The sequence below is a fragment of the Helianthus annuus genome, chromosome 12 (assembly GCF_002127325.2).
Source record: "Helianthus annuus cultivar XRQ/B chromosome 12, HanXRQr2.0-SUNRISE, whole genome shotgun sequence".
Lineage (NCBI taxonomy): Eukaryota > Viridiplantae > Streptophyta > Magnoliopsida > Asterales > Asteraceae > Helianthus > Helianthus annuus.
This window is the reverse complement of record NC_035444.2, coordinates 2,127,785-2,199,873: the sequence shown is the minus strand read 5'-3', so window position 1 is coordinate 2,199,873 and position 72,089 is coordinate 2,127,785. Positions and strand designations below refer to the sequence as shown.

Below are 72,089 nucleotides of genomic sequence, written 5' to 3'. Positions count from 1 at the left end.
AGATGTGTGAAAGTGCGGGATTGGTGGGTTGGACCTCATACGTTACATATATGAGCTTGGTATTGTGAGGGGTGGGGGTTTGGTCCTTAGAAAGCCATGTTGAGCCTTAGACCATTCGATTGTAACCCGAGCTTACTTCCTACAAAAATTGTACCTTTTGAGATGACCCGGTTTAGGAAATTTAGTGTAGTATTGATGTTCTTGTATATATTGTTGAGTTTGATGTGTTATGAAAAAAAAAAAAAAAGAGAAAAATATGAGAAAATACAAAAAGAAGTATTTAGTTGCAATAGAGTTGAGAATGTCAAGAAGCTTTGTATATATTTTTGGTGTTTGTTTCGTAGTAGTAGACATAAAAAAACCGGGTCAAATCAATTTGCTCTTTCATATGTATTCCACCATTTTCCTACCTTGACACCTAGCCCCGTTACAACCCGCAAGTCCCTTTGATTCTAAAGCATGTTAGATATTTGTTAGGAGGAAACTTGATTTGTATACAAGCTTATTGTCGCACACACACACACACACGCATTGAGTGGTTTACCATTATGCTAATAATTCTTGTTACCGAGAGATTTTTGTGAGGGGTGTGTCTTGTGGTATGATTGAAAGTTAGTAAAAGGACAGCACATTTAGCTTGGTTTGCATGTTTGATCGCTTTGGTTTGGAAATAGTTTTTGAATGAGTTGCTTGGGACAAGCAACGGGTAAGTGTGGGGATGTGACGGGTGGTCCGTTGGACAACCCTTAAATGGTTTAAAAAGATTAAATTTCCATGCTTTACTTGGTTATTTGCTTGAATATAGTAACTATGAGCGTATGTGTGGTTTCACAGGTAAAACGCTTAATACGGTGAGGTTAAGTACATGGCATTGTAGTGGAACGGCTAAAGATTAATTTTCAACACTATCAAATAATCATCACCATTCACGTGAGACTTTGGGGACAATATAGAACATCATCATTAATCTTTAATATGATCACATCATTACATCATCATAGAAGATCACGTGAAGGGAGGTTGTTTGGAGGATCTCATCATTGACGGTTCTTGGACACTTTGGGGGCGAATTTGGAGCACTAGCTTGTTTTGTGAACATTTCCAATCATTCGGTTTGTGTTTTTAATTTGTATGAACATTAGATTGATGTTGATGATGATTCACCGAGCCATGTCCGGCTAAACTCTTCGGTGATCATCCTAGGTGAATGTTTCTAAGACTTTTGTGTGTTTAATTTCTGCATTTCTAGAATGATATCTTGCGTTGCTTGAATGTCATGGTGTATGTTTGATTGTTTGTAGTGTGTTAATCCGTATTACAAATTCTAGTCTCGATCGTACGTTCTTGGTGCCGTTGGCAACCGAGATATCACGGGAAGGGTTAGGGTTGGTTACTGGTTAATAGGTCATCGGGAAACAACCTCGCGTTATTTAATCCGAGTACTTTGTTCCCTTTTATCACTTCAATCACATATACACGAGTTATGTCTATGTAACTCTTTCTAGTGAAATTGCACACAACTGTTTAAAGAAACTGAAACCTAGGGTGATCATTGTTCTCTCCTAATTGTTTACAACCAACTTTGATTTGACTTAGTTCTTAATTTAGTTTTCTAAAAACAACAATCCACAATCTTGAACTTTAATTTTCTGCAATTTAGTTTAATTTTAGTTTAAATACAAAGCTATACAATCAACACATTTTCCACATACTCCCTGAGTTCGATACCCTACTACCGCTAACTACAGTTGTTTAGGGATTAAATTTGCGTGACCCACGACATCACGTCAGAAGCTCCAGACCGCAGGGATTCTAGAATCCATGGGTCAAGAGACTTATGATTTATGCGAATGTTGTCTAAGTGGCAAGATGACTAAGGCCGTTTTTACTGGAACTAGTAAAAGGGCCAAAGACCTGTTAGGACTCATACATACTGATATATGTGGTTCATTCAAGACTATGTCAAGGAACGGGGAAAGATACTTCGTTACATTTACTAATGATTATAGTAGATATGGATATGTGTATCTTATGAAGTTTAAACATGGAACCTTTGAAAAGTTCAAAGAATTCCAAAATGAAGTACAAAATCAACAAGGGAAAACGACTAAGGCACTTCGATCTGATCGAGGTGGTGAATACATTAATCAAGAGTTTGATGAACATCTCAAGAAGTGTGGGATTATATCCCAACTAACTCCACCCGGAACACCACAACTCAATGGTGTGTCTGAGAGGAGAAATCGAACCTTATTAGATATGGTTCCATCAATGATGTGTCGTACAAACTTACCACACTCCTTTTGGAGTTATGCTCTTGAAACTGCTACACGTCTTGTTAATATTGCTTCTACTAAAAAGGTAGAAAAGACACCATATGAGATGTGGCATGGTAAACCACCTAAAGTCTCTTACCTTCGCATATGAGGATGTAACGCTTATATTACCAGTGAGTCTTCGGACAAACTTGAACCTCGCGGTGAAAAAGTTGTTTTCATTGGATATGCATATCTGGTTGGTTATTATGTCTATAATCCCGCTGAAAATAGAGTTTTCACTAAGCGTCGAGGAACATTCCTAGAGGATGAGCTTATGGCGCGAGGAATTGGAGATAATCTTGTGGATCTTGAGGAAATTCGGGAACCACAAATAGATCAACCAATAGTCGAATCTGCCTCTCAACAGAATATTGTTGAACCTAAACCTGAACCTGAACCTGAGAGGATTCAGGAATCTGATGTAACACTAGGCGTCCGCAGAAGTACGAGGGACCGTCATGGACCTGATAGGTACATCTTGATAATTGATCAAGAAGAGCCCTCAACCTATAAAGCTACGATTTCAGGTAATGAATCTGAAAAATGGCTCGAAACCATGGGCGTCGAGATGCAATCCATGTATGACAACCAAGTATGGGATTTAGTTGAACTTCCTCCCGAAGGTCGGACTGTAGGAAGTAAATGGGTTTTCAAGTTGAAAACTGACATGGATGGAAATTTGCAAATCTATATGGCTTGGTTGGTTGCTAAAGGTTTTACTCAGAGTCAAGGAGTTGATTATGAGGAAACCTTCTCGCAAGTAGCCATGCTTAAGTCTATTAGGATTCTACTTGCCATAGTCGCGTATTATGACTACGAGATATGGCAAATGGATGTCAAAATCGCGTTCCTAAATGGACACCTTACAGAAGATGTCTATATGGAACCGCCTGAAGGTTTTGTAGATCCTAAGAATCCTGAGAAAGTTTGAAAGTTGAATAAATCCATTTATGGATTGAAACAAGCATCTCGAAGCTGGAATCTTCGTTTTGATTAGAAAAGCAAACAGTTTGGTTTAATTAAAAACGAACATGAGCCGTGTGTTTACAAGAAGGTAAGTGGGAGTTCTTTTACTTTTCGAATCATGTATGTAGATGACATACTTCTCATTGGAAATAATATCCCAATGCTGCAGGACGTTAAACACTGGCTTGGTAAATGTTTCTCAATGAAGGATCTTGGAGAAGCTGCTTATATTCTAGGAATAAAGATTTATAGAGATAGATCTAAGCGGCTACTTGGACTTAGTCAAAGTACATATATAGATAAGGTCATTCGGCGTTTTTCGATGCAAGATTCCAAGAAGGGTCTCTTGCCAATGGCAAGTGGAATCGTACTGAATAGTCATCAGTGTCCCAAATTGGACAAAGATAAAGAGGATATAACAAAAGATTCCATATACCTCTGCTATCGGTTCCATCATGTATGCCATGTTATGTACTAGAGCGGACGTATCGTATGCTCTGAGCTTGACTAGCATATATCAACAGAATCCTGGTAAAAGTCTCTTGATTGCTGTGAAAAATATCCTAAAGTACTTAAAAAGAACTAAGGATATGTATATGACATTTTGGCGGTTTAGAAGAAGAGATGAAACTAAAGTGTTACACTGACGCAAGCTTCCAAACGGATCGTGATGATTCACGATCTAAGACAGGCTATGTTTTTACTTTAAATGGTGGTGCTATAACTTGGAAGAGTTCTAAGCAAAGCGTGGTGGCCCAATCGTCCACTAAATCAGAATATATAGTGGCTTCAGAAGCTGCTAAGGAGGCTGTTTGGATGAAAAAGTTCATTGCTGATCTCGGAGTTATACCAAGCATACAGAAGCCTATCGAGATATTTTGCGACAATACAGGTGCAATTGCTCAGGCAAAGGAACCAAGGTCGCATCACAACACGAAGCATATTCTCAGAAAATTCCATTACATACGGGAAGTTTTGGAAAGAGGAGACATCGTAGTAAAGAAAATTCACACTGATCAGAATCTAGCGGACCCGTTTACTAAGCCTATGCCTTAAGTGAGACACGAGAAGCATCTTGATTGTATAGGTCTTAGATATGCTAGACAGTGGGTCTGATTTTGTAATTTAGTAATTTGGTGCATTTTGAACTGTAAACAGTATTTTATGTTTATTTGAATTTGATGGTTGAATGTCTTTTAAACTATTATATCTGTGTTCTAGTACGTTAAGTATCTATGAATACTGTATTCTAAAATGTCCGTAGTCTATCAGATTTGTGAGAACCAATCTGGTAAAAGACTGTTGTGAATTAGATGGTTGATCCATATAATGGATACTCAAAGTGTTGAGAACCATATTCATTGATATGATTAGTTAAATCATATTGGGCGTAACTCGTTTCAAAATGATCTTCATGGATCTTAGTCATAAGATGTTTTGAATAGGTAAGATCATTGTACTCTTAGACCTGCGGTATATACTAGAACTAACTTAAATAATTGGTTGCACTTTGATTCTATCTAACGTTGTACGTAACTGGCAGTAATGAGGATAGTTTTGGGAATGATCTGAAGTTTAGTGAGAGTTGTTTGTAGCCAAAGGGATTTGTGCTTCTATACTTAGGAGGGGAACACTCTGGGGCCTTTCGTTGGTTTGAACCGGTGTTAAACGCGTGGCCACGCTTGTCACACCCCTAATTTCCACGTGTCACCGGTGGGCCTGGTGGGGGAGTATCGTGACGTAGTTGATATCATCATAGTCAAATAACACAAACTATAATGCACAGCGGAAGCATAAAGATAGATTTATTTCAACCAAACAAAGTGTAATATTCAAGTATCACAATGTAGCTGAAATAGATCCACAGGCGGATCAAAAAAAGGAGAAATTGTTCAACAGATAATGGCATCCAAGCTTGCGAGACTCTAACGATGCTAAGAAGTGGCCAGCCTATTACGTGTAAAACCTGCACTTAATCTTTTTGGGGAAAATACGTCAGTTTACACTGGTAAATACAATTTAACTGACTCATTTTGAAAACATTTTAAAAATTAATTTGAATGCACATGGCACAAACTCTTTATAACTTGGGATAATTAATAAACTTTAAACTTGTAAAAGAATTACATGTCTGTTATGCGTTCAGTCGCCTGGTTCGTGCCGGGTTTAAGATTAATAGACACACCACATAGTATAAAATCCACGGCGGGAAACCAACGGATTATACCTTAATAAATATGGACACATTGTCGGGTGTACGCCTACACCCGCGTGTCAAGGTCGTGGCCATTTCATGAATGATGCCAAGGATATCCGGGACATGGTCATTAAACTCCCAAAGGCGTAAAATAAACAACACCAATTTTTAAACGGGTCACATTGATAATACCCAACTACTAATGAGGAGGGGTTAATTGCCCGACCAAGCGGTATTTTATATACCATACCCCAAGCCCGTATAAGGGAAAATAAGTTAAAAGTATTTACCTGAGCAAGTAATAACCACAACAAGCAAGTGCAAGTATCTTTTACTGGGTCTCCTATTCTGGAACGAAGGTTTATGATAACCTATTAGAATCCTAACGGGTCTTTTACTTAGCCTAAGCTTAGACCGGTTAGTTTCAAAAATAAATGCGGTTTAATTGCATGAAAGGCGAAAACCGGGAAGGAATGTGATTTAGACCCAACAAGTTTGGAGACTTGTATAATATGGGTAAACTAAACACATTCAGGATTTTGAGACAAAGATAATATGGTTTGACTCGTTTCGGCTAATACGCGTAAACTAGTTACATAAGCCGATCCGAACGCGAAAATGCGTAATGGGTAACCATATAAATCATATACAAGTTCCCTGAGATTATATGCACTAAATATGTTGTGATATCAGTAAGATATGTCCAATTATGCCCATAATAAGTTTAAACTCAAATTATGCCTCATAAGGGCGTTTTGGTCATTTTAAAGGGTAAAATAGAGTTAAACTAGTAATCTGAGTTACATATCTGAATAAATCAGTAAATATACTTAGTTTACTATGTTATAATAGTATAGTATCAAATATATGTGAATTTTATTAATTATAACCATCTTATGCACCGAAAGGGCATTTTGGTAATTTCACATAAGCCTAAAAGGTCAAAACTGGAAACCTGAGTTTGAAACTTTAGTTTAATGTTATTACATAAAAATTTACTGAATATATCATTAGGTATTGACCCTTATTTATATAAACTAGTTTTGACACATACTATGTCGTAAAAATGCCTAAAGAGGCGGTTTAGAGCCAATTCCGGGTTTTCAAAGAAAAGCTGATATTTTTATAATTCCAGAAGGCTCAAAATAATATATTTATCATAATAAATCAGTAGAAAAAGGTTTAAGGTCAAAAGGATTTATAAAACTCATTTTATAACCCAAAAGGGCATAACCGGCAATTACCGAAATAAGCTTAGAACTCTAAGTTATGCTCAGCCTAAAAATAAATAAAAATCTCTAAAAAACCCAAAATATTATTTTATATAAGTGGGTATAAAGTTTGATGTAAAAATTTGCGTTTAGATAGGCTACATGCAAATTATGCTAATTAATTATTAAGAAAGCTTCTAATTACGCTAATGAGCATAACTCTTAACCTAGACCTCAAACTGATGTCAAATTTCGGTTACAAGTTTATAATTCAGTAACTAAGATGTTTACCCTTTCATATTTTCAAAAATCACATTTTATGGATATTTGGGCATAATGGTCAACATATGGCATTTAACGTAAACTTGCATAATAATTAGACAACTAGTGAACCAAGCCGTATAATCACAGAGGGTTATACCAATATGTTACTAGGTCCAAAAGAAGCTCTAAGGCAATCCTAATCTTGAGTAAAACGGGTCAGAACTGAAAGTCAAAGCGAAAGTCAAACTATGCGACTTTCAGTTCCAAACCGGGTCTAAACAGAAAATTGTCGAGTTGAACATGTTGGGACATGTTCTTACATTAGTTACCAAGTTATTTTAATGATCAAACAGGTTGCATGTCTCCTACATTGCTAATTATAAGTTAATTTGGATTTAAGCATTCTGTTGACTTTTTAAAGTATACTTTGACTCGACAATTAACATGGTTAGAGTGGGAATCTGGAAATACCCTTTTAAGGGTTTGTTACCCACATAATTAACTACTTAAAGGTATTTTTAATTCGAGATATTACTGAGTAATTATGGACTAATCTCGAAGTCAAACCTTAATTACGATAGTTTGACTTTTAGCTAATTAACTAAGCTAAAATGGATTAAAGATGATTAGGGTCACTTACAATGGTCCTAAATAGGATTAGAGACTTAAGGGAATCTTGGTTGCTGTCCAGAGAAGCTCCAGATAATGCTCCAAGTGAGTGGCACAATGAATGGTCAAAGTTTACAACATTTACTCCCTTATATAGTGACTAAGATGCTCTAGGATCAAGACATGGAAGTCTAGGATGGTTACAAGATCATCTCAGGTGTCCCTAATAGGCTAAATACTGCCTAGCAAGTCCCTTGTTTCGAAAACCATAATAGTAAGGCGGTGCAACAGGCTGAACAGGCAGCTGTCCATTTTCTGCTGCCAGCGACAGGCTTACGGACCGTAAGCCTAAGCTCTTGCGGTCCGTATGCTCCTCTTGCGGACCGTATGCCTGAATGGTTGCGGTCCGTAACTGACCCTTGCTGAAATCGCCCAGGTATGAATCTTACGGACCGTAAGCCTAGGGCCATACGGTCCGTAACCGGTGGCCAGAAACCAAAAATTTTACAAACTTCCAAGTATTGACCATGCAATGTGTAATGCCGAATTTCTCATGCTTTTTCTGCAATGTAGGGACCATATTGCTCAGCCTTTGCATGCCTAGCATGCTCTTACAACTTTGGCATCTTGTAAAAGTTTAAATTGACGGAACTTCAAGGATTCAAATCTTGGATTCTCATAAAGGTTAAACATGTTTCATTAAGCTAGTTTCAATCCTCCTTACACAAGGATTTAAATCAGGATTTTAGTAGTAACATCCTTAATGACCCAATTTCCATATAAAAGATGGAATTTTATTTATTTAGGAACAACCGGTTAATATATAACGGATGTTTATAAAAAATTTAAGGATCTTGGGATTTATAAATTTGGGTCGCTCAGAGGTGTTTTAATAACATGTCGCCCTTGGGTCGTTCAGAGGTATTTTTAATAACATGACGCCCTCTTAAAAATCCTACAATACATCTTTATATTTGATCCGGGTTCCTGACACGTTTGTCCCACATGACACGTTTCTTTATTTTATTGGACAGGAATTTCCGAGGTGTTACAACGCTCAAACTAGTAGTATTTTGATAAACCACTTCAAATCAGGTACGAAATTAAAAATGGTTGAATAATATATGAGAATGAATAGGATCCATGTCTCATGTTCAACAAGTATTCAATACAGAGGGATAAATGAGTTGATAACCGGGGCTATAGTATTTGCATAACCAAAGGACTGATTAGTGCAAAGAATTAGTTGACATAAATATGTCATACCTTGTCGGGGGCAATATGATGCAGTTAGGCACCTATTAATGTCTACATTGAAACTTAATCAGCCGATCGACCAAGTGGGAGATTGTTGGATATAATGTTCAATTGTCGATTAAAATTCAACGTTGCCGTCAAGGTACGACCCAAATAGTTACACTTTGGGCAACGAACATGTAACAATGTTTTAATCGTTAATCACTGGATCACAGAATAATAAGCGTAATAAAAGAAACGGGTAATTATTTAGAATAATTACGGAGAGCTGGATAAATATTATAACTAATTTGTTAATTATAATATATATGTATTAATTATTAGATATTTTAAAAAAAAAGAAAGGATATTGTTATAATTATAAAGGAGTTGTAATTAGATTACAACTCTTAATCTTGATCTGAATTAAGATATATTTAAAAATAAATATAAAAATCTCTTTGATATATATACATGTGGTTTTCGTTCCATCCAAAATAGTGAAAGGGTTTTTTTGAAGCTTTCAAAAGTAAAAGGGACAAATACACATACAACACTTGTTAGAGTCGTCGGTAAAGAAGTTTATTGGACGTCGCAAAAGGAACAAAAAAGGAGGAGCAATAGTTTATGAAGTTCTAATTGCCTATTATAAACAAACCTTCTTGTTTCTTCGTTTACGGAAAAAGGTAAGTAAATTTTTGAACTTTATTTTTCTTTAGTTTAAAGGTTTCGTTTGAAATCGTGTCAAACGAACAAATCCAATTTTGTGGTCAACGATCATCTAGCGAGATCGTTCGTTGAACCAAGGTGTCTTGCTTGGTAGTCACGATTCTTTAATATTTTATTTTAACCTATTTTGATTGTAATGAGATCACTGGTGGAAACGATTTAGAACCAAATCTCGTGTACACGTTTTCCGCCTCGTTCAGTTTGTTTGACAAATTGACTAAAATTATTTTCTAAAACGTGAACGAAATTTCCCACAAAGTTAACAATTTTACCATTAGAACGGTCCCGTGAAAACAAAGGTTAAAGTATCTAAAACACATTTTAGTAAATGACTAATATTATTTCTTATTATATAAAACACAATTTTACCATCCAGTCTTTTATTATCATAGCTAACAAAACAATGTTATTATTTTTTATTATATAAAATAAGTTACACAGAGAGAAAATATCCTTACGAATTATTTCTTATTGTTGTTGTTGCTGATGCTTGTAATTGTTAGTAGGTAAAATTGATTTTAATAATTTTAACTTTGATCAATTGTCCTGAATTAATCTCAATATAAAAAATGTTTACCAATAATCTTAACTTTAAACATATTTTTCTTTAGTAATCTCATACTAACTAAAAGTTAACTTAGTTAGTTGTTTTTGACGTAGACCACTACATAAGTAGTTTACGTCATCAAAACTTTGTCATATAAGTAAACCACATCATCAAAACTTTGACTTGTTTGTCACATAAGTAGTCCATGATTTCATGTCATTCATGCTTTGACTTTTTTTTGCCACATAAGTAGTCCCCGTCAACAATAACTAACTGAGTTAACTTTTAATTATTATGAGATTGTTAAAAGGAAATATGCTCAAAGTTAGAATTGTCTATAAAAAAAATTTAAGTTGAAATTAATACCGGCTAACAGTCAAAATCATGGGCATTGCGGAACCGATGTGAAGGTGAGAGGAAAAAAAATAAAAATAAAAGGGAAAATTACCAAAATGTCATTTGACCAAGTGGTTTTACCAAAATTTCACTCTTAGGTGTCCATGGAGAGACGCAATAACAAGGGGATGCGTCCGGCTGACCATCTATTGCGTCATTTAGTGTGATTCTGACACGTGTCCGAGAAGGTTATTGCGTCAGCGGCAGACTCCTCCAAGGAGTCAGACAGACTCTTCCAAGGGGTCCGGCAGACTCTTCCAAAATATCTTTAAAATATTTTAAGAAAATACTTTAAAATATTTTTAAAAAATACTTTAAAGAAATACTTAAAATATTTTTTTTTAATTTAAAAAAATTACTTTTTTAAATTTATATACGCAAAGATATCTTTAAAATATTTTAAGAAATTACTTAAATTTAAAAAAAAATCTTAAAATATTTTTTTAAATTAAAAAAGTATTTTAAATTTATATACATAAAGACATCTTTAAAATACTTAAAAAAAATACTTTAAGGTTATTTTTTTAATTTAAAAACATACTTTACATATATAAATTTAAAATACTTTAAAAAAGTACTTTACGTATATAAATTAAAAAAATATTTTTTAAAAAAAATATTTTAAGTATTTTTTTAAAATATTTTAAAGATATTTTGGAAGAGTCTGCCCGGCCCTTTGGAAAAATTTGTCTGGCCCCTTGGAAGAGTCTGCCTGACTACTTGGAGGAGTCTGCCGCTGACGCAATAACCTTGTCGGACACGTGTCAGCACCACACTAAAGGACGCAATAGATGGTCAGCAGGACGCATCCCCTTGTTATTGCGTCTATCCATGAACGTCTGAGAGTAACATTTTAATAAAACCAATTGATCTAGTGACATTTTAGTAATTTTTCCAAAATAAAAATGTATAAGAACAAATGCACGAATATAGAAGTATGAGAGTGAAGAAGAAGAAGAGAGGAAGCATGGTACATGTCTGCTGGCCGTACATTGTACCCTACGAAATTTCCACGTGGACCACATTTATGATTTGTCCAGAACACCAATGATTAAAGCTAGAGCAGTTGTTGTGTAATATGCTTTGCTATGAAACCACAACACTAGTTTTATTAATTCAACAACCAAAGACCAAAAAGTATGAATGTGCACAACCTCCTCAACAACAACAATATAATATTATTAAATTAAACCTCAATCTCACCATTGGTCCATATCTTTGTCTAAAAGTTGTATTAAATTTCAAAATGTCACTTTAATTGCAGTCTTATATTCTTTTTATTTGAAGGCAAAAGTAATTTTTTATCCTCAAGTTGTATTCATTCTATATAAACTCAAAATTTCAAAATTCATTTGATAACGAGAAAAAAAAAGTTGTGATTTAGAGCACTAACATGAGAACTTGGATCCGAAAGTCATGGGTCAAAATTCGAATACATGTAACTATAAAAAGACATGTTGCATTAAAATAAAAGTTTGTCATTGCTAAAGCATACTCGTTTTAAGTCATGCTACATAATTATGGTTGATAGTATATTCTTTAATTACGACTATTTAATTATTCTCCCACATTTTTTGAACTATTGACATATTGTATGAGTAAGAAAGTAAAACATAGCAAAACATATTAAGAGTGTAGATGAAGATATATACACACGTGTATGTATACATAGACACGTTCAATACAAAGTTATATTGTATATATAGTTTTATCAACATTTGTAAGTAGTGTTAATTGTTTATAAAAGAGAGAACGAAATTGAATTATGCTATCATGTAACCACTTAAAAGAACATATATGTCCGATTGAACACTTTGATTTTGTTATATATTTTAGGTAAGAAGCCTTATGTTTATAGAAGGGGGCCCAAATTTCTAATATTCTAAGTTATGTGAATAGACCGTCCTCCTATCCTCACAAAAGCACCGTCATCGCATTAGCTGGAGTATCTTTGGGGAAATCATCATGAAGTGAACTAGCCAATAACATATAAACTAAATGCAATTAATAACTTTTTTTTCTCTTTCAAAAAGTAAGAAATATAGCAATTTTTGATAATTTATTTTTTTATCTTATCTTTTAGTGAGAGATCTTGGGTTTAATCCCAAGAAATGTGATAATTTGATGTAACGTAGTAGTGATTAGAAGTTGCATACCATTAGCCGTTCAAAAAAAATCAAAACTACATTCCAATTGATCAAGTTACACCAAGCTCAACTCAAAAACAACAAGAAACAACAACACAAGCCTAGCCATAGTCGCGGTCTTTGACTCGAACGTCACAATGAGTTCGTAGCATTGTTCTCGTATATTCTGAAGTGTAATGCAAATGTACGTGTAAAAGAAATGGAAGGAACGAAGACGTACGGCATAACCAGAATTCGAAACGAGCCCAGCACGAAATCATTTCGACAAAACTCTAGACGTATATTGATCCCAAAGCGTATTTTAAGTCGTTCGCAAATGGGAAGGAAATAAGATACGAGTATTGATCTCAAAACGTAACTAAGATACGAGGGAGGAATCGAAGAAGGTGATGAGGACGCGGATCATCTTTTCACGGGTTGTTTTGTGGTGTCAATATTATGACAAAAAGTGAGCACATGGTGTAGAATCCTACAAATCTTCGCATTCTTGATGGAAGACCTGTTGGAATATCACAAAAAAGCACCGATTGAAGAATGGAAAAGAGTTTACATATAACTCGTTATTTTAGCAACTTGTTGGAGATTATGGAAGGCAAGAAATGAAAGTATATTTGGGGGAAAGAGAGTAAACATTGATGCAATTAGGGGACATGCAAGCAACCACGTTTCTGTGGATCAAAGGTCGAGCAAAGAGGTGGACCGGAATAGAACAAATGGGTGCGGTTTGAAAGGGTGAATTAAGAGCTGCATTTTTTTCGGTTTTTTGGTTTTCTTTCTTAGTTTTCTGTTTTGGTAATTTGGGTGATGTTTTAAATTTGGTATTGGGTGGTGGCTTAGTAGCTTACTATCCATATGTAAACAGCTTTTTGGAACATATTTGGGTGATGAATGATATTGAAATTTGCACTTCAAAAAAAATTAAGTATTTCATATAAGAGCTAGCCAAAATGAACGTTTTCAACATACCACATTACTAGCATTTGACGGAAACTTTAGTAACAAATCAACTATTATGCAACCTTAATAGTAACAATACTGAAATTTGTAGACTTTCTTTTTCTGGGAGCTTTTTTGTCTTTCAACTACACGTGTATCGTGTTACAAACTACAAACCAAATTTTATGGAAATGGTCATCGTATATATGATTTTCACAATGAGGTTTTGATAAGTGTTTCAAATGCATAATGAATAAATGTACCAAACGCATTGAAACTAGTCAAACACCAAACCACTATCCTTGAAATTCAATAATGATAAATTTATTTAAAATAAATATTTTCATTTTAAATCTTTATTTTGTTTCTATGATTGTGCATTTAAACATCTAACTATTGGTTATTACGATTATTAAATAAATGTACTAAATCAAGTGATGCATTATTCTTAAGAAAAACATATACATTTCTGTTTTTTCACAAATTTTTGCCAATACAATACGTACTAAGCCATATGATGCATTATTCTTAAGAAAAACATTACAATGCGTGCTAAATCAAATGATGCATTAGTTTATTCTTAAGAAAAACATATACATTTCTACCTTTTTCACAAATTTTGGCCAATACAATACATACTAAATCAAATGATGCATTATTCTTAATATTTTTTCACAATTTTTGGCCAATACAAATAAGTAAAAAACCATTTTTTTAATCATGGAAACTTTATATTACTCTTTTTCATGTGATACGAACACTTCAAATTTATGTACTAATAATGGAAGTGGGTGTCCTTTCTAGTAAACGAAATCAAGTGAATTTTATGTGATTTCCTATTTCAGTTGGGACACATGTAAATAGTAGATTTGTAGAGTAACATTTCCCGTAAAAAAAAATAGTAGATTCGTAAAAGATCTAAACATTTGAGTTTATCATCCCATGTTATTTGAAATCTATTTGCAAAGCATATGGATTCGTGAATTGTTTAATGTTGCTATAGACTAATATAGTGTTGTTAATAGGGCTGTAAACGAAACGAACGTTCAGCGAATAGTTCGTGAACCGTTCGGTGGGAAGTTCGTTTATGTCCGTTCGTTTAATAAACGAACGAACATGAACAAGAAATTTCGTTCGATTAGTTAAATGAACGAACATGAACATATGTCACGTTCGTTCAATTGTGTTCGTGAACGTCCGGTAAGGTGTTTGAGAACATTCGTTCATTTGTGTTCGTTTACGTTCGTATGTTTGTGTTTTAATTAAAGATTTTTGTATTTTTCATATATTTATGTATACTTTTTATATTATTAAAGTTTTATTTATTTTATTACCCTAACAAGTATACTATGAAACCCTCTTTCACTTTATTTATGCACCATTTCCCTTTCGTTTCTCATTATTTATATCGTCATATACGATCGACCTCTGTTCCACAATAAGGGATTCAAGTTCCAGTGCTACTCTCTGGGCCATCCACCTTTATCCTTCGTCGCGTTCACCAAATTTATTTGTGTTCGATTGTGTTCGTGAACCGTTCGTGAACACGCTCATTTCCTTAATGAACAAACACGAACATAAAATCTCGTTCGGTAAGTGTTCACGAACCGTTCATGAACACATTTATTTCCTTAACGAACGAACACAAACAAGGCATTGTTCGTGTTCGTTCGGTTCATTTACAGCCCTAGTTGTTAAATGTTAATGGACCAACATATATAGTTACCAGGGGTAGATTTATTAAGGGTTCAGGAGGTGTTTCCAATACCCTTCAATATTTTTGAAGAAATTCAAACTAGTAAAAAATAATTATATGTTTTGTGAATGTATGATAAAATAACAATTTTAGGATGCTCTTATTTTTTTTTCTGAACCTGCCACTACTTAGGTGATAGGGTTAAAACCTTGGGGAAGAAGAAAACTAAGAGATAAAAAGATATTTGACTCAAATTATGCTTGATTCCATTCCATACGTAACATCCAAATAAATAGATAAGAAACAAACCTTGGGGAAGAAGAAAACTAAGAGATAGAAAGATATTTGACTCAAATAATGCTTGATTCCATTCCATACGTAACATCCAAATAAATAGATAAGAAACTTACATAAGACACCCCAAACTAAACCAAAATAACATCCTAATCCCTTGACTTAACAATAGTAATAAAACTAAAATAAATAAGATACGTAACAATACTCCCCCCTTAACCTACTTTTTGCCTTCAAAAAGTAAGCTCTTCAATTCAATCCTTAACCCTTGTCGTCTTGTTCAGTTTCCTCATCGCCTTCCACGTTAATCACAAAAAGTTGTTTCTTTTTGCACTTGTGTCCTGGAACGAACTTTTCAGTGCACCAAAAGCATTCTCCTTTTGACTTTTTGTAACACCTCGAAATTTTGCGTCCAATAATGTATTGACACGTGTCTTGAGTTTACATGTGGTATTAAATACAGAATAAAGGACTAAAGTCGACAAACATGGAAAGTATGTAAATTCGAGGGTTAAAAATGTCAACGAGGGATAAATACATTGTACAGTAACCCGAAATGATGCTCGTACCTTCAAACGGATAAATCATGGATCGTACGGAACGAAATACGGAAGAAAGTGAGGGATTACAAACTACAGGGGTTAATTTTGTCAACATGTGTAAGTTATACCTCTGAGTGACCCTTTAACATACCCGAGGCTTTGTAACAGTAAATTACGCTCACTAGAATATATGATATAAATTTAACGAAGTTCCGTGTTAAAACGAGAAAGTTATGATCAATTCCGTATGCAAGGGGTTAGAAGCGTCAACAATGAAAGATAAGGCTTTTCGGATAGTAATTAAACTAACCGGGGACTTAACGGCGCGGGTAAAAGTCACGAGGCCCTTATTCGTAAATAATCGAGGCCCAAATCGCAAAGTTACCCCTTGGAAACCGAAAGGTCAGGCTAATAATGGCAAAAGATTTGAAAATCTTGATTTACAGGCCTCAGGCGGCCCGCATTAGAGAAACAAGGAAGTTCAGGCGGGCCGCGAGCCATATGAAGATACGCTTCCTGACATAAGGATTCAGGCGGCCCGCGTGAGCCTAGCCTGAACCTTAATGCGGGCCGCGTCAAGTTGCCAGATGCAGAAAACATCACAGATTCACTGTTTGAGCTTGTAACCGACCTTGGATGCATTAATTGAAGCATGGGCGCCCCCTACATGTCCCCTAGCACTCAGGGACACCTGCTGATCATCCATAAGCAATTATAGGTTGAGTTGTAAAGATCTTGTGCCCAAAATTTCACTATTAAAGGCAATGTAGTGCACCATTGTTCATCACACCTTCAAACAACTCATCTGCTCATTTCTGGAGCTCAAAAGCATTCTTCTAACATCTCTAGTCGTGCACCAAGCTTCTGTAAGTATGCCTAACCCTTTGTGGCTTAGTTCACCATAGTTTTAGCTTAAAAGTCAATCCGTCGTAATTAACGATTGACTTTACGATAAATAACAAATGGTCCAGTGGTTTGTCGAATCAAAGGTAGTTATATGTTGGTAATCATGTGGGCTTTAAACCCCTAAAAGGGCACCCTCTGATTCCCACTCTAACTAGTCCGAATGTCGAGTCAAACTTGCTTAGAAAAAGTCAACAGAATGCTATTTTGCGATCTTATGCATAATCAGTAATGTAAATGGTGTGTTACCTGTTTTAACACTCATAAAACATGATAATAAGTATATTAACTAGTCTAAGCTTGTTTGATCCGACCATTTATTATTTTGACACGGTTCGGAGCCGAAAGTCGCAAAACTTTGACTTTTGCTTTGACTTCAGTTCTGGCCCGTTATGGTATGATTTAGATATGCCTTAGGACTCTCTTAGGACTAGGTTACATGATGGTATAACCCTCTGTGACCGGTTCGTTGTTTGTCCGAGTCTTTAGCACATTTCCGTTAAATGCTTAAAAGTTGACCGTAACGCCCTTTTTACTTAAAAACGAGAATTTTGAATATGTGAAAGGACAATAACCTTAGTTACTGATTTCTAAGCATGTCCCTAAAATTTCACGTCAATCCGAGGTCCAGAGTAGGAGTTATGCTAAATAGCGCAATTACGGAAACTTTAGTAATTAAATGGTGCAATTAGCATAACGCTTATCTAAACCTAGATTTCGACACCAAACCTTTTACACACTGACGTAAAATAATATTTGGAGATTTTTAAAGATTTTAATTATTTTTAACCTGCTCATAACCTGCGGTTATGCATCGGTTCGGTAAATACCGAATATACCCTTTTCGAGCATAACTTGAGTTCTACAAGGTCTTTTGACCCGATTCCAGTTGCTACTGATTTTAAATAATAAATAGAGTATTTTAGACTTTATAAACTGATCGGAAAACTCATATTTCCTGTAGAACTCAGAAACCTCTTTTATGATCTTTAAAATGGCCGAATTACCCCTACGGGGCACATATTGGATTAAAACTCGTTACGGGCATTACGGAAGGTATCCTACTGATACCACAACTTCTTTAAAGCATATTGACTTAGGAAGCTTGTGTAGGACTCTTACGGTTACCCGTTACGCCCTTTGCGCGCACGGTTCGGCTTATGTAACTAGTTTACATAAACTAGCCGAAACGGGTCAAACCTTATTGTTTTGACCTCAAAATCCAGAGTGTTCAAGTCTTCAAACTTGTCGGGTCTGAATCACATTCCATTCCCGGTTTTCGCCTTTCACGCGATTAAACCGTAAATATCCTTTGAAACTGACCGGTCTAAGCTAAGGCTAAATTAAAGACCCGATAGGATTCTAATAGGTTGATTTAAACCTTCGTTCCAGAATAGGAGACCAGTAAAAGAAACTTTCATTGTTTATTAAGGATTAATACTTGCTCAGGTAAATACTTTTAATTTATTTTCCGTTATACGGGCTTGGGTTACGGTATTTAAAATACCGCTTGGTCGGGCAATTGACCCCAACTCATTAGTAGTTGGGTATTATCAATGTGACCCGTTTAAAAACTTGTTTTGTTGGCTTTACGCCTTTGGGAGCTTAATGACCATGTCCCGGATATCCTTGGCATCATTTTACGAAATGGCCACGACCCCAACACACGGGTGTAGGCGTACACCCGTAATGTGTCTATATTATTAAAAGTATAACCGTTGGTTTTCCCGCCTCGGCTTTATGCTTAGTGGCGAGTCTATTAACCTTTAACCCGACACGACCCGGGCGACCGAACGCATAGTAAACATGTAATTCTTTTACAAGATTTAATTATAAATTATCCCAAATTATAAAGAGTTTGTGCCTTGTGCATTCAAATAAATTTTTATTAAACATTTTACAAAAGTGTCAGTTGAATGTATTTACCAGTGTAAACTGACGTATTTTCCCCAAAAAGATTAAATACAGGTTCTAAGCGTAATTGGCTGGATATTTCTCCTTAGCATCAATAAAGAGTCTCGCAAGCTTAAGATGCCTACGTCTGTTGAACAATACCTATATTTTAATTTGATCCCCTGTGGATTTTATTTCAACGATTGTGATACTTTGATATTACATTAAAGGGTAAATTACTTTTTGAGTCCCTGTGTTTTATAAGTCTTAACCACTTGAGTCCAAAAGCAAAAAGTTTAACGACCTGAGTCCCCATAAGCATTTTCTTTAACCATTTGAGTCCAAATTTCTAACACTGTTAGAATTTTTTGGTTAAGTATTGTTAAATGACAAAAATACCCTTATAATTAAAAAAATAAAAAAAAATATTTCTCTGTTCTCTTATATCCCCTCATCTCTTCATCTTCAATCCCCAAACCTAATTTCACCCCCTTTTTATCACCCACAACTTCAATATCTGTTGCAACCAACATGGTCAAGAAATCCATGCCGTAGTTACTCCGGCAACCGTCGCAGCCCCACCACCGTGATACGAACCGAATCGCTAATCAAATGGTCCAAGAAAATAGGAAGAAAACCAGATAGAAAAATAGATGGAAACCAGATTTTTAGTAATTCATTTCTTCATTGATTCTTAAACTCAAACTCACAAAGCCATTTATAGGCAAACAAACAGAAAGGAAAATAACTACCTGAGCTAAATTAGGACGCCACTTCTACCACTACAAGACTTACGAATTAACTGCATAATTAAAATACCTAAACAAAAGGAAAATGCTAAAACTAAAAGGGGTGTTGCATGGCTACGTGGGTTGGAAGTTGGATGAGAAATCGGCACATATCATTCCCGCCCGGTTGAAAACGTCCTTGTCCACAAGGACGGAATAAAGGACCATGGTCGTCGCCACTCGAGTCTTTCGACGACGTTTGGGGTGTTCTCAATGGGGCGCCATGGTGGGCGCCACTCGTTTACTCGACAATTTGGGTCACGGATGAGGTCAACAAGGAACATGTCCATGACATTCACTTCACTTTTCCACTGTAGACGCGAATGAGTCATCCATGACTTTTGTATGATGCCTTTACCAAAATGTTGCCTGATGTCTTGAACCCCCAATCTCCAATCATGCATGGTGTACATGAAGGAATAAAAAACATTCTCTACACATGTTGTCTTCTCCAAAATTTGCAGGAAGGGCAGAGAAGGAAACATCCATAGAGAAGGAACGGGTGTACACGGTGCGGAGGGGACGGGCTTCAGTGGCGGTGCGATTAATGGTGTGGCAGGTTGTGGTGGCGGTGTCACAACGGTTGATGGAGGAGATTTGATGACAACGGTTGGTGGTGGTGAGGCGGCAGTGGCCGGCAGCAAGGTTGCGGTGGCCAGAACACGTGGTAGTTCGACAGCAGATTGTGGTGGTTTGGTGGAAGCTGGTGACATGGCTGGTGGTGCAGGGGCGTGACGGGCTTCGAAGACGGATCGCAGCTTGGTGAAGACGATTTCAAATTGGGACTCGAGTCTCGCGTAGTAAGCTTTTTGCATCTTTCGACGAAACTCGGTTTCGGATAGTTTTTGAGCAGCCATAGGTCCGAAGGGGGGATCACGGCGGCCCTGATACCACTGATACGAACCGAATCGCTAATCAAATGGTCCAAGAAAATAGGAAGAAAACCAGATAGAAAAATAGATGGAAACCAGATTTTTAGTAATTCATTTCTTCATTGATTCTTAAACTCAAACTCACAAAGCCATTTATAGGCAAACAAACAGAAAGGAAAATAACTACCTGAGCTAAATTAGGACGCCACTTCTACCACTACAAGACTTACGAATTAACTGCATAATTAAAATACCTAAACAAAAGGAAAATGCTAAAACTAAAAGGGGTGTTGCATGGCTACGTGGGTTGGAAGTTGGATGAGAAATCGGCACATATCACACCGCCGCCGCCGACATCGCTCGCAACGTGGATCATCAGCAGGACGATGATGGCGGTGTTCGGTGTGCAGCAGCAATTCAATGACAGAAGCCACCAATATAGGGCGATGAACATAGGTTCGAGAGAGATGAGAGAACCGAGAATTGTCACAAATAGTACATCACAAGTTCTTCACCGGTGGGGTGAAACCGGAACCCAGGTGCGAACGACGTCGGCGGCGGCGGTGGTGGGGCTGCGGCGGCGATGGTGGGGCTGCTGCGGATTTTGTTGGGTGAATGTATGATTTTGTTCAAGAAATAGAACTCTTGTTCCCGATCATGTCTATAAATACTCATAAGAATCAAGTATAAAATAATTAATTAATAAATAAATCCCATTACTGTTCTGCTACAAGAATCCATTAAACCATGTTAAGTAAGAATATACCCAGTTCAGATTGATGGTAAATTATCAACTCAAAATAACATGGACGCAATATGGGAAATAGAAATTCAAGATTGAATGGAAGAGCCTACCGATTTAGGGAATGCCCAGAAGAACAACACCGATTGTTGATATCAATTTGAAGGTTCTTGATATATACGAACAGCCTATCGATTATGTTGTTCAAGATTGTTGATATCAATTTGAAGGTTCTTGATATATACGAACAGCCTATCGATTATGTTGTTCAAGAAAGTTAGATGTGGGTCTAAATGAACTGGGTGTGCCTGATCTTGTGAAGAATATGTGGTTTTTTTATTTTTATTTTTTTAATTATAGGGATAATTTGGTCATTTAATAAAACTTAACAACAAAATTCTAACTAGGTTAGAAATTTGGACTCAAATGGTTAAAGAAAATGCTTATGAGGACTCAGGTCGTTAAACTTTTTGCTTTTGGACTCAACTAGTTAAAACCAATAAAACACAGGGACTCAAAAAGTAATTTACCCTACAATAAATGGTTGAAATATATTTATCTTATTGCTTCCGCTGTGCATTTATATATTGTGGTTTGACTATATTGTTGCCAACTACGTCACGGTAATCCCCCACCGGGCCCACCGGTGATACACATGGAAATCGGGGTGTGACAGGTTGGTATCAGAGCCAACATTGAGCGAATTAAACACTATCCTTATGTGTTTAATCTCAATGACACAATTGCACATACTTGAGTCTAGACAAGAACATAGGACAAATTCGAATTTGTTATTCCAGTTTGTCTTTGATTGTTTATTATGATTTAAAGATTTGTTAAGCAGGAAATATGCCACCAGCAATTAGAAGAGGAGGAAGAGGCAAAGGGCCGATCACTACTCACAATGATCACGAGGCCGGACCTTCGAACATGCGAGCTCCTTCCAGTACAAGGAGTGAAGAACCTCAGAGACGTAGAAGAAACCTCTTTGAGCCTGCAAGACATTCTACCTCGCACAGTTCGACACCTTCATACCGTCACTCTTTTGGACCAAATTCGGAGAACAATCCCAGTAACCCTCAACCTTCGTTTATACCTCTCCAGCGATCTGCTTCGCACCGTTCCTATGGCGATCCTACTCCTTTCTTTCAAGGCCGATTTAATCCGGCTGATTATGTCCAAGAACCAATAGGTTATAACCCATTAGGACCTGAAGACCATTTCTCCGAAGATAATGCGGTAGATATGGATGAGGACACAGATCCCATAGAACCTGCAAGAGGTACTCCCAACCACCCTATCGAGATCTCTGATGGGTCATCCTTCCATGGAACGCCCTATCAAGGTCCCGACAGTTACCAGGCGAGGTTTAACCAGTGTGATTGGTACTTCACACCTTATCATCACTTCTCGCCTCAAGAGCAGCAACAGCAACAGGATCCTTCCGAGGATTCGCGTTTCGTGGCAGTTACGCCACCGCCTCCTCCGCCACCAGTTCAACCAGCACCTCCAGATCCGCCAAGGCGTAGGAGATCAGGCGCGCGGATGTCCACCCGAGGAGGGGAATTCCATTTTAGCACCCCTCGCCACTCGAGTGCAAGTCACTTTCCGCCAGTACCTGAAGAACCACAGTTAGGGGAACCTTCTGGTCACCCTGCAGAGGTGAATTCTGCACCAGTTGCACCACCTCCACCACCATTCGGCTATGACAATCCAATACCAGCATACGGCGGTTCCACTGCGTACAACCCGTTTGAGCATCCGACTCACACGCATTACAACTATAATTATGATGCCGACCCATACGTGGTAGCGGCTAATTACAATGCCCTCCATCCAGACAGAGCTTATGGAAACCTTTGGGGAACAGATTACTCAGCTCATGGGTATCCAATACCTCCTAGACCTCCGGTTCAACAACCGTCGCAGCAACCACGTTTTTCTCCACCGGAGCAAGAAGAAATTCTCCACCGTCTAAACCGAGTGGAACGAGACTTTGAGCAAGAACGTAAAAGTAATCGTGGGTTCCTTAAAGGCCTAGCAAACCTACTAAAAGGGAGGAAGAAACGAGATCATTAGTCTCTTTATGTATTTACTATTACAATCACGTCCCTGCAAGGACATTTGTCTTAAGTATTTCAGTCCCTACGAGGACATTTATCGCGTATAGTCCCTGCGTGGACAATTGCATTTCAGTCCCTGCGTGGACTTATCTTTTAGTCCCTGTGCGGACATCTATCAATGTATTCGGTCCCTGCGTGGGCTTGTTTTCTGTAAACCTCTGCGTAGGTACTTATTTATTTAAAAGTCCCGTTTAGGGCAGTGTGTAACCATTATTTTGATTAATGAAATATATGTTACAAATTTCATTTTTGTTATATACATTGTTATATGAAATGAATCGAAACTCATTCCTTTTAAATTAATCTGCCTAAATAAATAATCTTAATAGTGAAACCTAGCCTGGTGTCATTATAAGACCCGGCCAAGATGGTAAGACTTAATTAAAAGATTCAGATTCCAGTTAACCTCTATAAACATGTTAACATCCTTGACAGATGTGATTCATTAAAATCACACGCGCCATTCTTATATAAGAATCCTTCAAAGGATTCCAAGACCCAAATTAATGATTTACAAATCATGGGCTAAATCGTCAATAAAGATGATCATTTATCAAACATCCATTAGTGATGTAGTGCCCACGGGCCATACTTATTGTCAAATAAGACAAAAGACAGTTGTAGTCTATGACTCCCTGTCAGAAAAAGGGTAAAAGAACTATGGTTCAAACCTCCATGCCTTGATTCTCTGTAATCCCGGCTTATATTATAAAAACGTACTTGTGACTAGGCTTATGTGCCACTAACAATATTAATTGTAAATAGGATAAGTTATATTCAAATCCTAAATAAACTGTGAGTGATAAATTAACCAAATATGGTCTCTGTTTACCATGGTTAATGAATTTCCATAAAAGACAATTCCATAATAAACTCCTAAATAAACTTTGTCACTATCTTCTGTAGCAGATTCGAGATACAATGGCTGAACCAAGTGGAGTTAATAGTCATTCGAAGGAGAATGACAATGATAACGCTCAGATTCATTTGACGGGCGCTGAACTAAAAGCTCTAGTAGACAACGCTGTTAAGGCAGCCTTGGATCGGCAGTATGAAGAGTACACCGAGTCCCGAAGCAGAACCCTATCTACACCACACTCAAAACCAAAAACCCACACCAAATCTCACAGCAAACCACCCTCAACTCCGTCTAAGCCTAAGAAGGACGACGATGGGCACTCATCCAATGAGAATAGTGTCCACCCTAAGAAGAAAGTGGTCAATGATACACCTCGCGCCAGGGGTTGCACGTATAAATATTTCGTATCTTGCAAACCCCGAGATTTCACTGGGGAAAAGGGCGCGGTGGATTGTATGACCTGGTTAGACGAGATGGACACCGTGGTGGACATCAGTGGTTGTGCAGAGAGAGACTTGGTGAAGTTTGTTTCACAGTCGTTCAAGGGTGAAGCCCTAGCATGGTGGACATATATGGTTCAAGCCTCTGGGAAGGCTGTTTTGTACAGCATGACATGGGAGGAATTTATGGCTCTCATCAAAGAAAATTACTGCCCTCAGCACGAGGTTGAAAAGATCGAATCTGACTTCCTATCGCTAGTCATGAAGAACCTGGACTGCCAGGCATATCTCACGACTTTCAACACTCTGTCGAGATTGGTTCCGTATCTTGTAACACCGGAACCCAAACGGATTGCGCGCTTCATTGGGGGCTTGGCCCCAGAAATAAAAGCTAGCGTAAAGGCTTCTAGGCCTGCTACCTTCAGATCCGTGGCAGATATATCTCTGTCTCTCACGCTTGATGCAGTGAGGCAGAGGTCGTTGAGGAATGCTGATAGTGAGAAGAGGAAACGTGAAGATGATGATTCGCGTAAATCCAACAAGAAGCACCGGGGAAATCGTGACCACAAGAGGGGGTCAGAGAACAAGAGAAATGACCGACAGTCGGGCGACAAGCCCTTGTGCAAGGTTTGTCAGAAACACCATTTTGGAAGGTGCAGGTTTGAAAAGAAATCCCCACCGAAACCGTGTGGGATATGCAAGTCCTCGGAGCATAGGACTCTTGAGTGCAAGAAACTCAAGGATGCAACTTGTTACAGTTGCAATGAAAAGGGGCATATCAAGACGAACTGCCCAAAGAATGTGAAAAGGGCTGAAGATGGGAAGAAGACCAATGCGAGGGTCTTTAAGATGGATGTTAAAGAGGCTATCCAAGACGACAATGTCATAACCGGTACGTTCCTTATCAATGATGTTTTCGCGAGAGTCTTATTTGATTCCGGAGCAGATAAATCCTTTGTGGATGATAAGTTCTGCGAATTATTAAAATTGCCTGTTAAAACCTTGAATGTAAAATATGAAGTAGAACTAGCTGATGGGACTATGGGGACAGTTTCAACTGTTTTAGATGGATGTGTTATATCCATTAGGAATCACTCATTTCCTTTATCCCTGTTACCCTTTAAACTCGCTGGTTTCGACGTAGTATTGAGTATGGATTGGTTATCGCATAACCAAGCCCAAATCGTGTGCAACCAGAAACAAGTGGTAATCAAGACTCCGTCTGGAGAACCACTTACCATCCAAGGAGATACTCGACATGGATTGCCTGCACATGTATCCATGCTAAAGGCATCCAGATGTCTGAAGAAAGGATGTGTCATTTATATGGCACAGGTAATCGTCGGTGAGGAGAAACCCAGAATTGAAGACATCCCAGTCATCTTTGAATATCCTGAAGTTTTCCCAGAAGAACTGCCTGGTTTGCCACCAGACAGACAAGTGGAATTCAGCATCGACATCATTCCAGGAGCCGCACCTATTGCGAGAGCACCTTATAGATTGGCACCCATGGAAATGAAAGAACTGAGGACGCAGCTAGATGATCTGCTGGCCAAGGGTTTTGTTAGACCAAGTTCATCTCCCTAGGGAGAGCCAATCCTGTTCGTCAAGAAGAAAGATGGTTCGATGCGCTTATGCATCGATTACCGTGAGCTGAACAAGGTGACGATCAAGAATAGGTATCCTTTGCCCAGGGTCGACGATCTGTTCGATCAGTTGCAAGGAGCGAGCTACTTCTCCAAGATTGACCTAAGGTCAGGGTACCATCAATTGAAGGTCAAGGACGAAGACGTGCATAAAACTGCATTTAGGACTCGATATGGTCATTTCGAGTTCCTAGTGATGCCTTTTGGGCTCACCAATGCACCTGCCGCATTCATGGATCTCATGAATCACGTTTGCAAGCCTTATTTGGATAAATTTGTCATTGTCTTCATTGATGACATCCTTATCTACTCGAAGAGTCAAGCTGACCACGAAAAGCATCTTCGATGTATCCTTAAACTGCTTCATCAAGAAAAGCTTTATGCCAAGTTCTCTAAATGCACTTTTGGCTACGAGAGGTCCAGTTCCTTGGACATGTAGTCAGCGAGCGTGGTATCCAGGTGGATCCCGCCAAAGTTGAAGCCGTCATGAACTGGCAGAAGCCGAAGACACCTATGGAAATTCGCAGTTTCCTAGGTCAAGCAGGATACTACAGACGCTTCATCGAAAACTTTTCAAGAATTGCTGCACCCCTAACTTCTTTAACTAGAAAGAAAATAAAGTTTGATTGGGGCCCTAAGCAGCAAGAAGCTTTTGATATCCTCAAGCAAAAGCTGAGCAATGCTCCAGTATTGACATTGCCAGACGGAATGGAAGAATTTGTCGTATATTGTGATGCATCGCACACCGGAATGGGTTGTGTGCTTATGCAGAGGGGCAAGGTGATTGCCTATGCTTCACGACAATTGAAAGTGCATGAAAAGAACTACATCACCCACGACTTGGAGTTGGGTGCCGTTGTATTTGCGCTAAAACTTTGGAGGCATTACCTGTATGGCATTAAATTTGTGATCTATTCTGATCACAAAAGCCTTCAGCATCTGTTCAATCAGAAGGATCTGAATATGAGGCAGCGACGCTGGATGGAAACTCTGAACGACTATGACTGTGAAATAAGATACCATCCAGGCAAGGCCAATGTAGTCGCAGATGCCTTGAGCAGGAAAGAGAGAGTGAAGCCAATCAGGATCAATGCCAAGAGCATTGAAATAAAGAACAGTCTGAATGAACGATTGTTAGCTGCACAGAAAGAAGCTGTGTCAGAAGCTAACTATCCCAACGAAAAGCTAGGGGTAACTGAGGAGCAGTTATCCTGTGGCAAGGACGGAATTCTGAGATTGAATGGGAGGATATGGGTCCCTGTTTATGGAGGTCTTCGTGACGTTATTCTTCAGGAAGCCCATAGTTCCCGATATTCCGTTCATCCTGGTGCTGATAAGATGTACCAGGAGTTGAAGGCAAATTTTTGGTGGATAGGCTTGAAAAAGTCTATAGCTACCTATGTAGCAAAGTGCTTGACTTGTGCGTAAGTAAAAGCTGAACATCAAAAGTCGTCCGGCTTGCTACAACAGCCTGAACTTCACGAGTGGAAATGGGAAATGGTGACGATGGATTTCATCACCAAATTACCAAAGACAAAAAAGGGAAACGATACAATATGGGTGATAGTTGATAGACTGACCAAGTCAGCACATTTCCTACCCATAAAGGAGACTCATAGCTCCGATATATTAGCCCAGTTGTTTGTAGACAAGATTGTAGCCCTTCATGGAGTGCCTGTGTCTATCATCTCTGATAGAGATACCAGATACACATCACACTTTTGGAGGAGCTTCCAACAATCTTTGGGCTCACGTTTGAATTTCAATACGGCTTACCACCCTCAGACAGATGGACAGAGTGAGCGTACAATCCAAACGTTAGAAGACATGCTTCGTGCATGTGCAATCGACTTAGGTGGCAGTTGGGATAACCACCTACCATTGGTCGAATTCTCCTATAACAACAGCTACCACACAAGCATTAAGGCTGCACCTTTTGAAGCTTTATATGGTAGAAAATGTAGAACGCCCATTTGCTGGGCAGAAGTAGGAGATGTCCAAATGACAGGACCTGATATAATATTTGAAACCACGGACAAAATTGTCCAAATCCGCGATCGATTGAAAGTCGCCCGTGATAGGCAGAAAAGCTACGCAGATTTGAAGCGTAAGCCTTTCAATTTCGAAATAGGCGACAAGGTTTTACTTAAGGTATCACCCTGGAAGGGGGTGATGCGATTTGGTAAGAAAGGCAAACTAAGCCCGAGATATATTGGACCTTTCGAGGTAATCGAACGTGTCGGATCGGTTGCCTACAAATTAAACTTACCGGAAGAGCTCAGTGGTATCCACAATGTGTTCCACATCTGTAACCTGAAGAAGTGTTTCGCTGACAAATCACTGGTTATGCCGCATACAGATGTACACATCGACGAGAGCTTAAAATTCGTTGAGAAACCTGTGTCGATCGAGGATCGACAGGTCAAGAAACTTCGCAGGAAGTACATACCAATTGTGAAGGTGAAATGGGATGCCCGTAGAGGTCCCGAGTACACGTAGGAGGTAGAGTCCACGATGAAGGAGAAGTACCCTCATCTATTCCAATGAATCTCGAGGTCGAGATTTCTTTTAAGGGGGTGAGGATGTAACACCTCGAAATTTTGCGTCCAATAATGTATTGACACGTGTCTTGAGTTTACACGTGGTATTAAATACAGAATAAAGGACTAAAGTCGACAAACATGGAAAGTATGTAAATTCGAGGGTTAAAAATGTCAACGAGGGATAAATACATTGTACAGTAACCCGAAATGATGCTCGTACCTTCAAACGGATAAATCATGGATCGTACGGAACGAAATACGGAAGAAAGTGAGGGATTACAAACTACAGGGGTTAATTGTGTCAACATGTGTAAGTTATACCTCTGAGTGACCCTTTAACATACCCGAGGCTTTGTAACAGTAAATTACGCTCACTAGAATATATGATATAAATTTCACGAAGTTCCGTGTTAAAACGAGAAAGTTATGATCAGTTCCGTATGCAAGGGGTTAGAAGCGTCAACAATGAAAGATAAGGCTTTTCAGATAGTAATTAAACTAACCGGGGACTTAACGGCGCGGGTAAAAGTCACGAGGCCCTTATTCGTAAATAATCAAGGCCCAAATCGCAAAGTTACCCATTCGAAACCGAAAGGTCAGGCTAATAATGGCAAAAGATTTGAAAATCTTGATTTACAGGCCTCAGGCGGCCCGCATTAGAGAAACAAGGAAGTTCAGGCGGGCCGCGAGCCATATGAAGATACGGTTCCTGACATAAGGATTCAGGCGGCCCGCGTGAGCCTAGCCTGAACCTTAATGCGGGCCGCGTCAAGTTGCCAGATGCAGAAAACATCACAGATTCACTGTTTGAGCTTGAAACCGACCTTGGATGCATTAATTGAAGCATGGGCGCCCCCTACATGTCCCCTAGCACTCAGGGACACCTGCTGATCATCCATAAGCAATTATAGGTTGAGTTGTAATGATCTTGTGCCCAAAATTTCACTATAAAAGGCAATGTAGTGCACCATTGTTCATCACACCTTCAAACAACTCATCTGCTCATTTCTGGAGCTCAAAAGCATTCCTCTAACATCTCTAGTCGTGCACCAAGCTTCTGTAAGTATGCCTAACCCTTTGTGGCTTACTTCACCATAGTTTTAGCTTAAAAGTCAATCCGTCGTAATTAACGATTGACTTTACGATAAATCACAAATGGTCCAGTGGTTTGTCGAATCAAAGGTAGTTATATGTTGGTAATCATGTGGGCTTTAAACCCCTAAAAGGGCACCCTCTGATTCCCACTCTAACTAGTCCGAATGTCGAGTCAAACTTGCTTAGAAAAAGTCAACAGAATGCTATTTTGCGATCTTATGCATAATCAGTAATGTAGATGGTGTGTAACCTGTTTTAACACTCATAAAACATGATAATAAGTATATTAACTAGTCTAAGCTTGTTTGATCCGACCATTTACTGTTTTGACACGGTTCGGAGCCGAAAGTCGCAAAACTTTGACTTTTGCTTTGACTTCAGTTCTGACCCGTTATGGTATGATTTAGATATGCCTTAGGACTCTCTTAGGACCAGGTTACATGATGGTATAACCCTCTGTGACCGGTTCGTTGTTTGTCTGAGTCTTTAGCACATTTCCGTTAAATGCTTAAAAGTTGACCGTAACGCCCTTTTTACTTAAAAACGAGAATTTTGAATATATGAAAGGACAATAACCTTAGTTACTGATTTCTAAGCATGTCCCTAAAATTTCACGTCAATCCGAGGTCCAGAGTAGGAGTTATGCTAAATAGCGCAATTACGGAAACTTTAGTAATTAAATGGCGCAATTAGCATAACGCCTATCTAAACCTATATTTCGACACCAAACCTTTTACACACAGACATAAAATAATATTTGGAGATTTTTAAAGATTTTTAATTATTTTTAACCTGCTCATTTAACAAGAAGGGCTTCATTGTCCTCCTTAAGCCTGTTGATTCCCAAACCACCTTTTGACTTGGGCCAGGTAACCCCTTCCCACGCCACCCAGTTCATTTTCAAGATGCTACCAGAACCGGCCCATAGAATTTTTTTCATTTTGGATTCGAGAGACTTGATAACCCCAGCCGGAGCCTTATAAAGCGAGAAATAATAAATAGGCAGGATTTCCAACACCGATTTGATTAGCGTAAGCCTGCCCCCTATCGAAAGAGTTTTAGCTTTACAAACCGACAGTCTTTTATCAAAAATCTCAATAATAGGAGTCCAATTCTTAATTCTGTTCATATTAGACCCCACCGTGATCCCCAGGTACGTAAGCGGGATATAGTCCGGTTTACACCCAATAACTTTGGCCATATTAGACACTTCCCCACTGTCAACCCCCAACCCATATATATTTGATTTATAAAGATTAATTTTTAAAGCCGAACATAAATAAAAAATTCTTAGGCATCTCGCCACGTTCTTAACATTACCCATGTCCCAATCCCCCAACACAAGAGCATCACCAGCGTAAAAAAGGTGAGAAATTACCGGACCGTTATTTGGAGTTTGGATACCTCTGAAAAGCCCTTCAGAACTAGCTTTGCACAACATGCTAGATAGGGCTTCCATGACAAGAAGGAACAGAAACGGGGACATAGGGTCACCCTGTTTGATCCCTTTGGAGAAATTAAATTCAAAGGTAGGAGAACAGTTCACAAGAACCGAATAGTTGTATCAAAAGACTTCATTTTATTTTATGTTATTAAATCCAAGTAATCATTTAAACACACTCCAAACGCCACAATCATATGTTATTAAATATGTTATTAAGTTGTTTATTTTAAGAGATGATTAGACTCCATTTTAATGTAGTCGAAAATAATGTTTGCATTTATAATTCATATCAACTAAATTAATTATATTACCGGTTTCTTTTCCTTTCATAAACCCTATATATACATACACCCCTTCTATATCTACTTCCCACCACACACACACACACACCCTCTCTCTCTAACCCTCTCTCTCAATACTCTCTCTCTCTAAAAATGGCCAAGAAGCTTTGGGCAATAATAAGAGCAATCCTCTACATGATAAAAAAAGGATCAAAAAACATACCATGGTTTGAACTCCACATGCTCCTAAAAAGATCCACCAAGATCGCCGGAAAAGCCATCGGAAACCTACTTCTTGACCACCAAACACTCACATGCCGCCCCAACAACATCCACAACACCGTCGTTGCTCCGCTAGCATACGAGTTCAGTTGCAGCAACACCCCACTATTCCACCATAAACGTAAACACAACAACAAACGGTCACATCATTCACATTATTCACATAACAACCATGAACTCACTGTTAATAATGTCAAAAAAGTGTTTGACATTTTGAACAGTTATGAGTCGGACCCGGAGAAGTCTCCTATGACACTGTTGGGATTTGGAGAGTCTCCGAATGTCCGGCAGCTGCGAGTGACGGATTCGCCTTTCCCGGAGAATAATAACATGGAGGAAGAGGATGTTATTCAGGTGGATATGAAGGCGGAGGAGTTTATTAAGAATTTTTATAAAGAATTGTTGCAGCAGAAGAAACGAGCCGCAGTCGAACCGTCGTCTCCTTTGGATTGTTACCGGAAATGGGGTCAAGTCCGGTGAGGTTTTTTGGTCGTAGGTTAAGTTCTATCAATTCTATGTTATGTTTCACATTTTGTTTTTGTTTTATGAGTTTATGTTATAAATAATGGAAGTTTTGGTTTTGTTTTGGGTTAAAATTGTTGTGTAGATTTGTGTATTTATGTATCAATATATGCCTATTATAGGTAAGAATGTTGTTATTAACCTTCTAATGATTTTTTTTTTTTTATCATTTTCAAATGACATCTAGACAAAAAATCAAATACAAATACCCTTGTCATACAAGCCGTACGAATAAAGTGGAAATGTAAAAAATGCGGTGGCATTTTCGTAATTATTTACTCGTAGAGTAATTATCAAAATTACTCTACAAATAATCTTGTAGGGTAATTATGATCTTGTAAAGTAATTTTGTAAAATGTTCTTGTAGGATAATTTTGATATTGTAGAATAATTTTGTAGAGTATCATAATTACTCTTCAAATGATATTGTATGGTAATTTTGATCTTGTAAGTTAATTTTGTAGAGTATAATAATTATTCTACAAAATCACTTGTAGAGTAATTTTAAATTATATGTTGTTTGATAAATTTGCACTGATACATTTGTAGAGTAATTTTGATGCAGAGTAATTTTGATACACTTGTAGAGTAATAATAATTTTGATAATTACCCTACAAGATCAAAATTATTCTACAAGATCATTTTTAGAGTAATTTTGATAATCACCCTACGAGCAAATAATTACGTAAAATGTCACAACGTTTTTTTGGCTTTTTCATGTCTTTCGTACGTTTTGTACAATAAGACACTTCGTACGTGAACTTAACCCATGACATCTAAACTGATTAAAGAATAAATATATTTATCCGATGCATAACATAAACAACTTTAAAAACTGGTGTAAAAAAAGAGTATCAGATACTATATAACACGCACATAAAGAATCTCTAGTATATAGGTGAAACTGAGCCTTTGTATACAGGTCTGCCAATGTATGGTTGTGTGAATCTTCTACATGTTGATAATGTTCATAACTTTTGTTTGGTGTGTTGTCTTTAAGATGGTTGTTTTCCATGGTAGTTATAGTTGTCAAAAGGTTGTTGGGAAGCCGTTTCTTACCACTTGCATTACTTTATGAAATCTGATCAGTAGTTAATCCCATTTTGGTATATTTATTATAGGAAAAAACAATATATGTCACAAGGTTTTTAGAAGCTCGATGTATTAAATTTATAACTAATAATATTTATGTGTATGTTTTTATGTTATTTTACCACTTAGTTTAACTTTTTTTTCAACAGACTTGTCATACTTTTATAATAAATTACACGAGTAGTTTAAAAGTTTTATTGATATATTAAATTATTGTGGAGAAAGCCTAAGGTATTATTAGAGTTAATTTTATGCTTTGAATTCCTCGTTAGTTTGACATACTTTATTTATAATTTATTACAAACCAGAAGGTAAGAAAGTTATGTATTTATCCATATATTTTCTTCTTGTGAATGTTTTCTAATAATTCTTGTATTAAAATGTCTAATTAATCAACACCTTGTTTAAGACATATGCTAGAGACGCTGATTGCCTAGAGAGGTGTTCAGTTTAGAATCCACTTAAGAGTTGCGAAAATCATATAATAAAATGGTAATTTTTGCTTTAATATGATACAAAAGCCTTATCTCATTATCTTATAAAGTATGCAACAAACTATCCATAAATGTTTTATTCAGATATCACAGATTATCAACATAAAGTTGAATATGAAAAAAAAAAAAAAAAAAAACACGTCCACAAATGCTTATATGTAACATCCCAATCCTTCAAAAAAAGTTTCTTTAAACTCGTCGTGTGAGTTTCGCGGCCTCCATTTGCATATTTTATCTATTGAACCAGGGGAGGAACATGCTACCTGAAACTGTTTAAAGTTTTATTGCTTGTCATGTGAATATGATTTGCTTTAAACGCGATTTGGACAACTTGGATAGAGTCGTTGGACAGAGTTGAGTAGCGTTATTCGGGTTGGCACCCCTATCGTGGTTACTGCTAGCTCAAGTACACAAGCGCCATTTTAAAGGGCACTTGAGTGAATATCTCAAGTTTTAATTGAACTTGCAACTGTGAACTGAGTTTAACTTTGACGCCTATTGATTTAAGTGTAAATCATTAATCAGGGCATAACAGAATGTCAGTAGGCTTGGCTATAACTTATATGATCTTTATCTATTTAATTGAGATTAACATTATGTATGCAAGCAACAACAACGCTCTATCGTTTTAACTTTATTTAACTGTTTTATCGAGTCTTACAAAACATGTGTGTTCGCCAACTTACATCTGAGGATTTGTTTGCATTAACTACTGCTTGCTTGCTTGAGACTTGGTATGATAGATTTTGGTTCGTCGCATTACCACGTCTCCACCTTCACGATGGATGACAGGGTTGACTCGTATTGAAAACATGTCGGGTTCGGGTTGACTTGTATAACAAATGAGTTGATTTGCTAATTCATTTAAGTATTTAAAAAAACTTTTATATTTTTGTTTTTGTTTTTTTTTTTTTTTCATTTTTGATTTAAATGGTTAATTATAACAATATAAGTTTTGACACATCATATTATTTACTTGTTACAGTCATACTCACCGTGAAACACGTTAACATATATGACTCATTTAAAAAACGGTTTAAACAGGTCATGTACGGATTAACCCAGTTTTATGTGTGTTCGGGTTAGGGTTGAAATCTTTGACACAAATATTAATATGGGTCAGGTTTGGGTTGCACATATCAACCCGACAACCTACCAACCCACTAACCTGACACAATTCACATCCCTAAGGGGAGGCGGGGTGGGGAATATTTTCTTCGTGATAAAAGTTTTCCACGAGTGATAAACTTAAACAAACCACCGCCGCTTTGTGAGTGATGGAACATGCGAGGTTGTGAGTGACAAACTTAACGCGTGATAAGGTTGTGAGTGATGGAACATATGAGGGGGTGTGAGGGTTTATTGTTGGGTGTTGTGAGTGATGACCATTGTCACTAAAAAGGTTGTGAGTGATGCAATAATGGTTGATGACATGGCAGAACTTGATTGGATGTTGTGAATGATGGAATTTTTGCAAGTGATAACCACCCCCTCCCCCTAATAGTGTCCATAACTTAGTGAACTTATATTTATTGGTGCTTTACATTGGAAAAAAATTCTGTATGGCGGGTACTGATTCGGTGAACCATCTTTTCACAACATGTTTGGTTGCAATGGGTTTATGGGATAAAATCAGTTTTTGGTGCCGAATCCCGAATTTTTTCATTTTCTCTTTTAGAGATTTGCTTGAGATTCACAAACTGGGAGCTAGAAGATCGTCGGAACGTTTGGTCCTTCACGGCATTATTCTCTCGGCCTGCTGGGTTTTGTGGAAAGCTAGAAATGATCTAAGATTCAATGGAAAGAGATGTAATGTCGAAGATCTTTTTAGCGAGGTTAGGGTGATTAGTTTCTTTTGGTTTAAGCACAGGGCCAAGAAAGGTTTGTTAGACTGAGGGGATTGGTTTAAATTTGTGAATATGTAGTTTTGTCTGTGTAGTGCGTCCTGGTTTTCGGGTTCGGTTTGTTTTAATGAAGTTCACGTTAAAAAAAACATTGGAAAATCAAGGGACCGGATCAAAAGCAAACGAAATAATACTTCATATGGCAGATTTGATTTGGTCTAACTTTCAATTCATTCGTTTGAATTATTAAGTGACATTTTAAACTCTACACAAAGCCTACTTGTGTCATATGTGATATGTGTCCTGGTAAATTAAATTATTGTTTGGAAGATTTCGCAAAATCCCAATTAAAAAAAGATTATATTGCATATAAAAACACTAGACATGTTTAAAGTTGATTTTGTGTTATATTCTATGAAATTGAATCATGTCATCTTCAATGGGCATGATATGATTAACCAATAATTGTACACGCACATTATTATTTAATATTCTTTAAGTATTACTATATTTTTAGACAACAATCTACGTGTCCGATTTGATTACATGGCACTTTTATAACCATTACTTTTTTAAACAACGTGTGCAAAGTGATTTCTTAAGTCAAATATCTTGTAAGTTTATTATATAATATAATTAGTGTACTTGTTAAAGAAGTTTTTTTCTATCGTATAATTATTAAATACTATTTATGTGACTTGTGAGACTATTTCATGTATTTATGATATTTTTACATATCATTAAAAATGTTTTGATAAAAATGAACTTATAAAGTTCTTACTTTTATATATTTATATGTGAATTTTTGTATGGATATCTAGCTACTTTTTGTTTATCTAATTTGTTTTCTTAAACTTTCTTAAACAGTTGTGAAGAGTGTAAATTTCAAAACGTATATGATGATACATGAAGTAAGTTAAGATTAGACAGGCCCGGCCTGTTAGGCTTATCAACCTAAGTTAAGGCCTAGGACCACTTAAAAACAAGGGTCCTGTGATTTAGGATTTTACTTCAGGAGTCGATATTTCTCTCATACGCTTCATTCTGGAATCCAAAAGAAGTGCTGCAACACACCAACCCTCATTGTTTGCAGCGTCTTTTGTGCAACCAATGTGAAATTGATTGCGGATTGAGCAAAATTAGGGTCGACATCGGTAAAAAACATTGATATAGTCATTCAATGTCTCAAATCTCAATCTCAATTGGGCCCTGACTTTGTAGTCCGCCTATGGCCTCCAAAACATTGGAACGGCCCTGAGATTATATTTTTTCTTAACGGCATATCAACTGAATTTTCAGCTTACTACAGTCAACATATCCTGTTTAAGATTACAATCTTACATGAACTAATATTACTAAAAATGGTCTTTTAAGATTTTCTCTAAAAAAATGTTTGTCATTTGACTCTTTGATTCTTAATAATCATTAATTACATATTCAAAGCCTAACATCTTATCCGCCTATCAATTTTCGTTTTGTTCATTATGAGCTCACAATATTAAATTTTTGTTACGGGATGGAGACTTTTTATTGGGTCATCATATTTAGTTTATCTTCACTCACATACGCTTAAATGCATAATTCTCTTTTCATCTACAACTTTGACGTCTAAAACATGTTGGTAGTATTTAGGAAGAGACATTTCTTATGAACTTGATCAACAATAAAATGTAAACAATATACATATAATTAATAAACTAAAGTATTACACGACTCAAGAAACGTAAAACTTGAAATATATTTTAGTATATAGCCCAAAACACGTGAATGGAATGTGATGTGGAATGTTGTTATTATTAAGCAATAATAATATATTTTATTCGAAGTGAGCGTAATAAGTTACATCAAAACAAAAGATAGACGGGCAACAAGTTGTGCCGTCAATCCTTTCTGAATTGCAAAAATGTTTACCATGTTATTTTTACGTATCATCCAAAATGTTTTTGAACAAATAAAAGTTATTAATTTTTACTTTTTATGTTTTTACTCTTTTTGTCAGACCTTACAGGTGTATCCCCCTAGTCAGGTTTTAGGAAAATAGGTTTGTGGCGGGGCAAGTGTTACTGAAAGCAGAGTCAAAGAAGGTGGAAAAGCACGCGAAAGCTTGTGAAGATAATCAGCATGCCTTTGTCCCCCTGGCGTTTGACACGTTCGGCTCCTTGGCGCCAGAGACAGTTCGGTTCTTGGCTAGAGTTCAGCGTGTGGTCCACAACAACTTTTCGACCTCTCAGGGGCGAGGCTTTGTTTTTAGTAGATTAGGGTTTTCTATTTAGAAGGGGATGGCGGCGCAGTTTGTTGCTCGTCTACCTGCTATCCTTATGTCATTTGCCCTGATGATTGGAACGAATTTGAATAAAAAAATTATTTTCGTAATAAGTGAATGTTTATTTCAAAAATTTTTACTTATCTACATGTATGATTTTTATACATGAGCAATTTTTACTTATCTCATAACTACATATTTATAAATATAAATTAAGATTACATGCTCACTTAAGTATATTAACAAAAAAAAATGATTTTCATGACTTTCTCTTGTCTAAATCTTTTAATCAAACTTCAACGTAAATACGTAATTGCTTCATATCAGTCCCAAAAGTCAATATATGATAGTTTACAATGTAATTACTTCGTATAATACTCAAAAGTCAATTGCTTTTACAATGATCTATCTAATACTTAATACTTTTATATAATCGAAGGCGATGTAGCCCAATAGTATTAAGATGTTAAAATGATGCTCTTCTTAGTGGTAATGGTTTAAGTCTTGTTGTCGATAGTGAGGTAGATTTAGGTTGCAATTCAAAAACGGAAAAAAAAAAAAAAAAAAAAAAACATCTTAATACTTTTATTACAAACATTATGAGTTAATGGTGCTTAAAAGAAATTGTAAGAGCATATGTGTTTGTGATAGCCAATCTATAGTATTTATTTGCATATATTAATCTAATTAAATAAAAAAAAATAGTTATCGGCCATTATCCTACCTTATATTCATCTTTTTTCTTGGTGAGTCTTAAAGGTGGTTTTGTTGTTTCTAAGAACGTGGTGGGCGTGGTGGTGACATGACAACACCTATACGTCGTGAATACCGCCCCGGGGGTGGCGTGGTAATCAGTGGCGAACCCAGAAATTATTTTTTGGGGGTGCGAATGAAGTGTTTAACCAAATTTTTAAAGGGTGCAGTCAGGATTTTTACCTCGAAAATACACTAAAATTTTTGTTTCAAGGGGGCGCCCGCCCACCCAAGCCAAGGCTTGGGTCCGACAATGGTGGTAATGGGGGCCGGGGTTTCTTCACCGCCGTGGATGGCAAATTGTGTGGTGACGTGGCGGTGTTTTATTGATGGGTGGATTTTGGTGAGTTTTGATTGGTTCTTGTTTAATTTTTATTTTTTTTATAAAAGTGCCACTTTCACACCCATCCTACTTCGTGTTCTTTTTACCACGTCCCCTTACTAACATGACTGTCACAATTACATGACGCTTAATATCCCCTCTTCATACCCTCCCACGCACAATCACATGACGCTTAATATCCCCTCTTCATACCCTCCCACGACGATATAAAAAACTTGTGACTTTATAAAGAAAGGAGGAAATCATAGATGATTTTCATACATTTGGTATGATTCGTATAAAAGTCATTTAGTCAGCTCAATGGCTAGTTCTCAGTTATTAGCTCGTAACAAAACAATTCCGGACTTTAACTATCATGATAAGTAGCTCCGATTTTAAACACATTGGACGACAAATAACCACGCTTGAACGTGGCCCGCTAGGAGGAGAGCGGTAGGGTGAGTGACTACCAAGAGCCCGCCCTACCCAATGAAACATTTCCTTTTATGAACTTTTGATATGAAATTTATTTAAGCTAGATAAACTTTTTACAATAAAAATTACATGATTAGGGTAAATGATTGTGAAAATGCTTGAGCAATAAAAAATGTCAAATAATTAACGTTGTGATGTGGAATTTTATTGTTATTAATCAATAAAAAAATGTCAAATAATTAGGGTAAATGATTGTGAAAATGCTTGAGCAATTATTAACGTTGAGTTGCACATAGTGAGTTAATTATTAAGAAAGTGACACATTTATTTTGTGTGTATATTTCAATTTGATATCACATTTCGTGTTACATCCGATAAAATATCGGCCGCTTAAAAATAATTATTATAGACAGATGTCATACACAGGGGAAAATGAATATGTACATGTAAGTAAGCAATGTTATTTTATTTTATATATTTTTTTTATAATTTCAAAATATTTAATAAAGAATATTGTGATACACGTGTTTCCATATGAGTGACTAAGAACAAGATTAACTGCCAAACATTGTGAGATGTATCATGTATGTATAATGGACATGAAGATCTTAAGATAACATACAAAATGTGAGATGGGGGTTGGTATCACATAACCAATATATGAAAATATAGAATGTATATGATTATAACCCAATACACTTGGAAGTTGGAACACACAAACGTAAGGAGGTATTTGCAACTAGAATGGCATTCATGAACATTTCTTTAAGAAAATGGGTTGATATGTATATAATATAATATAATGGAACACAGGTTGGATTTTTGTTTTCAAGTTAGTAAAAAAATCAAGAGTTAAATGCAATTTTATTCTCTGTGGTTTAAGTCAATTTGCCAATTTAGTCCAGATGTTTGAAACGTTGCTATTTTAGTTCAAATAATTCAAACGTTGCGATTGTAGTTCACTGGGTTATCTTCATCTATTTTTTCTGTTAACAAGAAGGGCAATTCGGTCATTTTATATGTAATTCTATTAACTAAAAGGCCAACTGGCCCATATAAAATGACCGAATTGCATATCTCGTTAACGAAAAAAATGGATGAAGTTAACCTAGTGGATTAAATTGGTGACGTTTGAAACTCTTTGGACTAAAATGGCAACGTTTCAAACTTTCGGATTAAACTGGCAAAATGGCCAAACCACATGGACTAAAATGACATTTATCTCAAAAATCAATTTTAGTGTATTCAGTTGTACATAGGTCAAACGAAGCATCATTAAGGTATACTAATTTAAAATGAATCCAAATGAGTCAGCAAACGACAATAATTTCTCGCCACCACCTCTACAACAACACCATTACATGTGGTCTTAGCAAAAGTTCAATCGAGTTAGGGTCTCATTGGAAGCAGTCTCTTTATTCTTATAGGAAAAAGGTAAGACTGTCTATATCTTACCCTTCTCAGACCATAACTTAGCTTTGCTAACGGTGAGATTTACCAAGTATGATGATGATTTTAGTGCTTGCTTTACATAAGCATTCAGCTAAGTGGTGTAGTTTACACAAAGTACAAACCCTGATGCATCCAAAAAAGGATAATATGTATTCCAAAGAAAATTGGATAAATACTAACTTAGATATTTTTTCAATTTCAACCCTAATAAATTTATGTCTTTAACCAATTTAATTTTTCTTCTAATAACTTGTGTTCTTTAACTTAAAAAGAAAAGGCTAAATACGAAACTGTGTTTAATTTTACTCCTCGACATTTAGGTATAAATTTTGTTAAAAACGAAGTTGTATTAAAAATATTTTTTTGGCATCGTAAGTGAGTTTCGGTGGCGTATGGGTACCGTGACGAACCGGACCTTGACCGAACAACGTCGGCGCCTGTATCGATATCGTTTTATGGTTTTCAATCTATATAAAACACGTGTCGATATTCTTTTAGGCATATAACGACTTTATTCTTTTATTGATATTTTTTAAGTATTGTATTATGAACACATTCTGGCCCAGCTCATACCTATAACACTTATGTTGGCCCAACTGGCAGCCTAGTTCAAGAGAAAGAATAGGCCCAACTAAATGAATTGGATGATAAGCTAATATAAGGCGTGGAAAGAAACAGCCTGCTGGAAGCATTGGGCCAAACCTCAATCAATTAGACTTGTATGGGCTGGAGCCCATCACACTGGGCCAGAAAAGGATACGCGTAAATTTCATTTACATAACTCATAATAACAATAAACCAACTAAACTATTTTAATTTTTGAGGGTTATTAAATGGTTTACATGTTAACGAGTTAAACTAACAATATATATTTTATTTTTTAAACGAACTGATGTCTCAGTTCATTTATCTTCGGCCGAAATCAAACACAACCCGTTTATTAGATGATGAGACGGGCATAGGTGCACAAATTGGGCCCAGTTGGGTCAACAAAAGTCAAAACCGGGTCCTAGCCAAACTCAGTCGGGCTGGGACCTACTTTGAAAAAAGGATCGGTTTTAGCCAAGTGGAAAGTGCGATTTAACTTAAAAAGGACCGGGTTTAGCCGGGTGGAAAGTGCAGTTTAACTTGCTCGGGCCAGGTTCGACAAGGGTCAAAGTATAGGGTTACAACCAGATTTCAACTTTACAGGTAGGGTCGAGTCTAAACAGGGTACAAAATCGGGTCGGTTTGGGATCAAAACCGGGTTAGGCTTCCATTTTGTTTTTTTTCACCTCTAAAGACGGGTCAACTATACACAACCTTGGCCCATTTTTTTTATATATTTCCGTATCTTCTGTTTATTTTGGTCAGTCCATTATTATTATAGGGTTAAGTTACTCTACAAAGGCTCTTAAAAATAATAAGTGTACAAAGACACCATGGATTACACAAGATGACACAATGTCGGGTAAAATATAACACAATGCTGAAAAATATAACATAATGTTGAGGAAAAAAGACACAATGAGTCGCAAAAAAGACACAATGGCTCAAATATAGAACAGACACAATGATAATAAACAAAACCTCTAAAATCTACAACCTATAAGGTAGTGTTTGGTACGAGGTAATAGGAGAGGGAACGGAATGAACCATTCAAAAGTAATGAAAATAAGATTGTTTGGTTGGTTATGGAATGCAATGAGGCATTACGAAACTCATTCCATTCCTTCTAATCTATTCCTGCGGTCCCCCCTATTTTTTTCTCATTCCGTTTGATATTTTATCTCTCTCTCGATTTTGCCCTCTCCACTCACTCTATCCATCTCCCAAGAAACCTATTTTCTCACCTCCGTAAAAACCAACTGTCCATCATCATGATGGTCTTCTTTCTCACTTTTTACACTGCCCTACCAAAACCCTCCAAATTATTGTTTTCTTCCATGTTGTTACTCTGTAGAAATTATGATTTTTGATGCTCATTTATTTAAATATGAATTATGATTGAATGATACCATATAGCAGAAGACAAATATAAAGTTTAAGTTGCTCTTCAGTTCATTGAATTGATCATTCTAAATGATTATAAATATGAATTATGATTGAATGATACCATATAGCAACGAATGCGAAACACTCAAAATTACGAAAATCAAATAAATGGTTTATGTAATTACATATATAAGGTAGGGGTATTTTTGTTATTTAAAATGATTCATTCCTTTCCTACTGGGATAACCAAACATGACAGAGGAATGGTAATATTTTTTTTTCTCTCGTCCATTCCATTCACTCGTCCATTCCATTCCATCGTCTATTCCATTACGGCATACCAAACAGACCCTAAATCTAAAAGTGAAAACTTAAAATCTCACATCATAGAGTTTGATAAGACGGCTCCAATGCCGCTTGAATGAGGTCAATCGCAATCTGTTTGATACCCTTTGTACGACTTATTACTTTGTACCATTATTATCGTGTTTAACTGTTTATCACGCAAATAAGTAATTCAACACCTTAGGTGAAATCGAACCCAACTAACTTAATTAAAAATAAGATAATACAAAGTTAGTGACTTTTTCTAAATTTAAAAAAGTCGGTGTCTTTTGTGTAAAATACTTAGTTACCAGCGGTTTCCTCAAGAAACATTGCCCCTCTCGCAAGTAACCCCCAGATTTATTATTATTATTCTTATTTATAACCACTATTATTATTATTTATAACCCCACTCAAGACATAAACCCTCACCCCAAATCAAGATGACCACACAGGATACCTCACGCGAACCATGCCCGGACCGGATCTTAGACGACATCGGCGGCGCGTTCGCCATGGGCGCCATTGGCGGCTCCGCCTTCCACTTCCTCAAAGGAGTCTACAACTCACCAACAGGTAATTGTGATAACGAATTGTATTTCAAAAGTAGAGTTTACAAGACATATACATATATATATATATGTTATGTCATATTTCCATAATATATATTAAATAGGTAGCCTCTTTATCGGCTAGGGATGTTCATTATTTGGTTATAACCGAATTAACCAAAAACCGAGCTGAATAAAAGTTTGGTTATTTGGTTCAGTTCGTGACCGTAACCAAATTAAATTCGGTTATTATGTTCGCTTTTTGGTTAGATTTTTTTTTAAATTCGGGCAATTTGGTTAAACCGAATTAATCGATTTTAATTTTTTATTTTTAAATTATATAGATGTATATATACACTGTCATATTTACATAATCTATCCTGATGTGATCAAATAGGTAGCCGTTTCATTGGCGCCACAGAAGCGATCGCTATGAACACGCCACGTTATAACCAAGACAACGCTGAACCCGATAATCAGAACCCATTATACCTCATGACGAAGGCACATCAAACGCTCAAAACCAAGACAACGCTGAACCCGATAATCCACTCAGGAGGTCATCCAGGCAAAGAAGGCCTCCTAATTGGGATGATTATGTTACCTACCTGACTGAAATGGATCCCGGAAAGCTCAATGATCCTATCTCTTACAATGAAGCCATTAGCAGTGATCAGTCTTCTGAATGGAATAAAGCAATGATTGATGAGCTTGAATCCATGAAGAAAAATGACGTTTGGGATTTGGTAGAATTACCCAACGGAGTCAAACCCGTAGGATGCAAATGGGTGTTCAAAACAAAATTGGATCCGAATGGGAACGTTGAACGCTACAAAGCAAGATTGGTTGCAAAGGGCTACACTCAGAAAGAGGGAATTGATTATCAAGAGACGTTTTCACCTGTCTCTCGTAAAGATTCATTAAGGATCGTCATGGCCCTAGTAGCTCATTTCGATTTAGAGCTGCATCAGATGGACGTTAAAACCGCTTTCCTTAACGGAGACTTGGACGAAGATGTTTACATGAAGCAACCTGAAGGCTTTGAGCCTGAAGGTCAGGAGCATCTAGTCTGTAAGCTGAAGAAATCCATTTACGGGTTAAAACAAGCATCACGTCAGTGGTACCTCAAGTTTGATGAAGTCATGAAGAAGCAAGGTTTTATGAAGAATCAAGTGGATCAATGCACCTACCTCAAGATGAGTGGGAGCGACTTTACTATACTTGTCCTTTACGTAGACGACATTCTATTGGCAAGTAATAGTTTAGACATGTTGCATGAGTCGAAGCGTTTACTCTCGCATAACTTCGACATGAAGGATCTCGGAGATGCATCTTACGTCATTGGCATCGAAATTCACCGAGATAGAAACAAAGGGATCTTAGGATTGTCCCAAAGGGCCTACATAGATCGTGTCCTTACACGATACAACATGCAACAGTGCAAACCCTCCGTCGCTCCAGTAGTTAAGGGAGATGTTTTCGGTTCATTCCAGTGTCCGACAACAGAGGTTGAGAAGGAGCAAATGAGCCAGATACCTTACGCGTCAGTAGTCGGGAGCTTGATGTATGCTCAAGTCTGTACTCGTCCAGATATCGCTTATATTGCTGGAATGCTAGGCCGTTATCAGACTAATCCTGGCTTAGATCACTGGAAAGCAGCTAAGAAGGTACTTCGATATCTGCAAGGGACGAAAGACTATAAGCTGACTTATAGAAGAAGTGATTATTTAGAAGTGGTGGGCTATTCTGATTCTGACTTTGCCAAATGCAAAGATGACAAGAAATCCACTTCGGGCTATATCTTTATGTTAGCAGGCGGCCCTATCTCTTGGAAGAGTCATAAACAACAGTTGACCACAACTTCCACAATGATGGCGGAATACATTGCTGTCTATAACGCAACCTGTCATGGAATGTTGATTAGAAACCTGGTCACTGGACTCAAAATCGTTAATTCCATTTCTAGACCATTGAAGCTTTACTGTGATAATTCAGCTGCCGTTAGTTTCTCGAACAGTAACAGTTCGACTGGAGCTGGTTTATATCTCGATACGAAATATCTATTTGTACGTGAACGTGTTGAGGAAAATAATCTTTGTATCGAGTATATTAGTACTAAGGATATGCTTGCGGATCCGATGACTAAAGGTCTCCCTCCTAAGGTTTATGAAGAACATGTTCGGAATATGGGATTTAGTAAAGACCTTATTTGAGCATATTGTACTAGCTTATGTTTTATGATTAATGAAATTTCCTCAAGTTTGATTTTGTATGTCTGTTAGAATATGTTCAACCGGTATAATGGCATATAGACAAATAAAAGTTACAAATCAAACAAAGGGCTTACGCGTATTTTGATCATGATGATTAGGTTTTAAATTAAGGCTATAGTATGATTAATGGGGGTCCTGAGTCGCATAATGATTCAACGGCTGTATTTTTCTGCTATAGTACTTGTTTAAGGCTAAAATGAGTGTTAACTCCTGATCAGGCTTATCTAATACTCATAGTAAATGATTACTCGGCTAAGTGGGAGAATGTAAGATTAAATATATTACGTATTAATATTTAATCTGTAGCCATCTTAATCATTTACATTATAGAGATCAAAATATATAATAACCTATTATTTAATTAGTTGGTAATTGTTGATGGACCATATTACCCTTAGTAACTAATTAGGTTTCCTCCTGGGTGCTTATATAAGGAGAATTATGTGGAGGTTTAGGGGTTACTCAGTTACACAATTCACACACCCCATTAGCCATAACATCATCACGAAACCTCCTCTCCTAACCGATACCCTTTTCGGTTTCTAAGTTCCCATCATCAGTCAGCACCCTAAGGAGGAACCAGATCAAGATGACAGGCATGTCGAACTCCCTTACAGGATTCTCCTCTGCACTATCTGCGGTGACATGTATGATTTATATTGTTTTCCTTCATGCACAAACAGAACTGAACCAACAGTAGTTACTGGGGATTTTATGATTCTGTTGGTTGTTACATATATAATCATAGTAAATCGAGAACTATTTCCGAGAATAGTGTTTGTGACAATGACATTAACATCGTTCTGTACTGTCCACAGACCGGAAATCAGTTTCTCATATATCTGTTTGAGTAGGATTACATTATATATGAATAAACAATATAATAATGGTATTAATCTAATGGTCAATTACCCTAAAAGGTAACTTGCTTTCGAAGTTTAGATTTTTGTTATTGTATTCGACATATTTTTAGTTTTTTTACCATTGTATGTAGACAATTATCTACTTGTGTAGAAAGGTAGTGGATGACACCTTTTTTTTTATGACATAGTGATTTGCCACGTCACCATTTCACTTTCTATATAAAGTTACTTAGGCTGGTCGGTATAGGGGGTGACGGAGAGGACGTCGAGAAGAAAGAAAGGGGGCCCACCTGTTTGCTCCGTCGCAAACGTCTCAATTCGGACGATAGGGACGGGACGGAAGGGGGGGGGGGCGTGGCGTGCCGGGCGTCGCCGAGGGAGGACGGGGCTGAGGACGGACCATACCGTCCAGCCTTATACAATGGTAAGTATCAATCAACGATACCAACAGTCATGCTTGGATTCCCATTCGATCATGAGAGGGACCCATAACAGACTTTAAGACCAAGATATTTGAAAGGAGGGCAATCCGGTTTACAACCCACTTCATTAGCCAACACGCCTATCTCCGCCGACCCGACCCGACTCCAATACCATAAAGGTTAGATTTGTCAATGTTGATTTTGAGGCCCGAACATAAATGTAAGACACGGAGAATTCTAACAATATTCACAACTTCGTTTTTAGACCATTCTCCCACCATAATGGCATCGTCCGCGTACCAGAGATGGGAAATAATCGGCCCATTGTCAGAGACAACGATACCTCTAATGACCTCCACCTCCTTAGCACTATTAATCATGCAAGAAAGAGCCTCCATCACTACCAAGAAAAGGAATGGAGAAAGCGGGTCCCCTTGTCTCATGCCTTTTTCACATTTGAAAGTGAAAGTCGGAGCCCCATTGACCAACACGGAGGAGCTAGCCGACTTAAGGATGCCCATAATCCAATTGCACCACTTAATGGGGAAACCCATTTGGAGGAGGATGTTAACCACGAATTTCCAATTCACATTGTCATATGCCTTCTCGAAGTCGATTTTGAGAATAAACGCTTTGGACTTCCTCTTTTTAATCCAAGTTATGTGCTCGTTAACTATGAGGGGACCGTCCAAAATGTATCTACCTAATGCACTTGGAACGCACAAACGTAAGGAGGTATTTGCAACTAGAATGACATTCATGAACATTTCTTTAAGAAAATGGGTTGATATGGATATAATATAATGGAACACAGGTTGGATTTTTTTTCAAGTTAGTAAAAAAATCAAGAGTTAAATGCAATTTTAGTCGCTGTGGTTTGAGTCATTTTACCAATTTAGGCCAAAGGTTTGAAAAGTTAATATTTTAGTTTAAATAGTTTCAAACGTTGCGATTGTAGTCCACTGGGTTAACTTCATCTACTTTTTCTGTTAACGAGAAGGGCAATTCGGTCATTTTATATGTAATTCTGTTAACTAGAAGGCCAACTGGGCCATATAAAATGACCGAATTGCATATCTCGTTAACAGAAAAAATAGATGAAGTTAACCAAGTGGACTAGTTGGCGACGTTTGAAACTATTTGGACTAAAATGGCAACGTTTCAAACCTTCGGATTAAACTGACAAAATAACAAACCACAGAGACTAAAATGACATTTAACTTAAAAATCAATTTTAGTGTACTCACTTGTACAATAGGTCAAAACGAAGCATCATTAAAATATACTAATTTAAAATGAATCCAAATGAGTCAGCAACACCCACGACAATTGTTTCTCGCCACCACCTCTACAGCAACACCATTACATGTGGTCTTAGCAAAAGTTCAATCGAGTTAGGGTCTCACTGGAAGCAACCTCTTTATTCCTACGGGAAGAGGTAAGGTTGTCTATATCTTACCCTCCCCAGACCCTACCTTAGCTTTGCTAACGGTGGGATTTATCGAGTATGATAATGATTTTAGCGCTTGCTTTACATACGCAACCCGCTAAGTGGTGTAGTTTACACAAAGTACAAACGCTGATGCATCCAAAAAAGTATAATATGTATTCCAAAGAAAATTGGATAAATACAAACTTGGATATTTTTTCAATTTCAACCCTAATAATATATATCTTTAACCAATTTAATTTTTCTTTTAATAACTTGCGTTCTTTCACTTAAAAAGAAAAAGCTAAACACAAAACTGTGTTTAATCTTATTCCTCGACGTTTAAGTATAAATTTCGTTTAAAACGAAGTTGTAATAAAAAAAAGTTATTTTTTTGGCATCGTAAGCTATAGCGAGTTTCGGTGGCGTATGGGTACCGTGACGAACCACACCTTGACCGAACAACGTCAACACCTGTATCTATATCGTTTTTATGGTTTACAATCTATATGAAACACGTGTCGATATCCTTTTAGGCATATCACGACTTTATTCTTTTATTGGTTTTTCTTAAGTATTGTGTTATGAACACTCATTCTGGCCCAGCTTATAAGTTATACCTATAACACTTATGTTGGCCCAACTGGCAGCCTAGTTCAGAGAAAGAAATAGGCCCAACTAAGAACGAATTGGATGAGAAGCTAATATAAGGCGTGGAAAGAAACAGCCTACTGGAAGCATTGGGCCAAACCTCAATCAATTAGACTTGTATGGGCTAGAGCCCATCATACTGGGCCAGAAAAGATACGCTCTTAGGAGGAGACAAGATGGCACTTTGTAAAATTTCATTTACATAATAACAACAATAAACCAACTAAACTATTTTAATTTTTGAGGGTGATACGTGATAGGATGGTTAACAGGTTAACGAGTTAAACTAACAATATATATTTTATTTTTCAAACGAACTGATGTCTCAGTTCATTTATCTTCGGCCGAAATCAAACACAACTTGTTTATTAGATGATGAGACGGGCATATGTGCACAAATGGGGCCCAGTTGGGTCAACAAAAGTCAAAACCGGGTCCTTGCCAAACTCAGTCGGGCTGGGACCTACTTTGAAAAAGGATCGGGTTTAGTCGGGTGGAAAGTGCGATTTAACTTAAAAAGGACCGGGTTTAGCCGGGTGGAAAGTGCGGTTTAACTTGCTCGGGTCAGGTTCGACAGGGTTCAAAGTATAGGGTTACAACCAGATTTCAACTTTACAGGTAAGGTCGAGTCTAAACCGGGTATGAAATCGGGTCGGTTTGGGATCAAAACCGGGTTAGGCTTCCAACTTGTTTTTCTTTCACCTCTAAAGACGGTGTATACAGAACCTTGGCCCATTTTTGTTTCATATATTTCCGTATCATAAGTTATCCTACAAAGACTCTTAAAAATAAGAAGTGTACAAAGACACAATGGATTACACAAGATGACACAATGTCGAGTAAAATATAACATAATGCCGAAAAATATAACATAATGTTGAGGAAAAAAGACACAATGAGTCGCAAAAAAAGACACAATGGCTCAAATATAGAACAAACACAATGATAATAAACAAAACCTCTAAAATCTACAACCTATAAAGCTAAAAATGAAAACTTAAAATCTCACATCATAGAGTTTGATAAGACGGCTCCAATGCCGCTTGAATGAGGTCAATCGCAATCTGTTTGATACCCTTTGTACGACTTCTTACTCTGTACCATTATTATCGTGTTTATCACACAAATAAGTAATTCAACACCTTAGGTGAAATCGAACCCAACTAACTTATTTAAAAATAAGATAATACAAAGTCGTGTGACTTTTTCTAAATTTAAAAAAGTCGGTGTCTTTTATGTAAAATACTTAGTTACCAGCGGTTTCCTCAAGAAACATTGCCCCTCACGCAAGTAACCCCCAGATTTATTATTGTTATTATTATTCTTATTTATAACCACTATTATTATTATTATTTATAACCCCACTCAAGACATAAACCCTCACCCCAAATCAAGATGACCACACAGGATACCTCACGCGAACCATGCCCGGACCGGATCTTAGACGACATCGGCGGCGCGTTCGCCATGGGCGCCATTGGCGGCTCCGCCTTCCACTTCCTCAAAGGAGTCTACAACTCACCAACAGGTAATTGTGATAACGAATTGTATTTCAAAAGTAGAGTTTACAAGACATATACATATATATATATATATATATATATATATATATATATATATATGTCACATAGTCATATTTCCATAATATATATTAAATAGGTAGCCTCTTTATCGGCTAGGGATGTTCATTATTTGGTTATAACCGAATTAACCAAAAACCGAGCTGAATAAAAGTTTGGTTATTTGGTTCAGTTCGTGACCGTAACCGAATTAAATTCGGTTATTATGTTCGCTTTTTGGTTAGATTTTTTTTTAAATTCGGGCAATTTGGTTAAACCGAATTAATCGATTTTAATTTTTTATTTTTAAATTATATAGATGTATATATACACTGTCATATTTACATAATCTATCCTGATGTGATCAAATAGGTAGCCGTTTCATTGGCGCCACAGAAGCGGTCGCTATGAAAACGCCACGTGTTGCCGGCGGCTTCGCTGTATGGGGCGGTTTATTCTCCGCATTTGATTGCACAATGGTTTACGCGCGCCAGAAGGAAGATCCATGGAACTCAATCATCGCTGGTGCCGCCACCGGCGGGTTTCTTCAGATGCGCCAGGGATTACGGCCGGCGGGTCGCTCGGCTCTTGTCGGTGGCGTTTTGTTGGCCCTGATTGAAGGGGTGGGAATTACTCGTAATAAAGTTATTAGTGCGCAACAAACGCAGCCGGTGGTTATTGAAGAGGCGCCGCAGGTGGAGTTGGAGCGTTCTTCCGCGTCATCTCTGTCGTGGTTTGGTGGTTTGTTTGGTGGCAGGCGAGAGGAGGAGAAGCCGAAGTTGAAAGTTGAAGTGTTGGAGAGTTTTGATTCGCCAATGCCGCCTACTTTTGAGTTTCGGTGACTTTGTTTTGATGTTATTTTGCACAACTGGTTGAAGATCTTTATGTTCTTGGGTGTGTTTAGAGTTTAGTTAACAACAATGACATGTAGTTACTGGGGATTTTATGATTCTGTTGGTTGTTACATATATTATCATAGTAAATCGAGAACTATTTCCGAGAATAGTGTTTGTGACATTAACATCGTTCTGTAAACGAGCCGAGCCGAGCCGAGCCCGACTAGGCTCGAGCTCGGCTCGTTATGTTTTTATGAAGCTCGAGCTCGAGCTCGGCTCGGTTCGAGCCTACTTCTCTGAGCTCGAGCTCGGCTCGCGAGTAAAACCCAAAGCTCGAGCTCGGCTCGACTCGGCTCGAGCTATTTCGAGAACAACCTCAAATGAGCTAGAAACTCGGCTCGAGCTCGTTTCAACAGCGATTAAGCGAGCCAAAGCTCGGCTCGAACTCGACTCACTAATGTTATCATCATCATTATTATATTATATATATATAAAAAACTAAATTTTTGTTTAGGCTCGTTTGGGCTCGCGAGCCTAAATGAGCTTTGTATTTCAAGCTCAAGCTCGGGCTCGATAACTGAACGAGCTATATTTCAGGCTCGGGCTCGTTAAGGCTCGACTCGTTCGAGCTTTTAACCGAGCCGATCACGAGTAGCTCTCGAGCCTCTGGGCTTGTTTACACCCCTAGATATCATGGGTCAAATCACTAAGGCGGAAGAAAGAACTCTACAGTTAAACGTTCTTATACATAAATCTCGAAAAAACGCAAAAGAAACGTTTTCATAACGAAAACGTATGAGTTTTCGAAGATTGTAAAGTTCTAAAACCTCGCTTTATTCGCTAATATATCTTAAAACATGTGAACAACATACAAGTCCATGCGACACTAGAATAGCCCATAATTTAATGGGAACAGACATCAGGAAACAAAACAAAACAAAACAAAACGAAGATCCAAAAACGCCGAAACAAATGTACAAAAAAAATACCACAAATTTATGTGGACTCTATATATTCGAGATACTGTGAGTGAGACGCTGCAAGAAGAGCCGCACCGAGACCCGACCCGTCATTCGATAGCTCGACAATGATGTTTTTGGAAATTTCTTCACCTAACAATTCATTCATGGTATCTTGCATTGTTTTTCGGAACTTGGTGTAGTGTTCAAACAGCCCGCCGTCCATTGCTATTACTGATTTCTGGTTTTCTTCTCCTTCCTTGCAAGTATCTTTTCCAATTTTTTTGAGGATTCCTAGGATTCCAGCCGCTGAGAGACGAGCACCACGAGTTGCCACAAGGTCACAGACTTCCACAATTACTTTTCTCGTCTTTAGAGAAGTGTTGGATATCTACAATTGTGCCATTGAACCGTACATGTCATAAACATAAATATGTACAAGGGAGCGATTTAAAATTTAAAACGACCTAAGGTCCAAACAGGTTGTGATGACTACCAAACATATTACCCATCCGTTTTCTAAAAAAAATATAAATAAATGACTTATATGTGATAACAAAAACTATCTTATTAGAAAAGTCATCTAACATTTTCTACGGTTGAATACATCAACTAGGGGGTGAAAACGAGCCGAGCTGCTCGTCACCTACTCAAGATCGGCTTGCCAAAAAATCGAATCGAGTCGCGCTTAAACGAGATCGAACCCGAACCTTTAAACGAGCCTATTATCCATATAACTTCTTTTTAACATGTTTGATGTATATCTACATATCAATTATTATATATTAAATTACAGTTAAAAGTATTTAAATAATATATAACGTGTTATATATAAGATTTATAACTATAAATATATTCAAAAATAATAATAAATGTATATAAATAAAATAATTAAAGATCTAATTAAATAACAAATGAGCCGATTTCGGTTAGAGTTTCTTCATAATTGTCAGTTAAGTTACGGGTTCTCAGCCATGAAAATGCTAGCTATGTTTAATTTTCTTAAAAGAGTAACTAATTTTTAGGTAATCCGTACGTAAACTATACCAAAAAGCAGGACAAAATAATAAAAACATCATAATATGTACCTCGAGGATATCTTTCAACTTGGTTGCAACCACTTTGAGATCCGGAGTGGAATCATGATGCATCGCAGACATATCAGGGGTCCTAAATCCAAATTTAAAAGTGTAGAATAGTTAATGCAAAACAAAATTGACCATGTTAAAAGCAAGGGCGGACCCAAGCTTTGGCTTGGGTGGGCGGGCGCCCCCTTGAAAAAAAAATTAGTGTATTTTCGAGGTAAAAATCCCGACCGTACCCCTTGAAAATTTGGTTGAACCCTTTGTTCGCACCCCAGAAAATAATTCCTGGGTCCGCCACTTAAAAGTGAAGAGTGAATGACTATGTGAAACGACATTGTACCTTAATATAAAGGGCTTTTGGAGTTTGGATGGCACAGTATCTCCAAAAAGCTCGGCTTCTTCCGCCATCTTTAACAAGACTCGTCTCACAACTTCCCCCAAATACATTCCGGAAATCAGTTTCTCATATATCTGTTTGAGTAGGATTACATTATATATAAATAAACAATATAATAATGGTATTAATCTAAAGGTCAATTACCCTAAAAGGTAACTTGCTTTCGAAGTTTCGATTTTTGTTACCGTAACTTGCTTTCGAAGTTTCGGTTTGCCACGTCACCATTTTACTTTCTATATAGAGTTACTTACAATGGTAAGTATCAATCAACGATACCAACAATCATGCTTGGATTCCCATTCGATCATGAGTGGGACCCATAAAATGTGAACATTAAATAACCTGAGAAAAATATATCCAAAATGGCAAAATCTTTACCTGCTCTCCAGGGTTCAGGCTATCACCATCAAGACCTTCATCATACTCGGTCAAAGGAAGATGTGATGACCGGAAGTTGCCCCATTCCATGTTTATAACCTTAACATATAAACAACCATTATGTATCTACGTAAAGACGTAAAGTATAACTACTAACTATATGTGGCCCAAACAGGCAGTGGCGAAGCTTGAGATTTCCGACCGGGGGGTCGAAAACCTACACACCCAAAAATTTCTATAAAACGGAGGGTCGAAAACGTATATACCCAAAAAATTCTATACGAAAACTACATACTCTCCACTACTGGGCGAAAAGTTCGGGGGGTCCCCCCCCCCCCCCCCCCACTATCCTACGCCCTTGCAAACAGGCAGGTATGACGGGTTGGGTAACCAGGTAAAACGGGTCACTTTTGTACAGGTTGATCCAAAACGTAAACTTCCGCTGAATTCGCACACTAGTCCCTCGACTTTAGTTTGCATGATTAATCTTTTATACTTAACAAAAAGATAATCCTTCTACTAAAGCTTAGGGATTTAAGTATTTAACTATGTCATCATCAACCGATCATATCATTCATCGGCAGCAGCAGCCTTCCGTACGGTTCGTTCATCAGTTTAGAAGTCATCGGACCTTGATAATCCAAGAAATACAAACCGAAGAACGAGAAGCGACACTGCTTTGAAGATATAAGGGAGAAAAGGATTACTACGAGAGCTTCTGCAGGGGTGATATTTTTTAATATGGTACACAACAATATGGATGTTTTGGGAACGATTTAAAAGAAACCGGTTCGTTTTAAAGTCGGATTGTTTGTTACGGGTCAACCAGGGTTCTTCATGTGTCTGATCACAAGATTAAGGGCCGAAGGGGTTGACTGGGTAATAGCAAGGTTGCGAAAGCAAGAAACAGCCGGAGTGGTGCGTTTCAACGATACGCGTGGCGTGCTCGTGTGTCGGCTCATTTGGAACAGCCGGTGTGACTCATCGAATAGCAAGAGAAGATCAAAGAAGATTGATTTTTGCTTGATCAGACGACCAATCGACTTTCAAACTGTTTGACCCGTTTCCTTTTCCGCTGACTATTTTTTTAACCCGTTTAACCCATTAAAGATATAACATGACCCGAATCGACCTGCTCGAAAATAAATAAATAAATAAATAAATAATTAATTAAATAAAACTACTAACCATCTCTCCTGATTTAGGAAGAAGACCTTGCCATTTAGGGATTGCATTCGCACGCTCCACATACGCTGCATTAGTTCCTGTACCTAATATTACAGCGGCAATGACATCGGAATTACCATATCGCCCTCCAGCTAACGTTCCAACCGTATCATTCACCTGCATTTTCAACACAAAACTACAAGTTTTCACCTTTTAAGGTTCTACTCGATTTGATCCTTTTAACATTCTTCGATTTACGGGTATAATAATTAATAAAAAATCGAGGGTATGTGTTCTTAAACTATGGGAGTGTTTGGATTCGGGTTTTGCAAATTAATTATCAGGTCATTCAGAGGTCATGTAACCCATTCTACTACAGCTAATTATCGGATTCTAATTAATTAATATATAAGTTAATTATACCATGTGAAAGGTTTAAATACAAAAGGCTCTTAACGTGTGACGGTACGCGACCACCAAGATAACGTGCGTAATTATGCAAATAACGTTCGTAATTAGGGTTAACCCAACCCATGTGTAATTATGCAAACAGTGGCGAAGCTTGACCCGAATGACCGGGGGGGATCGAAAACATATGTATACCCAAACATATATACCCAAAAATTTCTATATGAAAACTACATATATAACACTACTGAACGTTCGGGGGGATCGGGCGCCCCTCCCCGCCCCTTCTATACTTCGCCACTGTATGCAAATAACGTGCGTAATTAGGGTTTAACCCAATCATGCGTAGTTATGCAAATAACGTGCATAACTTTGTATTATAATGTGCGTATTTTAACAACGAAGTCGTGTACCACTGTACCGTCGCACGTTAAGGGACTATTGTATGTTAACCTTCCCCATTATACCATTACATCTCAGAATAGAAGTAATAAAGAAAAAAAGAAAAAATACCAAAGCCGAAACACGCATATCAAGGCCAGCCCTTTCCATCGCTTTTGTCAACTCTTCTACAACATCCGCCCCAACCTGTTTTGAATCAAACAAATAAAATAAAATTGCATGAACATTGAACAGAAACCCTTGTTTGACTATGGTAAAATGCCTACTGTACCCCACAAACTATGCAATTGATATTAGTGATATATCACAGATATATCGGTTATCGGGTCCCCCATGTAAAATATCCGTATCAAATAGCGGCACCAATATTATAGGCGATATTGACTGATATATCACCGATTTTCCCGATATCAGTACCTTTCTTCTTAGTTCTACCATTTGTCTTTCTTCTTATTGCTGCTATTAGTATTTTAAGTCGTAATTGTTAACGGTAGGAAAGTATACTGAATTGTTAGTGTTAAATTGCTATATATATAAATTCTACATAATATTAAAATTACCGATATCCCGCCGCGATAACCTATATCTCAAATATCGGTCCTTGACCAATATTCGTTTTTTTTACTGCGTTAACTGCTTAGCCTACAAATCTTGTAAACATAAACAGTATCAATATGTACTTGTAACGAAATTCCCACAAAAATATACCCTTGATTAAAAAAAGTCTCGCTTTCCATTTCAGAAAAAAAAAAAAAAAAAAAAAAAAAAAAAAAAAAAACTTTGTTTTTATTGTCTTTTTGAGGTTTATACTATAAAGTACAAAAGGGCAAAATCGTAAAAGAACATAGGAATGCGACACTCACTGCATCTTCGATATTGAAGCCTTTTGTCCATCTTACAAGAGTCCCTCCTGCAATTGACGATTGTTTAACCGGAAACGAAAAGGTAAACCCTAATTCTCGCTGCGTGCCAGGTGGAATTTGCATATCTTCATCCTCAGTAGCCACAAATTTTGCAAGTTCTCCCGCAATAAAATCAAATAAATCCTAATAACCAAAAAATATCATTTAAATCACACCAAATATATTAAAATTTTAAACTAATGTCATAAGATTAAGAAAACTCACCTCAGATTTCCCGATCATGAGATTTGGAGGGATTGAAACTTCTTTAAATTCTTTTTTCACGTTTCCTACTCCGCCTAATTTCACACGAAGAACACGAAAGTTTGTACCACCAAGATCAAGGGCATAGAAAATTCCCGTTTCGTCCCTAAGAGGAAGAACAAAGTAAGTCACTACATTTTTTGGTTATGATAATCACTTTTTATAAACAGATTTGATTATAATTAACCATTTGTTTGATTATCTGATTTTGACTATTCTAATCACAATAATCACTATGAAAATGCGCATAACTATTGAAACATTTTTACTATGCAGTTAATGCGGTAAAATATCGGATATCGGTAAAGGAACGATATTTGAAATATAGGTTATCTCGGTGAGATATCGGTGGGATATCGATAATTTTAATATAATGCAGAATTTATATATATAGCAATTTAACACCAATAATTCAGTGATATATCGGTTATATCGGTCAAATATCGGTGATATATCGGTTATATCGGTCAAATATCGGTGATATATCGGTTATATCGGTCAAAATCGCCGATAATATCGGTACCGAGATTTTGACCGGTATTTGACACCGATATTTTACTAAGGGACCGATATGACCGATATATCACCGATATCTCACCGATATTAACTGCATAGCATTTTTAAATCAACCAATAGAATCAAATAAAGTAAGTCTAGAACTAAAGGAAAGCAAAAAGTTCATAACTTTTGAAACATATGAACAAAAAACATTTAAATTTTTTTTTTTAAAATAGCCTTTTTCAAAAAACTCGAAACCAATATACACATGATTAACAAGCTTCAAGATTCCTGACATCTTTATCAATTAAAATATTTTTTTCAAATACATTTTTTGTAAGGAAAATACGGTTAAGTTTACGTAAACACTTATAACTAATATTTGTGACTTCAAACTGTAACAATCAGGGGACCCCTTCGCTTAAATACGCGTATTAACAAGCAGGAAATGTACACTTAAAACAATCAAAAACAATTTCCCACAAACATTAATACATAAAAAAAAAAAATTTTAAAAAAGGGAAATTTGTCTGTAATAATCCCACCTAGACCTTATTGGCCATTAGTAATCCCACCTCAGAATATTCCCCCCACCAGTCCCACCTTTCATCTATTTTTCCTACAATGGTCCCCCGTTAAAAAAACTTAACGGAGTTAAGTTTTTTTCCAAATTACAAACAAATTTTTTAGGGCTTTTGATTAGAACGACGATACGATTCCATTGATGTAAAACTTATCCCAAAATTCTACCAGAGCATATACAGCAATTAAATGTACACTTAAAACAATCAAAAACAATATCCCACAAACAACCAAAAAACTTTTCAACTTGCAACCCCTACACAAAATATCAAGGTCAAAGAAACTTGGTCAAACTTAGCCAAAATATCTACAAAAGCACATACAACTTGAAAAATACAACCTTTCTTTGTAAAAAAAAAAAAAAAAAAAAAAACAAATCATGTGAACATCAATGCTTATCAAAATCTTGGTGTTTTAGAACACACCCCAATTCCTTAAAACAAATGGTCAAACTTTGTAACAAGTTCAAAACTTCAAATCAGAAAAGGTCAACTCCAAACATTACAGACTCAAATCAAATCTCGAAAATTCGGAATGTTTTAAATATTCCCAAATCAATAATTCACCTATAGGATAAGTGATTAAATGTACACTTCAAAAAATCAAAAACAATTCCCATAATACATAAAAAAAAATCAACTTGCAAACCCTACACAAAATATCAAGGTCAAACAAAACTTGGTCAAACTTAGCCAAACATCTACAAAAGCACATACAGCCTGAAAAATACAAACTTTCTTTGAACAAATGTAAATCATGTCAAGATAAATGCATATCCAAATCTTAATGTTTTAGGCTTTTTTATGCACAACCCAATTCTTTAAAAATTAAAAAAAATGGTCAAACTTTCTAACTAGTTCAAATCAGAAAAAAAAAAAAAAAAGTCAATTCCAACACTACAGATTCAAAAATCAAATCTTGAAACTAAAAATTCAAAACATTATGAATATTCCCAAATCAATAATATCTATAAATCTATAAATTATGTATAAATATAAAAATATAATACCCAGTGGGAAGATTGTCAACATAGCTGATTAACATCTTGAGTTTACTACCACCGTCGGAAGCAAGTCCGGCGTGCATCTCCACCGTCATGGCGTCAGCAACCTGCCGGAGTTTTGAAACCGGAGTTCCACACTTGTCCTCAAACTCCTTCAAAATCTCCATAGCTTTTGCCCACTTGCCGGAGTTCTTCATCCGGTGCCGGACCACAACCACCGCCGCCGCGGTCACAGCGGCGGCGCAGACCACCGTGGCCGCTACTGCTACCTTACCCATGTTACCAAATTGCAGAAAATGGGATCTTGGAAGGAAAAGATTTGAACTTTTGTTGAGAAATTGAGACCCTTTTGGATAAAGATTGTGAAAATAGATCAAAGATTTGAGCTTGATTTGTGGGTGTGTAGTGAAATGGATTCTTGAAAATACATAGAATATGGGGATGTGAATTGAAGCAAGAATAGGGTAAATGAGACAATAATATTGATGAAGATGGAAAAAGACAAGATGTGTTTATATATATGCCATCAAAATATTCTTTATTATCATTTTCCGAAATTCAAGATTCTTATGATAATTTTAAGAAAATAGATTCTTTTTTGTGAATTGTGATATTATGATATATAATCCTAGTTAATCTAGTAAATAATGTAACGTCACATGTGACAATTATGCAAGGTTAATATTAATATTATTATTAATATATTTTTTGTTTCTCTTATTTTCATTTATTATCTTTAAGGCTAAGCAATTCACGGTTCTAAACTGTTAAACCCATATAATTGAAACTAAACCGCTAGATTCGAATTGTATTTTGTATTTAGAGTTCGGTTTCGGTTCTTAAATTTGAATAAAAACGATTCCTGATTAAAAGGATAAGTACTTTTAAAATATATGTATATAGATATGATCACGTTGTGGGGCGATGGCCAAATAATTCTCAACCAATTAAAAAAATACTACTATAATTTTGCTAGGGAAAAAAAAAACAAAAACGATGATAAGATCGTAGTAAACCAATTAAAACAAAAAACTTGTATAGTTTTAGTAAAAAAATTAAAACGATGGGAAAAACTTAATTTTTAACTGAGGGCCAAATCATAAATTTAATTCATGGATAAATCGTAAACTAAATGGACCAACGGGGGAGTGCCAGGAAGTTGGCGGCACGGCTGTAGTTTTACACTGGGGGCAAAATTGTAATGTCACCAGGAAAACAAACAAAAACGATGGGGAAAATGTAAAGTTAAGTTGATGGCAAAATCGTAACCTGGCTGTGAGAAAAAAAAACTAACGGCAAAACTATAAATTTATACGGGGCAAAATCGTAAATTTGAACCAAGGGAAAAATTAAAATTTTTAGCCGGGAGCAAAAACGTAAATTTATTTTTAAGTGAGGGCAAAAACATAACTTAGACCTGATGACAAAATCGTACTTTTAAGGGGAAAAAACTAATGGCGAAACTGTAAATTAAAACGGGTAAAAATCGTAATTTTTTAACCGAGGGCAAAATCGAAATATTTAGCTAGGAGCAAAAGCGTAAATTTATCTTTAAGCGGGGGCGAAAACATAAATTTGAACTGATGACAAAAACGTAAATTTAAATAAGGACAAAATCGTAATTTTGTTGGGCCAATAGAGGAGTGTCAGGCAGCAGCCTGACAGTGTTGACCCTGCCGCCCTTTTTGCCCAATTGAGAGGAGGAACTATTGAATGCTGACGTCTAACGTCTTATAAATGTAGTAGTTTAAATATATTGTTTATGTATTTTAAATTTCGTTATTTTATAACTTTGAAGAATATATCATATTTATTCATCAAAAATCATAAATATGCTTGTTTTTTTGTAGTTTTGACATAAATATTGTCCTATTACATAAGGTTTTAGATTATAGAATCATATAAATTGTTATATTATATACTATATTTAGTAATATAAATTCATATTAACAATGAGGTTGTATAACTATGATTTTATATTTTTATTATAAATTTTTTGGGTGTGTGTGAAATTTCTTTATAAGATTAATACCAACGCTCGTGTTGTTTTCAAAGATTAAACCTAATTCTTTTACTTTAAAAATTAAGATTTCTGTTTTTTTATTCCTTTGGATAGAACATAACTGATCATAGTTAAGAAGACAAGCATGCATACTTTATGGGTGTGTTTAGGTAAAAAGATGATAACCTAAGCTTTAATAGCTTTCTAAGCTGTTTAAAAAATACTTTGTTTTTAAATTACTTAATATATGAATAAACTTTAAGAAAGAAACTCACCTAAACACCAGGTTTTGACTTTTTTTCCTTTTGATAAAAAAATACATTTTAAAATCTAGAATTTACAAATGTATTCCATGTAACAAGAATTTTATTATGGACCATTTTGTCCCCGTATGTTCAAATGGCATGTTCTTTAATTAACAAGGGAAAGCACAATTGTTTTTTTTTTTTTTTCATTACAGAACTTACTCTAAAAATTATTTTATATGTATGTTTTGTTAGGTGATGCAACATATTTTATCTACGCAAGATAAAATAAATTGAATATTTATGTTTTTTAATACATCTACGCAAGATAAAATAAATTGAATATTTATTTTTTTAATACACGACTGCGAAAAACATATGCCTATTATTAGGCTTGGGTTGCCTTCTCGTGTAGAGATGTGCGAGTAGCGGTACCCGATTGGGTAAATAACCATCGGTTTATGTATTCAAAATGGGTAAAGATCTGGGATTGTAGATTTTTAGTCACCGATTAGGGGAGGAAGAAAGTAGTTATTGGAATGGTCAAATGTGAGCGTTGGGCCTAAGGAAATTTAAAAAAAGTTTAACTCCCTAAAATAAGTACATATAAATTCATTTTAATTTTGCGCACACACACACCCTACTACCATTTCTCCTACATAAAACATTTCAACTCAATTTATCCCAATTTTGATTTTTATACTACAAGATGCAAAATTTCTCAAACGACTAGCTAGGTTTATTCATTCCACCCGACGATTACGATGATATTTTTTCAAACGATAGTAGACTACTATTTCTCAAGGATCTCATCGACCAAGCCGAAGATGAAGACACAACATCTGAAAAAGATGTGTGCCACATGACCGCGAAAAAAGGTCACCAAGTTCTAATGAAAGATTATTTTGTCGATGAACCAAAATACAATGAAGATATATTTTGTCAAAGGTACCGTGTATCGATTTTTTTTTTTTTTTTTTTTTTTGTATAAATCACCTCCCCGTAGATTTTAGGTTCATCTTGACTAATTGTTAGGAAATGATGGCTTTAATGGATCAAATTTGATTATGTATCTAAATACTTAATTTCTTTTGGGCAACATTATGTTTTAAAAATAAAGGAGACATAGAAACATGATCATATAGAAATACAAATATGTTTGTGAATGTAAATACCAATGATTTTTATTTTTATTTTTTTTGTATATTTTTATGTAAAAAAGGCACACACAATGACACCAACCTCTAATTGGTTCTAAGTGTGCTTTATAAGTTAATTTATGCATTGAGTTATATAGGAGTATGATAAATAAAAGGAGAATTAAAAAAAAACAAGGAAAAAGAAAAGTGGATGGGTCAAAAGGGGGTGTATATTGGGCCAGGCATGACTTGGGATCAAGGAGTTTATTCATATCAAAATATTGACAAGCTAGTAACTAAAACCATCACATGACAAAGAAGATAGCAAGTTTAACCATTTAGAAACTGTAGTTTAATGCTTAAATACTGACATGTAATAAGATACGCAGTGCATAATACGCGTTTAAGGGCTTAAACCCTTTGCTTCTTTCCAGGATGAGATTCATCATCATCACCACTGCCATCGTCTTTTTGCATATTCTTTTTGGCGAGTATCTTGTTAATCTTGTGGAGTTCGTTAGTAATTTTTTGGTCTTTATTCTGCTTTCTCGTCTTGCGCCCATCTTGCATCTTCACACCAAACTGAAACGCAGCTTTCGGCATTGCTTCCTTCTGCTCATTGTACGTTGCCCACTCCTCTTCTGTCTCAAAGTCCCACCTGTGAAGCCGCCCCTTTGCCTGTACAGACTTCACATATCAATATGGTTCGAGTAAATGACAAAAATCGTCCTTTATGTATGTCACTTATTGCAAACTGTGTCCTTTGTCTTCAATAATTACAGAAAACGTACTCGATGTTTGCAAACCCTTGCAAGTTATGTCCTTTAGCCCTAACTCAGTTAATTTTTATGGTTAAATCTGACCAAATGGACCCCACATGAGAATAAAATGATCAAAATACCCTCACGTGGGGTCCATTTGGTCAGATTTAACCACAAAAAATTAACTGAGTTAGGGCTAAAGGACATAACTTGCAAGGGTTTGCAAACATCGAGTACGTTTTCTGTAATGATTGAAGACAAAGGACACAGTTTGCAATAAGTGACATACATAAAGGACGATTTTTGTAATTTACTCATATGGTTCAAAGTCATGGTTTAGAAAGGAACACAACACTTACTCGACCACCCATATCCATTTTCGACAAATCATCTTCGTCATCACTATCCACAACCTCACGGTTATATTCTTGATACCCTGGATAGCATTCCGAATAACTCTCTGATATGAAGTTTGGATCTTTCTCCCGAGCATCTTTCTCCCGTAGTTGTTGGAGCCTCACATCATCCCGCTTGAACACCGACCCAAGACCCCGATCTTTCTCTTCTTGGGTCATCATCAACTGTGACTCTTCCGCTGACATCTCATATATTTGAGCGTCATGCTGCTGAATATATTGCTCGGGATAACCAACTTGCTCTGCATATTGATATTCCTGCCACTCCCCTTGATACCCGTTCTGAACAATTTGAAACTTGCGGTTAGGGAAGATCCAACTGGCCACACATAATATTATGAGTTAATTGCTCGGATGGTCCCTGTGATTTCACGTTTTTTCACGTTTAGTCCCCACCTTTTGAAAATAGCATGTATGCTCCCTATGGTTTGTCATTTTGTTACTCGGATAGTCCCCCAACATTTACTGTAGGGACTATCCGAGTAACAAAATTACAAACCATAGGGAGCATACCTGCTATTTTCAAACTAACTGATATCTACTCAGGGACTATCTGAGTAACAAAATGACAAACCATAGGGAGCATACCTGCTATTTTCAAAAAGTGGGGACTAAACGTGAAAAAACTTGAAACCACAGGGACCATCCGAGCAATTAACTCTAATATTATTTGAAAGAAAAACAGAAACTCACGATTTGATCCCAGTCATGAGAGGGTGGAACGGCAGGACCATAAGCGGGTTCATCGAAGTACGGACCTCTCTCCTCCTTTCTTCTTGGAGATTCTTCCATATCTTCGGAAAGCGGGCTGTGGCTCATATCTTTGCTAGGGATGGCATAGTCGGTACCTTCTCCTACAAAAATATCATCTTCCTCAACGCGAGCAACTTTTGCATCGGAATCGTTTCTTTTAGGAGGAGGTGGAGGTGGCAGGGATTCTCTCTCGGTATGATGTTTTGTGGCATCAAGTTTTGAACTTTTCTCGTCATAATCACCTGAGAGCTTTCCTGTGTAATCAAAAACAATTTTTTAATACGTTCATATGTAACACAACCTCATAATTAGGGGTGTGAACAAGCCCAGAGACTCGAGAGCTACTCGTGATCGGCTCGGTTAAAAGCTCGAACGAGCCGAGCCTTAACGAGCCCGAGCCCGAGCCCGAGCTCGAGCCTGAAATACAAAGCTTGTTTAGGCTCGCGAGTCTAAACGAGCCCATACAAAATTTCAATTTTTTTATATATAATATATTAATAATAATGATAACATTGATGAGCCGAGCTCGAGCCGAGCTTTAGCTCGTTTAAGCGATGTTGAAGCGAGCTCGAGCCAAGCTTTTAGCTCGTTTAAGGTTGTTCTCCAAATAGTTCGAGCCGAGTCGAGCCGAACTCGAGCTTTGGGTTTTACTTGCGAGACGAGCTCGAGCTCAAAGAAGTAGGCTCGAACCGAGCCGAGCTCCATTAAAAACCTAACGAGCCGAGCTCGAGCCTGGTCGAGCTCGGGCTCGGCCCGGCTCGTTTACACCCCTACTCATAATGTTATATAGCAGAATATGAAATGCAATAGAATGTGTTAAGTGCATGGGTATATATAATAGAGTACAAAGTAATAAAAATTATCATAGTTGCACCCCGTGGACGTCAGTCGTATTAGACCGAACCACGTGAACTTCCCATGTTAATTATTTTCTATTTGTTCTAGACTTCTAGTGTTTGTGTTTCTAGTTTGCGACTGTCCAGCCGTCATCTTCAATTTTCGCTGCCACTTGCAGTAACCAAGGCCGCCACCGCTACTGATGGCTATGTTCCCGCCAATGACAGCAGGTGCTGTCCTGTTTGGCCAGAACTGTTGTTTCTGCTGTTAAACTCAGTAAACAGCAGTAAGCTGCTGAATTTGAGAACGGTTTTCAGTCCAGCGTTACAGCCATTGATACCTAACATCTTCCAGATTCCTTCCTACTCTTTTTAATTTAATAATTTCCTTTTTACATGATCCAAACTCCCTCCCCCCCCCCCCCAAATCTCTCTCTCTCTTTATGCACACACACACACACACATCACGATGTAGTCCTAACATGCAGTGTCAAATCATCCTAACTATGTGAGAATTTATATATATATATATCTATAGAGAAAGTATAATGTACTTCAAGGCTTAACCTACATTAACATACATGACAAAAAATATAACGTGCGTAATTACATAGAACGTGCGTGATTATAGTCCCATGCGTGATTATGTGGTCCCATGCGTGATTATACCCCTGATCCAACGGTTACCATTGTCTCCTACGTGATGTATGATAAGGCTTTTTGTATGTTAACCTTACTCTATCTATATATATATATATATATATATATATATATATATATATATATATATATATATATATATATATATATATGTAGGCAAAGTGTACTGTACAATATTCCTTATCGTACATTACGTACGCTTCAATCTCAGCCGTCAGATCATCTTCCCGCATTTGAAATTGCATGTTGTTTTTTTTGTAACATTTTCGCATGTGATAATTTTTGATAAAATCGCATGTTTTTTTTTAACAATTTCGCATGTGATAATTTTTGATGAAATAGCATGTTTTTTTGTAACAATTTCGCATGTGATAATTTTGATGAAATCACATGTTAAAAAACCAACATGCAAAATTGTTACAAAAAAAACAACATACGAATTCAATGCGGGAAGATGATCGGACGGCTGAGATTGTAGCGTACGTAATGTACGATAAGGGCATTTGTACGTTAACCTAACCCTATATATATATATATATATATAGGGTAAAGTTCTTGTACAAATAATCTTAACATACTAAACATACAAATTGAAGGAAAACTCAAAAAGACAAGGTGGCATTTTTGTAATTATCAATAACTATCAAAGTTACTCTACAAATACCTCTAAAAAAACCTAACCACTCCCCCACCCCCAAAAAAAACCTAAACCCCCCACCCCCCCCCCACCCCCCAAAAACCTAAAAAAAAAACCTAACCCCCCCCCCACCCAAGCTAAAATGCTAAAAACTAAACCCCCCAAAAAACCTAAAAAAAAACCTAACCCCCCCCCCCCCCCCACCAAGCTAAAATGCTAAAAACTAAACCCCCAAAAAACCTAAAAAATCTAAAAAAATAAAAAAAACACACAAATTATTTTATTTTATTTTTTTAACATTTTTTATTAAAAAATCGCTACTTTTAGTAGCAGCAAAAAAAAAATTTTTTTTTTTTTTGCTAACGAAATGTAGCGATTTTTTAATAAAAAATGTTAAAAAAAATTGTGTTTTTTTAGGTATTTTTGGTTGTAACTTTGATAGTTGGTGGTAATTACAAAAATGCCACCTTGTCTTTTTGGGTTTTCCTTCAATTTGTATGTTTAGTATGTTAAGATTATTTGTATTTGATCTTTTGCCTATATATATATATATTCTTATTTTAGTTCTAAACATGATGCTCTCTTAGAGAAAGTTACAAAATAAAGTATGCAAAACTAGGGAAGCAGTTTTAAAGAAAAAAGGGGGGAAAAGCAATACACCTTTAATATCCTTGTCTTTCTTCTTCTTCTTCTTAAGAATCTTCCCAGATGAACCAAGACGGAGGTATGACATAATTTTCCCAATCCGATCAAGCACAGACCCATCAACACTGACAGTAACCATTTCCTGCAAAAATACCATAAATTGTAGTCGAGGATGACTTACATAATAAAACCACAAACTAAACTATAAACAACCTCTGGCTCTGGGCAGTCAGCTTTACTTCTGTGGACAGTGGTCGGAATATCATGAGAAAACCCGCTCTCCTGTCATGCATCATTCATGTTAGGTTTCAAATGCATACAACATGTATGTCGGATTTTGCATACAGAAGACAGTTGTAATGATGGTAATAGATACTAGTGTGAGGTTCATTGGGGAACACTAAAAAAGTGGGGAACAGTGGGGAACCGACCAAACGAACTCCGATTGGACTCATTCCAGCAGCGTTGGAACCGGCTCGTTGAACCCTAACTAGGATCTTTTAACCCTAAACCCTAAATCATAACCCCTAAACCCTAAATATATTAGGGTTTGGCTTTTAGGGTTTAGCTTTAGGGTTTAGGTTTTAGCGTTAGGGTTTAGCTTTAGGGTTTAACTTTAGGGTTTAGCTTTATGTTTAGCCTTTAGGGTTTATAGTTTAGATTTTACGGTTTAGCTTAGGTTTTAGGCTTTTTTTTAGCTTTAGGGTTTAGAGTTTAGGAGTTGGGATTTAGGGTTTAGGGTTAAGAGATCCTAGTTAGGGTTCGACGAGCCAGTTCCAACACCGCTGGAATGAGTCCAATCGGAGTTCGTTTGAGTTGGTTCCCCGTTGTTCCCCACGTTTTTCGTGTTCCCCAATGAACCTTCCCCATAGATACTATTCCCTACAGTTGAATAAAAAAGATAAAACATATTATTATCATGATAAAAAAGAAGTTACCATGTCAAAAATGAAAGCCATTCTTCCAGGAAGGAACATATCATTTGGCTTGACAGCAGTTTGAGGCTTGACTATCCACTGATACACAGCCTGCAACAGAAAACAGTATGAGCAGCAAGATACATATTTCAGAGGCAGAGGCTAGGGCTAGCAAAGGCTTACCTTTGCATTTCCAGTGCGGAAAGATACCGGATGGTCTTCCTTAGACGACACTCTGTTTATCATTAATAAATTAAAGAGTTAAATGCCATTTTAATCCTTGTGGTTTGGGCTATTTTGTCAGTTTAGTCCAAATGTTTCATTTTTCGCATGTGGGTCCAAAAAGGTTTCACCGTTGCCATTTTAGTCCACTGGGTTAACTTCATCCATTATTTCTGTTAACGAGAAAGGCAATTCGATCATTTTATATGGCCGAATTGCCCTTCTAGTTTACAGAATTACATATATAATGACCGAATTGCCCTTCTTGTTAACAGAAAAAATGGATGAAGTTAACCTAGTGAACTAAAATGGAAACGATGAAACCTTTTTGGACCCATTGGTGAAAAATGAAACCTTCGGACTAAACTGACAAAATGGCACAAACCACATGGACTAAAATGACATTTAACTCTAAATTAAATAGTAAATACTATAGGTAAGGATGCAGCTGCAGAGCATAATAAATGAAGTGGCTAAGATGCTTACCTAGAGTTGCCATCAGTAGCGTCTTGTTCAATCTCTGGTTTCTTGTCTATTTCACTTCTGACCTTGTGGAGCAAAGCATAGTCCAGGCCTTTAACCAAATGTGTGTGCTCGACATCACCTGAAAGCAGGCAGGCTCATTAGATTAAACTGAAAAAAGAAACAAGTGAAGAAGAAGAAGAAGAAGAAGAGTAAATACCTCCAAGATACTTGCTCTTCTCAATGGAAATCCTATGGGCTTCAGCTGACCTGCAAGCAAGGGTGAATGAATGTTAGATACATAGTTGTTAAAAGCCATCGCCTGTTGCGCCTAGGCCCATTTTTCAGGCGAGGCGAGGCAGTTGCGCCTTAAGTCGAGGAACTTGCGCTTTAAATCTCCAGGTGATGGTTCAGGTGCACATTCCGGCGACATTCCTAGATTCCGGAGAGTTTCCGGCCAAATTTTCTAAATTCCAGCAAGATTCTAGCCAGATCCCTACTTTTATCTAAGGAAAACTACTTTTCTGCACTAATACACTAATATTTTAGAACTTTTGGTACTAAATAAATGATATAAAGTGTTATACAATAGATTTTGTTTATTTTATTTAAAGAATAGTATTCTTTTTTCTAATACATAATATGTTTTTAATTTTTTTTTCATTATGCGTTTTATTTTTCTCAGGCCCTTGCTTTTTTTGCGCTTTGCGCCTAGGCCCCAGGAGAGGCCTATGCGCGTTGAGTGCGCCTAGCGCCTTTAATAACTATGGTTAGATATAAGAAAGAAAGAGTAAAGTGATAAGTACAAGTTACTTACAAGAGATCAACGTTTCCAGGAGGAGCAACGGCATGAAAAGAGCCCAATTCAGAAGGTTCGTAATCAGGATTCTGATCTTCTCTACGCTCCTTGGCTCTATCTCGATATTTGGGGGCTTGTTCTGCCTCTTCAACCTTTTCCTCTCTGCACGCACATGTATTAACAAACAAACAAAGACCTAAAGAAAGTATATACAGGAACCCCCCCCCCCCAAATTAAATTAGTCGACCTAGCTAGCTAATTCAATAAAGAAAGAATATTATTATGCGTGACGTACTTGCGACGAACTACTTTCTCTTTGTGGTTGCTCCGCGCCTTCGACGACCCCATATATGATCCTTCAGGTCTCTATGGATTTACACCTGCGGAATAGATAGATGTGGTTGGTATACAGGTGGAGGCACAGACACATCTTTGTTTAGGTATTAGAAATATAGTAAGCTAACGGTTTTAGCCCTTATACTTTGTCCAAAATAACTCTTTTATAACAAAAATTTTGAATGGAAACCAAAATCAGAATGAAATATTAAAAAAAAATAAACAACAAACCTTCGTAACGTTAACAATATTGCAACAATGAAGATCGTGGAACCATTCAAACAATCAAAAAACACCGATTTGATGTTATGCTACTATAAACAAACTAACAATATAACTGATCGTATTGTACTGTTTCCATTTGTCTTAAGTACGTCGCTCAGTGGCGGATCGAGGATTTTTTTTCTATGGGTTCACTTTTTATGGTAGTTGGATTTCTCACAACAAACGTTAGAATTTTCGGGTCGGGTCAGGTCAACAAGTATATTAATATGATATAGTAATCATCATACATAATCATCAGAAAACACACAATCTAGACACAATCTAGAATAAGGAGTTCCATCTTCAATTTGGCCGCATATAATTGAGTATTGAAATCAAAATCATTCCAATAGCGCATTCATAAAATTGATATTCATAGATTCACAACAAGTTCATAGATTCAATAAAGCACCCGCTTGAAAGAAATAGAAAGTTTACCTCTGAGTCTAAAACTGGTTAAGAACCCTAAATGGCTAAGATGGAGCGTGGACGACGGTGCTGCGGCGGCTGCTATTCACGCTTTTTGTTTTTTTTCAGCTTAACCCTAATAGCGATCACAGAGGCGTCTCAATCCAGTTTGTCACCACACATATTTTGATTTTGGGGGTGTTTTGGGATTCCTTCTAAAAAGGACTTATTGACTTAAAGTTTTTTTTTTTTTTTTTTAAATTAACTTTCATTAACACTAACCAAAACCGACAACTATCTCCAAGACGGAGAAAGAAGCCGAAAACCGAAAAAACAACGTACAACCATTCACGTTACATCAAACATACACCAACGAGTCCAATCCACAACCCCGCCCTTAAACCTATATTTGTACCATAGAAACCCCAAGGACTTGATCTCCGCAACCAGTTCCACCACATTAGGATCTTTACTATTAAACAC

General features: G+C 36.9%; 6 protein-coding genes across 6 annotated transcripts; 2 read left to right on the top strand and 4 right to left on the bottom strand.

Moving 5' to 3' along the window:
- Positions 1-30,788: 30,788 nt before the first annotated feature.
- On the bottom strand, positions 30,789-31,193 carry LOC110896222 (uncharacterized mitochondrial protein AtMg00310-like). The gene has a single exon (XM_022143686.1). It carries the CDS (start codon positions 31,191-31,193, stop codon positions 30,789-30,791), a length of 405 nt encoding a protein of 134 aa, XP_021999378.1.
- Positions 31,194-31,870: 677 nt separating this feature from the next.
- LOC110893759 lies at positions 31,871-32,479 on the top strand. The gene has a single exon (XM_022140885.2). The coding sequence runs from the start codon at positions 31,871-31,873 to the stop codon at positions 32,477-32,479; it is 609 nt and encodes a 202-aa protein (XP_021996577.1).
- Positions 32,480-47,724: 15,245 nt separating this feature from the next.
- Positions 47,725-48,351, bottom strand: LOC110896223 (uncharacterized mitochondrial protein AtMg01250-like). The gene has a single exon (XM_022143687.1). It carries the CDS (start codon positions 48,349-48,351, stop codon positions 47,725-47,727), a length of 627 nt encoding a protein of 208 aa, XP_021999379.1.
- A 2,676-nt stretch (positions 48,352-51,027) lies between these two features.
- LOC110893761 (mitochondrial import inner membrane translocase subunit TIM17-2) lies at positions 51,028-52,226 on the top strand. The gene is made up of 2 exons (XM_022140887.2): positions 51,028-51,192; positions 51,596-52,226. The coding sequence occupies exons 1-2, from the start codon at positions 51,060-51,062 to the stop codon at positions 52,063-52,065; spliced, it is 603 nt and encodes a 200-aa protein (XP_021996579.1). The 5' UTR covers positions 51,028-51,059; the 3' UTR covers positions 52,066-52,226.
- Positions 52,227-52,872: 646 nt separating this feature from the next.
- Positions 52,873-60,592, bottom strand: LOC110893760 (hexokinase-1). The gene is made up of 9 exons (XM_022140886.2): positions 60,111-60,592; positions 57,983-58,127; positions 57,719-57,901; positions 56,967-57,041; positions 56,067-56,222; positions 54,879-54,977; positions 54,444-54,574; positions 54,107-54,188; positions 52,873-53,409 (listed from the first exon to the last, which is right to left on the bottom strand). Exons 1-9 carry the CDS (start codon positions 60,380-60,382, stop codon positions 53,056-53,058), a joined length of 1,497 nt encoding a protein of 498 aa, XP_021996578.1. The 5' UTR covers positions 60,383-60,592; the 3' UTR covers positions 52,873-53,055.
- Positions 60,593-63,735: 3,143 nt separating this feature from the next.
- On the bottom strand, positions 63,736-71,816 carry LOC110893762 (suppressor of mec-8 and unc-52 protein homolog 2). Its single transcript, XM_022140888.2, has 12 exons — positions 71,637-71,816; positions 70,894-70,978; positions 70,617-70,760; positions 70,020-70,069; positions 69,824-69,941; positions 69,299-69,350; positions 69,137-69,226; positions 68,412-68,480; positions 68,214-68,340; positions 65,361-65,674; positions 64,611-64,949; positions 63,736-64,168 (listed from the first exon to the last, which is right to left on the bottom strand). Exons 2-12 carry the CDS (start codon positions 70,944-70,946, stop codon positions 63,902-63,904), a joined length of 1,623 nt encoding a protein of 540 aa, XP_021996580.1. The 5' UTR covers positions 70,947-70,978; positions 71,637-71,816; the 3' UTR covers positions 63,736-63,901.
- Between the last annotated feature and the right edge of the window lie 273 nt (positions 71,817-72,089).

Coding starts and splice junctions, on each gene's coding strand:
- LOC110893761 (XM_022140887.2), top strand. CDS start 51,060: ATGACCACACAGGATACCTCACGCGAACCATGCCCGGACCGGATCTTA. Junction 51,193..51,595: donor AGTCTACAACTCACCAACAG/GTAATTGTGATA, acceptor GTGATCAAATAG/GTAGCCGTTTCATTGGCGCC.
- LOC110896222 (XM_022143686.1), bottom strand. CDS start 31,193: ATGGCCAAAGTTATTGGGTGTAAACCGGACTATATCCCGCTTACGTAC.
- LOC110893762 (XM_022140888.2), bottom strand. CDS start 70,946: ATGGGGTCGTCGAAGGCGCGGAGCAACCACAAAGAGAAAGTAGTTCGT. Junction 70,761..70,893: donor GAGAAAGTAGTTCGTCGCAA/GTACGTCACGCA, acceptor ATGTGCGTGCAG/AGAGGAAAAGGTTGAAGAGG. Junction 69,351..69,823: donor GCTACTGATGGCAACTCTAG/GTAAGCATCTTA, acceptor AATGATAAACAG/AGTGTCGTCTAAGGAAGACC.
- LOC110896223 (XM_022143687.1), bottom strand. CDS start 48,351: ATGTTCATGAATGTCATTCTAGTTGCAAATACCTCCTTACGTTTGTGC.
- LOC110893759 (XM_022140885.2), top strand. CDS start 31,871: ATGGCCAAGAAGCTTTGGGCAATAATAAGAGCAATCCTCTACATGATA.
- LOC110893760 (XM_022140886.2), bottom strand. CDS start 60,382: ATGGGTAAGGTAGCAGTAGCGGCCACGGTGGTCTGCGCCGCCGCTGTG. Junction 57,042..57,718: donor GCTTCAATATCGAAGATGCA/GTGAGTGTCGCA, acceptor GATTCAAAACAG/GTTGGGGCGGATGTTGTAGA. Junction 54,575..54,878: donor GCCTGAACCCTGGAGAGCAG/GTAAAGATTTTG, acceptor CTACTCAAACAG/ATATATGAGAAACTGATTTC.